A 60,948-nucleotide genomic window follows, 5' to 3' on the forward strand; every position below is an offset into this window, starting at 1 on the left:
AATATTATAAATACGTATATCACTAACTAAAATAATTATTTAGGCTAATTAAAATACCATTCTAACGGTACAATTTTACCAAATGGTACAATGAAGATAAAATCCCCAAATTTACACCCCAACCGTGAAGTATCTAGGAAATTCCCCCTAGATTCCTCATTTTAAATGCACATGGTGCACAAGATGGCCAAGGCCCTGCCCATGGCAACCATATACACGTAAGGAATCAGAGTAACAACCTAGTAATTCAATTTAGGCATAAAAAAAATGAAATTCGAATGAAAATAAACTTGAAAATCATGAGTATTCATGATTGGGCATAAAAGCCCTCAAAAATTTGGCCAAAAATGGCCGCAAATCGTCATGAAATAGCTATGGTTTAGGAACCCTAAAGAAGATCGCAAATCGCCAGGTCGAAGAGACGAGGGGGGGGTCGGGGAAGGAAAGAATGAAGTGCGGGGTGGAAGTTTATTTTAATAAACTTCCATCCCTTTTTTTTAAAAAAAAAAAAAAAGATCCCCCTTAAGTTTTAAAAATAACTAAGTTAACCCCCCCCCCCCCCAGCCAAATTTAAATCAATTAAAGACCAAATATTATAAATACGTATATCACTAACTAAAATAATTATTTAGGCTAATTAAAATACCATTCTAACGGTACAATTTTACCAAATGGTACAATGAAGATAAAATCCCCAAATTTACACCCCAACCGTGAAGTATCTGAAATTCCCCTAGATTCCTCATTTTAAATGCACATGGTGCCAAGATGTGCCAAGGCCCCTGCCCATGGCAACCATATACACGTAAGGAATCGGGAGTAACAACCTAGTAATTCAATTTAGGCATAAAAAATGAAATTCGAATGAAAATAAACTTGAAAATCATGAGTATTCATGATTGGGCATAAAAGCCCTCAAAAATTTGGCCAAAAATGGCCGCAAATCGTCATGAAATAGCTATGGTTTAGGAACCCTAAAGAAGATCGCAAATCGCCAGGTCGAAGAGACGAGGGGGTCGGGGAAGGGAAAGAATGAAGTGCGGGGGTGGAAGTTTATTTTAATAAACTTCCATCCCTTTTTTTTAAAAAAAAAAAAAAAGATCCCCCTTAAGTTTTAAAAATAACTAAGTTAACCCCCCCCCCCCCCCCCCGGCCAAATTTAAATCAATTAAAGACCAAATATTATAAATACGTATATCACTAACTAAAATAATTATTTAGGCTAATTAAAATATAAAACTCGCAAATTTAAAATATTAGCTTTAAAACAAGCCTAATATTGATATAGTTCCGGAGAATGTTTAAAAATGTGGAAAATGCGGTAAAAAATGAGCCGTAATTAATACATTGATTAAATGAACAATTTTTCTGGACTAGACGGAGCGGGATAAATGTAAATAACTCGCATTCTTATATTTGTCAATTTTTTAGGAAATAATAATTAAATGTCATTTTTTTTGCAATTTTCTCTAGATTTTTGAAATTTTAAAATTGAAAGGAAATATCCTTACTCCGTCTTTGATTCAGGAAATTTGAAATTAAAAAAAAAATATATGCAGTTTATGAGGTAAAAATTAGGTGTCAACAACAGTGTTTTCTTTCGACTCTTCCATTCTCGATTGTGGTGTTCCTGTGCAAGATGTTTGAAAAAGAATTTCATGTTCGAAGAAGTAAGTCTTCATATATGTGAACTCGGTTCCGTTATCACTTTTAACAATCTTCACCCTCTTACCACATTGCTTATCCACCAAGGTGAAAAAACTCTTCAGAGTTAGGGACACTTCTTTCTTGTCGACTAACAAAAAAATTCACACGGCTCGCGAACGATCATCTATAACGATCTCAAAAAGTACGAGGCACTACAAGAAGAAGGAGTTCTATACGGTCCCCATAAATCACAATCTATACGGTCCCCATAAATCACAATCTATACGGTCCCCATAAATCACAATGAATCATTTCAAAAATATCCGAAGCTATATTATCACTAAAGGGAAAAACACTTCTTGTTTGCTATGCCCTTTGACATATATCACATTCTTTATCTAATCCAATACTACTCTCTTTAGGCCTAACATCGTAATGGACTTTGTTACTTGTGCTGAAGGATGACCTAACCATTTATGCCAAAGCTCGAACTAATCAACTGCCTCCATCGTATCCGCGGCACATTCCAGAAATAGTAAAGTCCACCTCGACGCTCACCCGTTCCAAGAAGCTTCCTCGTGGTGGGATCCTGTATAGCACATATAATTTTGTTAAAATTTTACATCACAATCTAAATGATCAACAAGTTGTGACACAGAAATTAAATTGTATGTTAAATATGGAACGTAAAGGACACCCTTCAGTCATATCCAATTATTTAGCCTGGTTGTTCCTTCTCTCGTGGCCACCGACCTACTTCCATCCGAAAGCCCAACCGGATGTCACACCCCAACTTTAGATAGGGCATGATGGGCACCCGACCCTTACTTAGGGCCGAGCGAACCCGCTGATCCTCGTGACACTCATAATCTTCTTGGACTCTTAAATCAGCATGAAATGAATGCATAATGTAAAGCTTTTCAAAAAAACATGCTTTCCGTCCTTCTCAAATCAAGTAAAATCGTAATCATATGAAATCGTAACATAATGCATAATGATACATCGAACACGAACCGCTTACAAAAACCGACATGTTATATACGTGACCACACAGCCAAAGTCTCTAACATAACTCAAGATACCATAACATAGATACCACGACTCGGCGGCACTGCGGAAGGAAATGGAGCTCGCTTGATCCAATTTGGAACATCTTCTACTAATATCCTCTACTCCCGTATACACTCGCGTGGCATAAAACGCAGCCCGAAGAAAAGTCGATGCGGAATATGTCGAGCATGTAAAGTAGAAAAAATACGATAGAAACAAGAATCATCGAAATAAGGAGTATAGAAAATCATAAGGCTTGCCTACACAAACATAAATCATGCGTATCAATATCAAGTCCGGACCATTATGGGATCGAGGGACATAAGTAAATAATCATCATGTATATATGCATGTATAACGTGTCCGGCCTCTAGTGAGGGACTCGGTAAATAAAATCATCATATACGTATATATATAACGTGCCCGGCCCTACAGTGAGGGACGCGGTGAATGAAATCATCATATACATATACATATAACGTGCCCCGACCCTCTAAAGGGAGGGACGCGGTGAATGAAATCATCATATACATATACATATAACGTGCCCGACGCCTCTTAGTGAGGGACGCGGTGAATGAAGTCATCATATGCCATCGGCCGCCTCCCCGTATCATATCATCATGTACATATACATATAACGTGCCCCGGCCCTCTAGTGAGGGACGCGGTGAATATCATCATATACATATAACGTGCCCTGGCCCTCTAGTGAGGGACGCGGTGAATAATGCAGTGGAGTTGTGCAAGAATACATGCCCTGGCCCGGGACGCAGTGAAAGAGGTAATAACAGCTCGCACGAGCAGAGTAGTGAGAAACCATATGCACATAAATCATCTTTTAAGACTCGATAGATAAGTAGACAAATCAACGCTCGAGTATCAAACGATAGTCATGTTAAATCCGTTCTAAATGCCATTAGGACCACGTTAAAGAGAGTCTTAGAGATCGTAGACATGTATCAAACCAATCCGAGCCCGCCCATGAAAGTTACGGGCATTAATCATTATAGAATCTTCTACGATCGTATCAAAGCGATCCGAGCCCGTCTATGAAAGTTAGGGACCTTATTCGACATAGAATCCTTTAGGAACAAAAACTCTTTATGCAACATTTACTATCCAAACATACAAAAGACACAAAGACCATAGCTCGACTATAATAGGAATGCTAATATCAAGAAGTGAATAAGAATCGTAGACATGCTTGGATCTTATGAATAGAGTTATCCCAAGGCTCGTATCATATCTTACTTACATCTAAGACATGCCAAAAGAAAGAAAGGATAAGCTTTACATACCTGTTCCCCCTCTTATTAGCTACGCTTATTCGTACAAGCTCCTAAGCCTACACTTAAAGGATTCACACTAACGTTAGACTCTTTATTGCACACATGTTCCAAATTTTAAATCAAACTACTCTATATTTCGCCGAAAATCGGGCAGCATCTCCCCTGTTTATATGCCTAGCCCAAAAATTACAATTCAGCAACCAATCAACAACAACAATAATACCAACATCAACAACACTATTATTCATACCAACATATTCCATAAACATCCCACACGACGTTTTTCAACATACCACAACAATATGCACTTTCTTCCGTCCCAATCAAGGAGTATAATCTCATCAACACGCCAACAATGTTAGATACCATTTTTATATGCATAAATCAGTCCATCCACACGGCCACAACACGTTCAAAACAGCCCTTAAACACAACAACTACAATACAACACTCTATGACCTTTTCTCCATAACTAGTTTCATTTTAAAGGCTTGCTAGACCTTCAAATAAACTCAACATAAAATATGGGATAATAACATACCTTATACTTGAAGAAACTCACCACATCAACTTTCTCAACGCCAAACTTAAGTAGAAGCAAGAACAATTACCTTTCACGGACTAGTTTGGCGTAATCTTGTTAAATTCTTGATTTATCGGACTATAATAATTGGGAGATGTTTTGAGAGGCTTCTAGGACTCTTTGGAATGTTAATATACTGAAAATAATGGGCTGATGGGGTATTTATAGCCCCCGTAGGTCAGTTCCACCGACTTATTCATGTGGGGCCCGCGGAACCATTTGGCAGCTTGGGGTCTTGCTCTTAAAATGGCCATAACTCTTGATTCCGACATCGTGTGAGGGCCCACGACCTATGGTTAGAAAGATCTTTCAATTATCTACAACTTTCATGTTTTGTATTTTTCCAGATTCCAAACTTATAATACCATTTTTGCCCCTCCAAGTCAGATCATCCGAAAATATTTCCTTAAATCGTTCTTTTGGAGGGCTTATGCCCATATTCGGCTTATGGTTCCTTCTTAGGACTTACTCAACTTTCCATGTACCACTTGTATCACTTTTAATATATCCTTTACAAAATCCCGACATGTGGGCTCCACCTTAACTCATGGTTTCGAGGGCTATCATCGAGTGATCATGTTAACCGATTTACTCCATACACTCTCCAAATGTCATATATATGTTCTTATGCTCAGATAACATAATCTTCATCCATAATCCTTGTGTAACTCTACTCTCCCCTGAGCTCATATTAAGCTGTCCACAGTCTTGATAACGCGAAATTTTTCAAGGTGTAACACCGGACACTTAGAAACATTCGTCCTCAAATGTTAAACTAGTCTTACAGGGTCTTATAGGCACTTCGGGGGAGTGCCTTGTATAGCTACCACATACAGTTTATTTATCAATCAACATAACCACTCTAGGAATTTAGATTACCTGTAGGCATAGGAAATAAGTAGGGATACTTATTCTTCATCTCCTCTTCGGCTTCCCAGGTCATCTCCTCCCTATTATTGTTTCGCCACAATACCTTAACGGAAGTCACGTTTTTAGTACGCAACTTTCTCGCCTGACGATCCGATAGCTACAGGGTTTTCCTCGTACGCTAGCTCTTCTGCTACCGGGACATCATCCACAAAGAATACCCTAGAAGAGTCATACTTCCGAAGAGTGCGAGGTAAGTTTGTCATAAAGTCCATATTCTGGAATCTTCAGCCTCATGTATTTCTTCTCGACTCCTTTAAAAGACCTTAGGTTTGTCACTCTACCTTTTGCTCTTAGTCTCTATCTTTGGAGTTAGTTATCAAGTAGCAATGAAGTCCCCTTATATAGTAACTCTAAATAGCCGCTCTCGCTTTAACTATCATCGCACTTGGTATGATTCTGAAAGAATTTGACATATAAATTCACCCTCTTTTAGTAACCAGCTAGTTCTGATCGTCTTGCTTAAATCATCTTATAACCCCCTTTACTCAACTTGTAACATTCTAGGCACATTATCTCGTGTCATTTCTTTATCTTTAATTCAAACTCTCCCATTATCCCTTTGCTCAGATCTTGCTCTCAACTTTCCTGTCACACACTATGTTGCAATCTTTACAAGAATATGCCAAAGTGCTCCAGTTAGCCCAAGAAATACCTTAGCGTGGCTTCACTAATCCTTATGTGTTACTTTGTCTTCGCCTCTCTTATCTTACAACCGGTATCGGGATAGATCTGTGGTCCAACCATAGCCATGTCCTGTTTGCCCTCAATAATCCCGTCTCGGTAATTTAGCTTAAACCACCTTTACATCTTTCCTTAATGCACCCGAATATTATAACCGTATCGTTATTACTGAATCTAAACTTTTCTCATTAAGTATTCGCTTGGTCTCCTCCCTAGCATATAAATATTCATAGGTAACATAACTACTATTGTACGACTTGTATAAAGTATATTCAATCTTAGTCACGGTCTTTCCTTCTCCTGGTTCATTCTACTTCACATATCCCCTCCGTACCAACATTCGCCTGTAGCCTATCTTGTCATGCTCCTTTCCCGTCCTTTATTCGCTCCTTTGATTTTCTCACTTCCTACTATAGGAGGTTTTCTATCTTTCTCCCTTATTAAGGGGACCCTTGTACGCCAATAGTTTCCAAACGTCCATTATCTCCGATAATTATGTGCCGCCCTTCATGACTTTCTTAAAACTGAAGTTCCTTCGTCACATGGTCTGACGTATTTATCTTCTCGCTAGCTACACTTCTCGTATTTGCCGGAATACTCATAAGGGTATCCAATTCCGATGCTTTCTTTTCGTACTTCGTCTTTCATGACTACGGCGTCCCGGACTCACAAGTTAATGGGGACGTCGAGATTCACTACGTCCTTTATGAAGTTTTCGGTTATACGTAAATCCTTATCTCTCTTCCCGACTTTCTTATAATATCTCTAAGGTTTCTTACCCTAAGTTCTTCTTCGATTTGTGTCTATACCGCCGTTCTTATCAATATTCCTATGCCTTTCCATCCGCTACCAATCCTTTCGCCCATTTAGCTCACTTACTTATAATCCTTCTTAACTATGCGTTTATGTCGCCGCTGTGCATCCGAGTCTTCCGAGTGTCCTACTACTTCTTCTTTGTTAGAGCGGAATTCTTACAATTTACACTCTCTCCCCGCCTTCCATCTACTCACCTTTCTTCTTTTCCAAATATCGTTGTATTAGGACTTCCCCAATCTTAACCGGTAGTGGGAAAGATCAGCACCTTGTAACGCCGGTACCATATCTTTTGTTTTGTCCCTTGAACTCGTTACCCCGTTCGATTAATGCCTTCCTACACCGCAACGTTGGTTAGGGATACACATACCCACTGATATAGCCATGTATGGGATATCATGTGCATACCTATATACATACCTAATTGCTACTATCTTGCTTACAAATACTTCCAAATGCTATTCAACTTGCCCTGCTTCCAGAGCCGTGATGCACCTTCTTTCTCTTCACTGGTTCGGTCTGCCTCGTCCTATGTGACCTCTTAAGGTTTCTGCCCACTCTGTATACTCTAATTTCTTTTAGGCTACTCTAGCTTCCCATTTGGCTCTCCTGTGTTTGACTTTATAGCACTTTTAGTACACTTCCCAGGGGGTCACCCATCTTAAAATTTCTCTCACTCCAGTACGCTTAACCTTGGAACTCTGATAAGATACGATGCTTTAATGCTAGTAAGATAGCGTCCACCTCACCGCATGACCTTCATCACATAATCGGAGTAAGTTGAAGTCTTGATTTCGAAACGTTCTCATAACACATCTCCCTCCGAATTAGAAAGGGTCTCTAACTCTTCTGACTCCACAATTATTATTTTAGCCCTTTCCAATCCTCAATATTCACTTTTCACCTATGGATATGACTACTTTCCGTCCTAGACCTCCAGATTCCCAATGGTGGTGAACACACCTCGATCGCCATTACTTATAAATACTTAGTTATCGGCCTTTGGATTCCTGCTCTCATTTTACCTCGTTCCTCATCCTTTCTATAACCGGTCTTTACATCCCCGTCGCTTATAGTACTCGTATCCTTGGCTACACATGTCATGGTCTATTACTACACTGTCATCTCGCTCTCTTCTTGTTTCCTTCTTCCAATTACCCTTTCTTTTCTTACACTCGCTATCATTTCCGTTATTATATAACCCTTATTCCAAACTTCCCTACGTAACTTGATAAGCCTTCCTTATTCATTCTATAGCTCGCTTTTCCGTTTCACACTTGCCTTTATATTCTAGCTACATAGATCACATCATAGCTTTGGCCACTTTCTCACTAGGCTTTACTTATTTTCATAACAATCCTCATTATATTCACATTATATCTTATTCGTAATCAATCCTATAGCATAACACTTCTTAACCCTTTAACCTTTCTGGTCCACTTTATCCTTAATATCTCACAAGTTCGTCTTATCAATACATTCGTATCCATCACAATTCTTTCCTCCTCGTACTCTTGTCTTAATCATACTATTACTTCCGATTCCGCAATTAATTTTTTTCTTGAGGTCTCCAAATTCTTTTTACCATATCGTACTAATTAATTGATCCTTAGTCAAACCTTATCATTACTAACGGCACGACCTTTCAAGACATATTACAAACCTATATCTCATTCTCCCTTTATTTCTAGGAAAATTTTTGCAGAGTTTCCTCTGTAATGGTTACTATCTCAAAACCTGCACGCAGGAAATACCAACAATGCCTCGGGGCCAACATATGTATATATGTATATCATATCATATCACGACCACACAGGGCTCCCAATATCAACAACAAGATTTAAATGGTGAACATACCTCGTATGCCCAACTCAACTCGCACCGTTACACTTTCTTGTTTACTTTCCCTTTTAACCTTCAACTTGTATTTCAATCGTACTTCAATATCTTACCCGACATATATCTTTCATACCTTTGCTTACCTGCGTGCTTGGTAACTTCCAATATCGCTAGTCACTTTCTTCTGTCGATGCCATTCTTCTGCTAAAATCAAAGGGTAGTATAAGGAATCTCATTCCCTATGGCTTGGCTCTATGGCACGATCTCAGATGTGAAAGAAGAGTAACCACCCTAGATGCCCCGTAGCCTCCTGTTTATAAATGTGGTGCGCTTCACACCATAAACAGGACTCTACTGGACACGACTTTGCAGACAACCCCTAGGACGAACTGCTCTGATACCAATTTGTCACACCCCAACTTTAGATAGGGCATGATGGGCACCCGACCCTTACTTAAGGCCGAGCGAACCCGCTGATCCTCGTGACACTCATAATCTTACTGGACTCTTAAATCATGAAATGAATGCATAATGTAAGCTTTTCAAAAAAACATGCTTTTCGTCATTCTCAAATCAAGTAAAATCTGTAATCATATGAAATCTGTAACATAATGCATAATGATACATCAGCTTACGAGCCGCTTACAAACATCGACATGTTATATACGTGAGTCCCCCCGTTCGCAAAGTCTCTAACATAACTCAAGATACCATAACATAAATACTCGACTCGGCAAAGACTCCGGAAGGAAATGGAGCTCGCTTCAATCCAACCGGAACATCTTCTACTAATATCCTCTACTCACCCGTATACCGCATGGCATGAAACGCCTCCAAAGAAAGGGGTCGGTACGGAATACGTACTCGAGCATGTAAAGTAGGAAATACAGTAAACAAGATCATACTGAAATAAGGAGTATAGAAAATCATAAGGCTTGCCTCTGAAACATAAATCATGCGTATCAATATCAAGTCCAGACCATTATGGGACTGAGGGACATAAGTAAATAATCATCATGTATATATGCATGTATAACGTGTCCCGGCCTACAGTGAGGGACTCGGTAAATAAAATCATGATACATATAACGTGCCCCGGCCTTCTAGTGAGGGACGCGGTGAATGAAATCATCATATACATATACATATAACGTGCCCCGGCCCTCTAGTGAGGGACGCGGTGAATGAAATCATCATATACATATATATATAACGTGCCCCGGCCCTCTAGTGAGGGACGCGGTGAATGAAGTCATCATATGCCATCCTGGCCGCCTCCCCCATATCATCATGTACATATACATATAACGTGCCCCGGCCCTCTAGTGAGGGACGCGGTGAATATCATCATATACATATAACGTACCCCGGCCCTCTAGTGAGGGACGCGATGAATAATGCAGTGGAGTCGAGCACGAATACATGCCCTGGCCCGGGACGCAGTGAAAGAGGTAATAACAGCTCGCACGAGCAGAGTAGTGAGAAACCATATGCACATAAATCATCTTTTAAGACTCGATAGATAAGTAGACAAATCAACGCTCGAGTATCAAACGATAGTCATGTTTCCGTTCTAAATGCCATTAGGACCACGGTAAAGAGAGTCTTAGAGATCGTAGACATGTATCAAACCAATCCGAGCCCGCCCATGAAAGTTACGGGCATTAATCATTATAGAATCTTCTACGATCATATCGAAGCAATCCGAGCCCGTCTATGAAAGTTAGGGACCTTATTCGACATAGAATCCTTTAGGAACAAAAACTCTTTATGCAACATTTACTATCCAAACATACAAAAGACACAAGGACCATAGCTCGACTATAATAGGAATGCTAACATCAAGAAGTGAATAAGAATCGTAGACATGCTCGGATCTTATGAATAGAGTTACCCCAAGGCTCGTATCATATCTTACTTACATCTAAGACATGCCAAAAGAAAGAAAGGATAAGCTTTACATACCTGTTCCACCTCTTATTAGCTACGCTTATTCGTCCAAGCTCGTAAGCCTACACTTAAAAGGATTCACACTAACGTTAGACTCTTTATCGCACACTTGTTCCAAATTTCAAATCAAACTACTCTATATTCTGCCGAAAATCAAAGATCTCCCCGTTTATATGCCTAGCCCAAAATTACATTTCAGCAACCAATCAACAACAACAATAATACCAACATCAACAACACTATTATTCATACCAACATATTCCATAAACATCCCACACGACGTTTTTCAACATACCACAACAATATGCACTTTCTTCCGTCCCAATCAAGGAGTATAATCTCATCAACACGCCAACAATGTTAGATACCATTTTTATATGCGTAAATCAGTCCATCCACACGGCCACAACACGTTCAAAACAGCCCATAAACACAACAACTACAATACAACACTCTATGACCTTTTCTCCATAACTAGTTTCATTTTCAAGGCTTGCTAGACCTTCAAATAAACTCAACATAAAAGATGGGATAAATAACATACCTTATACTTGAAGAAACTCAGCCACATCAACTTTCTCCAACGCCAAACTTAAGTAGAAGCAAGAACAATTACCTTTCACGGACTAGTTTGGCGTAATCTTGTTAAATTCTTGATTTATCGGACTATAATAATTGGGAGATGTTTTGAGAGGCTTCTAGGACTCTTTGGAATGTTAATATGCTGAAAAAAATGGGCTGATGGGGTATTTATAGCCCCCTAGGTCGGTTCCACCGACTTATTCATGTGGGGCCCGCGGAACCATTTGGCAGCTTGGGGTCTTGCTCTTAAAATGGCCATAACTCTTGATTCCGACATCGTGTGAGGGCTCACGACCTATGGTTGGAAAGATCTTTCAATTATCTACAACTTTCATGTTTTGTATTTTTCCAGATTCCAAACTTATAATACCATTTTTGCCCCTCCAAGTCAGATCATCCGAAAATATTTCCTTAAATCGTTCTTTTGGAGGCTTATGCCCATATTCGGCTTATGGTTCCTTCTTAGGACTTACTCAACTTTCCATGTACCACTTGTATCACTTTTAATATATCCTTTACAAAATCCCGACATGTGGGCTCCACCTTAACTCATGGTTTCGAGGGCTATCATCGAGTGATCATGTTAACCGATTTACTCCATACACTCTCCAAATGTCATATATATGTTCTTATGCTCGTATAACATAATCTTCATCCATAATCCTTGTGTAACTCTACTCTCCCCTGAGCTCATATTAAGCGGTCCCTGAGTCTTGATAACGCGAAATTTTCCAAGGTGTAACACCGGACACTTAGAAACATCCCGTTAATCGCTCAGTTTCTCCGAATTACCTGTCACATGATTGGTAGCTCTGGAGTCAATAATCCAGGATAGTTTTTTTGTCTTACTATCCACCTTGCCATTCGAGTTTATTCCTTGGGAATTCAATATGTGAATCACAATCTTATGGATCTCGTCGTTCAAATTGTGAGTCTTGTCCCACTTGTGTTCACCGGTCCTGTCTCCGCTTGAGTTCCTTCTTTGACAACCATAGTGTTAGCCCGGCAGTTTCCCCTCCATGATCGAATCTCGGTCCACCCCTCTGATGTTTCTGTGCTCGTCTTCTTTCTCCGGTTTTCTCGTCTCCTTTTTTATTTCCTGGCCACCAGTTCGGATAACTAATGAGTCAAAAATATCAGCCCACAACGTGTCTAGATCTCTTGCAGTGTGTGCATAATGCACCATCATTTTTCCCTTTACCTTGGTCACGGTAAGGGTTTCTTCCTTCTACGACAAAAACCATGGTTTCACTCCGGTCCTCCATTTTCTGTGCGATTCCTCTCACACATTCTTCTTGCACCGTCTTCGAACAGACCTTGTTCAATGATGGCAACGGTTCCTAGGCCAGTATGTTCAACCTCACCGTACCATACGTTGTCTCATCGAATCCTATGAGGAAAAGATGCACTTTTTTTCTTCTTTTTTGGCTTCTCGGAACGTTCGTAGATTGCACATGTACTTTCCACATGTACAAGTTGGAATCTGTTCATAATTCGTCAATTCCTCCCACAGCTTAGTGAGTTTTCATAGTAATTCATGATGGTCCTTCCCTTCTGCTTGCACTCCGCAAGTTCTGCCTTTAGTTGTTGCATTCGAAGGCCGTTAATAACGGTGAACCACTCTCGGATGCTCGTCCGTAATTCTTCTACTTCCTCTTTATGTGAAACCGTTGAGCGAAGCATCGGTTCTACGGTGTTGCGCATCCACAACACCAACAGTGAGTCTATAGTCCGCCAATCTTCCAAGTCTAGCGACTCTTCATCCGGCTTCTTGATTGTACCGTCGATGAAGCCAAACTTCTTTTTTGCCCTTAGGGCTGTCCTTATGGATCTAGCCCATTCTTCATAATCTCACTCTTCAATTGGACTTGTGTCATCACAATTCCAGGATTATCATTCGACGTAATGTCGTAGTGAGATTGTTTTTCTTTGGGTTTTGTTTTCTTCGCCGGCGATTCCTTTGCAGTCATTGCTGATTTCTTTACCGTCACCTGCCATTGTTTTAGGATTTTTGTGTTCTTTCTAACGTGGCTCTGATACTATGTTAAAATTGAGATAGGGACGAGAATTTAAAGAGCCAAGAATAATGAGAGAATTATTTCTGCTTTGTATCATCATAATGACCTCCTTATATGAAGTAAGGTCTTCATTCTCCTAGTCTAATAAGGTAACTCTATTCTAATAAGACTACAGATCTTATATTACCATAATTATAATTTCACTATAAAAAAAACTACTACAATCAGACTAGAATAGGGTTCCGTAAGAATGAAGAGGACTTTCTAAGAACGTGTACGTTGACATAGGAAAGACCAGCTAAGTAGTTGGTCTCTTCATCTGACCTTGGACGATATAATTCGAATTGCGATTATGATTTGGAGAGATCAACACATGCCTTCCTTGTTAATATTAATTGTTAGGTGCATATAATAGTTTAGTGAAATGACAGAGAACACGAAGCCAATGAGAAAAATCAGGACGAAGGTGGAGATCCTTGATAATTCTCAATAACAGCGAATCCACTAGGAGCCTGTTTGGATGGGCTTATGCCTATAAGCTGTTTGCAGCTTATAAGCTAAAAAAAATAAGTTGGGGTAGTCTAACTTATTTTTTTTTTGGCTTATAAGCTGTTTTCAGCTTATAAGCTGCTTTAGATAAGCTAAGTCAAATGGGTCCAATTATTTTTTGAGCTTATTTTAAGCACAAAATGACTTTAATTTGGCATTGCCCAAACACTCCGGAAAACGAAATTTTATAAGCAACTTATAAGCCAATCCAAACGGGCTCTAGAACTAAAAACCAAAGCCCGAATTTGTTCTGTTCTAATAATGCAAACATAGACAGAGATATGGCTTTTGTGGGCAACAGTCACCTGCTGTTGCTTGATTAAATATAGGGTCGGGGAACTAATTTGTTTCATTTGAATGGGCCAACTCTCTGAGTTGACTTTGGGCCTACTGGCATTAATTTCAGGGCAATTTGCAGGATTGTTCTTCGTTAAGGTGGTCTTTAATTTTTGTCTCTCAAATGAGTCGTCTTTAATTTTTGTCCTTCGCTAAAAGCCTCTTGATTCTGAATTCGAACTTTCGCTTAGTCAAAAATTTTAAAAAAATACACAGGGCATAAGTTGGGATTCGCAGGGCATAAGTTGGGTTTCAAACTCTAACTCAAGGCAAAAAAAAAAAAAAATATTTTCTTTGGAATTTTGCAAACCTCTGCCTTAAGACCTAATTTTGGGTAAAAATTTTTCAAAAAGAAAAGAATCTTAATCAAAGGCGGAGCTACCCTTGCCCCTGGGTGTCAAGCAACAGCCCTTTGCCGGAAAGTTAAATTGTATAGCTAGGTCAAATTTTGGTTTTATAGGTATACATACCATTGTTGACACTCCTTGACACAAGTTGAAGCTTTAGCGTAGTAATTAAGGGGTTGCAACAATTCCCTAAGGTCATGATTTCGACCCTTACTTGCAACACAGTTATAATTTTTTGACACCCCTTAATGAATTCCTGACTCGGCCACTAAAATTCAGGACCTATTTTTGCACTATTCATAGTGAGGCAAAGGTGCAAATATACCCTTCAACTTTGCGATATAGAGCAGATTTATCCCTCGTTAAAAAAGTGTTATATATATACTCTTGTCGTTACAAAATAGTGCAAATATACCCCTGCCCTACACAAATAGTGCAAATATATCCTTTTCGCTAACGGAATTTTTTTTTTTAAATCATTTAGTTATTTTTTAATTAAAAAAAATGTCATGTGGCTTCAAAAAAAAGTTTCTAGCGCCACATGGTAAGAAAATTTCTGGTGGGGCGGGTCTAGTTCGTTTAAAAAATATCTCTGTGGCTTTAAAAAAAAATAAGCCTACTCATTTTATTAAATGAACCAGACCCGACCTACCAGAAAAAAAATTATCATGTGATTTTAGAAAAATATGTCTATTAAAAAAATGGGTAGACTTTTTTTTAAGGCCACGTGGTATTTTTTTAATTAAAAAAAAAAAAATCCATCAGCAAAAAGAGTATATTTGCACCATTTTGTAACGGCAGAGGTATATTTACACCACTTTTATAACGGGGGTATATCTGCTCTAAATCGCAAAGTTCAGGGGTATATTTGCACCTTCTTCCCTCATAGTTTACCCAATCCCCCTTTTACCTGTATAAATATGAACAGGTTATAACTCAACCCGTTTTTATCTAATCCATTTTCAATTCACCAATTGCGACCCAACCCGCCAATTTGCCACCACTATAGACAAAGGTGATAATAAAAAAAAGTGTGGAGTACATGTCGTCTCCCTTTCTTTCATTTTCTTATTATGTAGCTTCACCTTGGTTGTTTATGTCCTTCTACAGCTTGATATTTGCATTCTTTTAAGTCTACTCCACAACCTTCTCTCCTTCAATTTTATATCTTGTTCATTATGTATACTTCAGTTATTTGTTTTAAATACCTACTATAATTGAAATATTTTCCATTCAACTGATGCTCATTGTTATATATTACAGGTCTAAAAAGAGGCAGATTGCATAAACAAAAGCTCAAGAAAAACAAAAACTAACTGAGAGGACAAGTAACAATAGTACTTGTGCTTAACAGAATGCATTTTCATGACTGAAAAGTTGAACATTTTCAATTGCTTAAATTATATTTGGACTTCTACAACTATTTATCACATGCACTCACAAAAAATGCACTAAACGTGCACTAAAAAAGATGGACAAAGCCTGCACATCACTCACAGAAATGCACAACAATTTGATAAAGTATTCCACAATCTTAGAATTTGAATTGATTATTGTAATAGAGGTTCAAATTGTTGTGTAGCTTCACCACAGAGTATAATGAACATGCAGTAACTGTGCGCCTTGTTTCTTGACTCATTTTTTAATTTGTATGAGTAATTAGTAAAGATAAGTACTTACATGTATGAAATTACTCGAAGGTCTCATCTAAAAATAATAACATATCAAATATAAATATCTAGAAGCTATTAAAGCTCTTCAATATATTTTTTTGAATTCAAAAATCAGGCTTACGATTTTTAGTATCAACAAGAAGAAATCGGTCGAGCAATTCTCACCGATGGCATACCTAGCCACATTCTTGCATTTTGGTATTAGGGTTCTGCATGAGTTCCCATGCGTTCAGTCTCATAAGATTCATGTATCAACGACTCAAGCTTCAAGGCTAGGCGTTGAGATAGTCTTTTTTATTGTGTTTTTATTGTACTAAAAAGGAACAGTATGATGAAAATTTTCTTATATTCTTATGTGAATTAGTCTTCATGATTTCACTTGTCATTTCATTCTTAATTGTGGTTCATACTCACAAAACACGGTCTGTAGCATCTCCTTAATGACACATTTTGATGTATGTTTCTCCTTTAACCACCATGATAAATAATTTTACTTAATTTTTTTCAGGTAAATTTCACAGAAGGATGCTACAATAGAATTTTTATATCAAAAGCACATAATTTTGTTTTGTCACTTAAAATTCACAATACTATATAATAAAATGATCACAATAGCTCAAACACTTAAAATTCACAACACTATATAATAAAATGATCACAATAGCCAGAAAATATAACTTCTAGTAAAACAGTCTTTTTCACCTTTGTTAGACAAATGACCTGCAAAAAATATACAAATCAAGATTCATGGTTAAAGAAAAAATGCATTGTTTTTTATTGTATTTTATCGGGATAAATTTTAGAAAGCAAGAAAATACTTCTTTTTTTTTTCTTTTTTTACAATTACTAGTACATCTAAGTTAAGCACAAAGCAAAATAATGAGAATAACCTACCAATTCTTTTTTTTCCCCGCGACAAGAGATAAGTCTAAGTCCTCAAATGATATAAACTAATAATTGTTGTCATTCTTGTATTTCAATGTCATTTGTGTAGAAAAGGTTAAAAAGAAAATCCTACAGAAAGTTATATTTTCCGACTATTTGATTATTAATGTAATAGAATTGTAACTTTTGAGTGATAAAATTAATTATATAGTTTTGGTGCAAAAAAAGTTATAATCATTTGTGAAATTTATCCTAAATTCTGGAAAAGAAATAAACAGTTCAATTTACATATACCATTGCAGACAAAAGTGCTAGTAAAATGAATCGATATTTTGTTAGCCTGCCCAGCACACCCATATTTTAGCGGGTTGGATGAGTGATATTTCATTTTATCTTTCTTACATTTGCTATGGGGGCACTGTATATTAAATATTTTAATAATTGTAAATCTAACTTTAGATTTTATTCCCAATTTATATTTTTCTTATTTTTCATTGTTAATTTTAGATAGATGTCAACTTTAGTTGTGTCTCAAATTGTTCATGCTAATTGGTGTATATAACAATCTCCGGCTTAATTATCTTTTGATATATGCTACTACAAAAAAAAAAAAATGTGTAACCATATTTATAGAAAAAGATATTATTATCTAACTTATTGATTCTCTTCTTTGGTGGCATAATTGTGTGTTCCTGAGAATTGAAAAAAAATTCACTTGATGACCATGGAAAAAATCTTAATAATAGTTGGGTCTTCGTATAACATAGAGCATTGATTTATGTTGCTAGACTAAAACCAACCCGTTTTTTATCGGTATTAAAATGGGTGGGTTACAACTTAACCTGTTTTTTACCCGTTCAAATCTGACCCAATCTGCCTATTTGCCATCACTGTAGACGAATTTGATTTAAAAAAAAAAAAGTGTGGAGTATATGTCGTTCTCCTTCTCTTTCATTTCCTTACAATGTAGCTTCACGGGGGTTGTTTATTGCCCTTCTCTGATTTGATATTTACAATCTCGCAATTTACTCCACAGTTCTTCTCTCGTTCAATTTTGTACTTGTTCATTTTGTAAAATTTAGTTATTTGTTTCAGTTACCTACTATAATTAAAATATTGTTCAGCATCATACAACTGCAGTTCATTATTATATATTACAAGTCTACAAAGAGGCAAGTAGCAGAAATAAAAGCTCAAGGAGAACTAGAACTAACTTAGAGGAAAAGTGATAATAGTACTTGTGCTTAACAAAATGCAAGAAAATTTGGACATTTTCAATTATTTAAGATATATTTGGACTTCTACAACAATTTTTCACATGCACTCACAAAAAAATGCACTAGGTGTGCGCTCAAAAATATGCACAAAACCTACACATCACTCACAAGAATAAACACCAATTCGATAAAATATTCTACAATTCTAGAACTTGAAATTATTATTATAGTAGATGATTAAATTATATTTCAATTTGTGTAGCTCCACCACAAAGTATTCTGAACATGCAGTAACTGTGTGCATTGTTTCTTTACTCATTTTTTAATTTGTATGAATATTTAGTAATGATAGGTGCTTACATGTACAAAATTCGTCGAAAGACTTATCTAAAAATAATAACTGATCAAATATAAATATCTTTACAATTATTAAAGCTCTTCAATATATAATTGCTAACAACTTTCAACATTTTTTTAAATTTAAAACTCAGGCCTATGATATTTAATTAGTATTACCAGGAAGAAATATGTCGAGCAATTCTCACTGATATCATACCTAGCCCTATTCTTGCATTGTGGTATTAGGGTCCTTTATAGGCCCTCGTGCATTCAGTCTCACAAGATTCATGTAGTAACGGCTTATGCTTCGGGGCTCCGTGTCGAGATAGTCTTTTTTATTGAACTAAAAAGGGAAGGAATAATAGGATGAATTTTTCTTTTATATTTTTAAGTGAAATCGTTTTCATGATTTCACTTACATTATAGTCTTAATTGTATTTCCTAGTCACAAAACACGACCCTCCATTGTATAGTATCTCCTTAGTAACAAATGTTTTAATGTACGCTTCTCCTTTAATCACTATGATAAATAATTTTACTTAATTTTTCAGGTAAATTTCACAAATGATCATACAACAATAGATTTTTTGTATCAAAATCACATAATTTTGTTTTGTCACTTAAAGTCACATACTATATAGCAAAATGATCACAATAGCTCAAAAATATAACTTCTCGTGGCATTTTAAGAAGAAGAAAAATTCCAATAAATGACCTTTAAAAAATTACACAAATGGTGATTCACCATAAGCTTTTGTCTAATTAAAAATTCTTTACTTCTTTTATGTACTTTATCAAGATAAATTTTAGAAAGCAAGAAAATAGTTTTTTTTTTTTTTTTTTGCCATTATTAGTACATATAAGTTAAGTACAAAGCAAAATAATTAGAATAACTTGGCGATTCCTTTTTCCCCCAAAAGAAGAGACAAAATTAAATCCTTATGTTTATTGTCAGTATTATTTTTTAATGTCATTTGTTTAGAAAAAGTTAAAAAGGAAATCCTAGCGAAAGTTATATTTCCAACTATATATTGTGACTATTTCTTTATCAATATAATGGCATTGTAACTTTTAGGTGATAAAATAAAATTATACAGTCTTGGTGCAAAAAAATTATAATCATTTGAGAAATTTACCCTAATTTTTGAAAAAGAAATAAACAGTTTAATTTATATGTATCATTGCTGATGATTTTTTTTTTTTTTTTTGGTAAATCAAGGATTTTCATTTCATAATTAACTAGGTGCCTTGTCCGGAAAAATGTTTTGGGCAACACTAGAAACAGATGAAGTAGCAGTTACAAAATCATCCGGAAGAGTATTCCAGGAATTCTGTTCGCAACAATTACATTAGGAACACTTAGATTACAAAAGATCTAGCATATGTACTTCCTTCCATGTCTGCCCAAAAGCTTGCAGCTGCATACATGGGTGGAAATACCAGTATCATTTTTTCTCCAAAATGCTTCCTCCTTGCTCCTTCGTTGACTAGTGCATTAGCGACTAAGTTATGCTCCCTGTAGCCATGTCCTTCTGTTGGATTTCCTATCTTCTCTATCAAGCACCTGCATTCAAGGATCAAGGGAGTATAAGTGTCATGGCCATGCTCAAGAATATTCAGTACCTCAGTCGAGTCATATTCCACTTCTAGGGAGGAAAACTCATGCTCATGATATAGCTTCAATCCCTACATTAAAGTTGTTAGTTCTGCATGAATAATAGATGAGTTTGGCAGTCCTTTAGTAAGGCCTATGATCCAGTTCCCACTTTGTTTCTAATGACTCTACCAATCCCTCTTATGCCTGTTTTTTCATGAAAGGTTCTATCAGTGTTGAGTTTGTAGAAACCTCTTTTTGGGGGGTTCCATTTGACATTGATAGTGACTTTGCTGCTAGGTACAACATGATTTTTGATAAGCAAGATATATTACAGAGTAGCATTGATGGTGATGGTGTGGCTGAAAAGGTTGTGGAGGTGATTGAATTGGTTTCTATTTCTATTGATCCAAATGTTCTAGAGACAGAAGGGAATGAGGTCAATCCATTTCAAGAAACTATTATAGTACTTGTTTTTTATGATGTCCCATGTGGCTTGCCAGTTATTGGGGTCAAAACTAATCATGTTACCTCCAGAGTCTGTGGTGGCTTTATCACATACTTTTTTCCAGAAGGAGGTAGAAATGGGGCGTTCAAAGAAGATGTTCTTCATGGATTCATTTTGTATATTACAATAGTGGCAGATGTTTAGGTATTCCTATAGAGGAAAGGAAGTTATTGGTTGAAAATCTGGCTTGGTTAAAGGTCCACTTGAAGAATTTCAGTTTGTTAGGGACACCGAGTTTCTAGATCCAATTGAAATCCTTTGTATTTACCTGTTGGGTGGTTCTGGTAGAGGAGTCAATGGTGTTATAGGCTAATTTAGTAGTGAACTTACCACTACTATAGAGGTTCCAAGTAATGTTGTCATTCTTGGTAGAGTTAGCAGGCATAAAGATGTTTTGTATAGCCTCAATGATGTTATTAGAGAGTTCAAAAGGGATGAAGTCAAGGTGCCATCTATTGTCATGATAGACATCAGCAATTTTTAGGTTTTACAGACTTAGGGGAATGGGGCCAAGGATGCTGCATCTAATGGTTCCTATGCTACGGATCCAATTATTGTGCTAGAAGTTAGTACCCCTACCATTGTGGATGACATTAGTGATTCATTTGTTACAGGTGCTCCAACCTTGGAGGATGGCTTTCCAAGGTTTGGAGTGAATTGTTTTTTAATTTTGACCCATTCTGTAGTGCTTAGCAATGATAATTATTGAAGCCTAGTTAGAGGTGGGGTTCTTTAGCAATCTCCAAGCAAGGCTGGCCAGGAGGGCGTTGTTTTTTTATTCAGCTTTTTGGATTCCCAGGCCCTCTTTGCTTTTTGGTAAGGTGATGGTGTCACACCCCACCAGATGCATCTTTTTCTTCTCAGAGGTGGTTCCCTAAATAAAGTTCATTTAGGTTCTATTGATGTGATTTGTAACAGTACTTGGGAGAGCAATGTATAGCATGACATGATTTGGGATGTTGCTGAGGGTAGCTTTAGCAAGGGTGGTTCTTCCAGCCATATTCATGAACTTAGTTTCCACCCAGCCATTTTGCAATTAAGGTTATCAATGATGCATTGAAAGGAAATATGGGATTCCCAGATACTTCCCAAAACTGTCACTCTGCCTGATACCTAGCATGGAGGAGATGTTTCTTTTGGATTCCAAAGTGGTGTTAGAGGAGAAAACAACCTTGGATTTTGAGAAGTTAATTTTCTAGCCTGACTTAGACTTGAAGATGGCAAGAGTGTCCATAATGGTATTGACATTCCTGTTGTTTGCTTGAGCAAACACAGTGAGGTCATCTGCAAAGAACAGGTGTGAGATCTTGGGGCCTCCTCTGCTAATTGAGATGGAAGTCTAGTTTTTTTAGAGACATTCTGGTCAATGTTTCTGCAAAGAAGTTTCATACACATGATGAAAATATAGGGTGACATAGGTTCCCCCCCCCCCTCTCGTCTGATTCCTCTAGTGGGCATGAAGGGTGGTGTCTTGCCACCACTTACCAGGACAGATATGGAAATGGTGTTGATGCAGGACATGATAATATTGGAGAGGTTTGTGGGGAAGTAAAAAAAAAAAGCATTTCTTTTATGAAGGACCATTCCAATCTATCAAAAGCTTTTTCCAGGTCAATTTTGAGAATTATGTTGGTATTTCTCCCTTTCATGAGCTTGAAATGAGAAATGTATACCTGGATAATGATGGCATTATCAAAGGCTCTTCTATTGGACAAGAAGCTAACTTGGCTGGGCCCAATAATGTTGGGGAGATGGGGCTTGATTCTGTTTACTATGATCTTGGTGATGAGCTTGTATATGGTATTACAAAGCCCAATGGGCCTGAAATTTTTGAGGATAGAGGCATCAGGAGTCTTGGGAATGAGACAAAGGAGGGTAGAATTAACTTCAGGGTCCATCTTTCCAGAGGAAACTTTATGGCGAAAAGATATGACTTGGCTTTTGACAAGTTCCCAATATCTTTGGTATAAAAGGGGATGGAGTCCATCAGGACCAGGTGTCTTTTTGGGCTTAAAAGAGAAGAGGGCTTTTTGTATTTCACTGTCTCTAAGTAGAGAAAAGAGACTAGTTGCGGCATCTTGGCTTAGAATGTTGCCTCTAGGGTTTTCCTGACCCGTGACCCTACGGGAGGAGCTGAGCTGTACTTATAGAGATTTGAGTGGAAAGAGAGGATCTGAAGTTTAATAACCTGCTAATTGTGGATCCACTCTCTTACATCATTTCTAAGTGCTAGGATCTTGTTCTTTCTTCTTCTGTTAAGAGTGGTGAGGTGGAAGAAGCTGGTGTTAGCACCACTTCAGCTAGCCAATTAGTCCTAGATTTGAGGGCCTAAAATTTTGCTTCTAGCCTGAGGATTTCACTAAATTCTTTGGTCAAGGTTACCTCCAGATCTAACAGGAAGTTGCTCAGGTGATAGTTGGGAGAACTTTGGATGCCATTGATTCTGGATACGATCTTTTTTTTTTTTTCTAGCAAAGATGTTTCCAAAGGTATACTTGTTCCAAATGGTGACTTCTTGTTGAAAAGATTTAGTGGCAGGGCAATAGGGTTACCTAACAAAAAATTGTTCCTGATAATGTTGTACAACTCAGGGTGATTACACTACATGGTTTCAAACCTGAAGGGTCTGTCATTTGGTCTATGACTATTGTTGGATAAGGAGACTAACAGGGGGCAATGATCAGAGTATACTCTAGATAAATGAGTTACAATGGCTTCAAGAAAATCAGCAATTTAGGAATAATTTCTAAAACATCTGTCAATTCTCTCAAGGATTAGATCTTGTCTATTTGTGTAGCGTTTATTAGTCCAGGTAAACCTACTTCATTTATATCCTAGATCTATCATATTACAGTTGTTAAGGCAGTCCCAAAAGAGATTGGCTTTTCTCCTACTGATGGGGTTACCCCTAAATTTTTCAGAGGCTCTCAAAACTTAAATTCACCTCTTACCAACCATTTGTAGGAATTTGCATTGCCTATTCTAATTAGATCATCCCAAAGAGATTATCTAAGAGCAAAATCATTACAAGCGTAAATAGCAGAAAAAACCATTTAGAAAGGGGGTTGCATACCTAAACCATCATATGTATCCCCTAAGCATTTGTGGTAATGTCTTCAAGGCGAAGAATTTCTTCTCTGTAGATGATGACAATTCCACCAGGTTTTCCAAAGGCAGGGGATTGAATCATCGCTGTATAACCCATATCATCCACCAGTTGCTTATGATCACCCATTTTGTTTCCAACAACACAAGTAAGGCTGGCTTGTGGATTTCAATCAGCTCCTTACATTGCCTCCTGAATTCATTATTGTGGGCATCTCTAGTGTTCCAGATGATAAAGTTTATAGGGAGAGTCTACTGAGTGGAAGCACTTTCCGTCACTCTCTTCCCCTTGTCCATAGGGGGTGGAGTTTGTACACTGTCTTTTTGCCCTTTTTCTGGCCGGAGCTTGGATTTAACAACACTTCGTAATTTCCTGAGTTTGCTCTTAAGGGGAACATGACACTTAGGAGCACCTTTGCCAGAGTTTTGGGGCATGTGGCTATAAGCAGCTCGCTGCATAGACTTTTGAACTCTGCTAAGTGACACTCCTTCAACATGAGGAATGCTGGCTTTGGCAGCTCCATTCCTACTAAGATTTTCTCTGGTTGGGCATTATTTTTCCTTATCAACTCCAACACTGCTAGCTCTTTTTTTTTTTTTCTGTCTCCAATTTCCTCTTCCTTTGGCCTTCCTCTCTCACTTGAGAAAGTGTAGCAGTTGATTTTGGGTCCAATCTTCTTTTGGGATGAAGGTTGGGCTAATCAGTACTAATGGGTCCCAGTTGGGAAAGAAAGGGAGGGATTGGGCTTTCTGAGATAGCTACATGTTCACATCGGCTTGGGTCAGTGGTAGTCCATCTGCCATCTGCACTTGTGTCCAAGCCATCAGCCAAATAAGTTGGCCATATCGGGATAGTCCCGTGTTCATCTCTGTTGTTATCACTCTGGCGAGGTATTCCGGGTTGCTGATAACTAATCTCACCTGTTATCCTCTCACCGTCATATCGAGGGACAGGTCCTGGTCCTGTAACGCAAGTTCTAGCCATGAGGTCGAAATACGTTCCATCGGAGGAGGGGCTCAGATCAGGGTTATCGGTCATGGGGTGATTCAGTGGGTAGGGTTTTGGTTTTGGTTGTTCGCCATGGATGAAGAGCGGTGGATCAAAAAAGCTCTGGGTGTTGTTTGTTACTTTATTAAGGAGTGGAGCTATTTTAAATTTCCTAACTCCGAACTCCCGTTCTTTCCTTCTACCATCAAATTGATCATTAATACTATTGTGCTCGAGAAGATTGTAGATGTCTTGTCTCTGGATAAGGAATGATTTCTGGGAAAGGTGGTGTTTGAAGTGGTTTTGGGTATTTGCAGGGAGTTGGCGTGGGAGGGTAAAGTGGTAATTGCTAAGTTGGATTTAATGTACTAGCCCACAAATGATAGGAAATAAATGGGGGAATTTTTGTTTGCTGGGTATTAAACTTGATATTGGTATTTTTTGGGTCAGGGGTGGGTCCTATGTTGGGGGGTGGGTTTGGATCTTTTTGGTTTTTTTTTTCTAGGTGTACTTAGTTTGGGTCAAAGGGGATATTTGGGCTCTACTATTGGGGTAGTCCGTGAACGGAACTGTTGAGAATGCAGGCCCATTGCCTCTTTGCTCATTAACGACGTCGTTTTATGATTTTTGCTTTTCCACGACGGTGTCGTTTTGTGGATCAATCTCTAGTGACCTGAAAGAGTTAGCAATGGCCACTTGGGTCGGATATTCCCATTTTCCGCTGGCAAATGGTGAAGTGCAAAACTTGCTTGAAAAATTATGGGGCGGGGGATTTAGGGAGTGAACGTTCATAACTTTGTGGTTTGTAGATCGTTCCTCGTTTTTTTCTTTTGGTGTTTTGCTTCTCTTTGCTGGCGAGGGAACTGTCTTCTTCTTGGGGGAAATAATTGTGGTCCATTTCTGCAATACTTCTGGCGCCTGGGGAGTTTGTAGCTGGTTGAAGAAGCATTTTGCTTAGTGGTTTTATTGTGGCACTTTTCCTTTGTATGGCCTAGCCTTCCATACCCTTTACAAAGGATCCCTTCCCCTTCATAGACAACTGTTTGAGTGTACTCCCCTATGGTAATGGAGGATTTCACCGGTGAATCGATTGGTACCTTGACACAAATTCGTGTGTAATGACCTCGGAGAGTTGAGGAGGTACAAGTATCAATTTTTAAGAGTTTCCCCAATTTTCTCCCAACTTTTTCTAGTATTCCAGTGTCATATAGCTCTGTGGGAAGTTAGGGTAACCGTACCCAAATAGCAGTTGATTCAATGATGACTTTGTTGGGCACAAAGTTTAGTTCCTAACTTCTGAGAGTGAGGAAATGTCTAATGATGAACCAAGGTCCTTCTAGGAGGACTTTCTTCATGTTGCATTCTTCTTCAAATTTGACTATGAAGAAATCCATGCCTAGATCAATTAGTACTAGGTTCAACGTTGGTTGCCACATTTCTAGGAGCTTTGCTCGTAGGAATTGGTGTGGTGTCCTTTTACCAAAAAATTTAATGATTAGCGAGTACCGCCATGAATGGAAGAGTTTGTATTTCTCCACATCAGAGAGGGAGATTGAGTCATGTCCCTTTGTTTCCATTGTGGTAGGGGTTTTCCAGGCATGGGGGTCATATGACTATGAAGTTTTGTTATTTTCTTCCGTCACAATCTTGTTGTAGCTCAACTTTGTGTTCCTCCATAAATTGACCTTTATCCGGCAGCTCGGGTGGTTCTGGGGGTGGTGTGTTCAAGTGAGGCCATATAAAGGTTTAGTGGAATAGAGAGAAATTCATTATTTCTCTATGTGTGTGACGCCTTTTTCTTTTCTTTTATTTTTTCCCCTATGTATCATTCTCTTTTATTTCCTTTTCATTTATCTCTTTCGATATTCCTTTTTTCTCTTTAATTATATATTTTTACACAAGTTGACTTATCATCTTTTCTATATTACTAGTCATTTATTTTACAAGACTATTAAATAACTTAAGAAAATAAAATCTTTTGTTGATAAAATGTGGGCGGAAATTTCAGAAACATACAATTTGGTCACTTACATTGCAAAAAAATAGCCCAAAACTTACATTGCAAAAAAATTGTCCAAAACTTACATTACAAAGCTTTGGCCCAAAAACACAATAGGTCTATATCTGATATAAAATAGGGAAACTTATAAAAACCACTATATTTTGGAAGATTCTAACCAATTATAGCTACTTTTTCATATTGACCATTCGTAGCTACCTTTAGGGTTATTATGGATGTATTTCCTTCTTGTTAAATACATGTGTTTTTTTTTTCATATTTTTTTGGACGAAATTCCTAATTTTTTGGGCGAAATTCTAGTGCCATAACTGGATGGAATCTTTTTAAAATGGAAAACATAATGACATATCCCACAGCTCACGTCTTGCGATTATATCTTCCATAACGTAACACGATTCTCTTTCATCATTCACTGTATTTGAATAGATTTCAACAAAATTTTAAATACACTTAGAATACAATCAAAACCGGTCGGATCTCCGGTAAAATACAAATACCACTATATTTACACCAAAAAAAGATGAATACATTCAAATTCTTTTAAAAAATACATTGTACTCGGGTCTATTTGATTATTCAAATACATATTTTCTCCTTCAAAATGCAGAAATACAGACGAATACAAAAAAATACACTCTATACAAAAAAATACAAGCGAAATATAAAATACCACTGTATTTACACCAAAAAAAGATGAATACATTCAAAATCCTTTTAAAAAATACACTGTATTCGAGTGTATTTGATTATTCAAATACACATTTTCTCTATCGAAATACAAGTGAATACAAAAAAAATACACTCTATACAAGAAAATACATAAATACCACTATATTTACACCCAAAAAAATGAATACATTCCCGTCACAAAATTCATCAAAATTAAGAAAACTTATCTTTGCAAAAAACTTTTTATACTGAGAGAACATAAATCATGTGTGGTGGTGCTATAATCTCCGATTACGTAGGCCTGAACCGGACTTCTACCTGCTCAAAGCCGAGTCGCTATGGGGTCGAGCCGATTTGAGTAAGAAGCAAAAAAATCCTGGAAATTATCACTCCGAGCACTTGCGATCTGAAGTAGTTGACCTTGATGATGACTTTGAGGCTGATTTTAAGGATTTTAAAGAGTTTGATGATGAGGAGGATGTTGAAGTCGATGTCAAGCCATTTGCTTTCTCTGCTTCCAAACACTTTATTGGTTCCAGGAGGAGGGAGAGGTAAGGGGAAACGAGGGTGGCGTTCAAAGGGTTTAGGCAAGGGAAGTAGGTCTCACAAATCTGGGGCTAGGAGAGTGATGTGATTCTTCGAGCTAACAAAGAACCAATCGACCAGGATCTTGTTCTAGAAGCGATTGATGGGCAGAATTCAAGAAACGAATGTAAATCAGGCTATATTGGCATTGAGAAAGACTCGTCCTCAAGTCTAAAGGCTTCATAAATGATGAAAGATTAGCAAAAAAAATTGGGAACAATCCATACTCACCAGGCTCTAAGTTGCATTTTTCTTACTTGTCATAGACCTTCATCATGTTGTCAACAAGCTTTCCATATGGTCGAACCAAATCCCACTTTCTTAGTAGTAACTTTGTTCCATGATTTCTCAAATATATCATCTTAAATTTATCTTCAATGTTTAAGCCATGATCTAAACTTATTTCTTTTTTATCTTCATGAATCTTGAAAACTCTCGTGCCTATGTGGTGTTTGCATGAAAAATCTGAGATAGTGCCATGAAAACCTTTATATAAATCAAATTCAACTACCTTTGGATCAAGGTTGGAGATCAAATCATGTCTTCTTAAGAACTCCGACAAATTTGCTACTCCCCCATTTGACATGGTTATAGCCATTAACCTCAATGAAATTGAGAGATCTTAAATTGACACATTCTTGCAAAGGTTCATCCTTTTGAGGAATAATTCTTGCTCGAACTATATCATATATTAAACTCTCATTCATAGACTTTTTTTTCAGAAACTCGTCCCTTTTTCCTTCCAAATCTTCATAGACTAGCTTTGGTTGGTGTGGAGTAAGAAACAAAATCTATATTCTTTTCAAAAGCTCTTAATGGTAGAAACTCAATCTCACAAATGGTTGGATGCTCTAATGGATCCTCATCAAACTTTGGAGGTAAATCCTCAACTTGTGGATCTAATTCATTCTCCTCCTCCGTTTGCTGTTCCACATTGATGGGACCAATGATTTGTAATTTGGTCACAAAAGAATCATCAACATACTTGGAGTTTTTAGTAACATCTGCTGGATTCAAGGGAACCAACTTAATTTTTCGTCCATCCTTTGTAAAAGAATAGGTATTACAATATTCATCATAGTTAGCACACCTTTCATACACCCATGGTCTTCCAAGTAATAAGTGGCAAGCATCCATCTTTGTTACATCGCACTAAACAAGATCATTAAATATTTTGCCAATAGAAAAAGAAACTAGGCATTGACGAGTTACCTCTAAACCACCATCATCATTCTCAAATTTGATGCTATAAGGATATGGATGAGGTTTCGTTGACAAGCCAAGTTTAGAAACCATCTCTTCTGAAACAACATTGACATGACTCCCTTTATCAATAAGTACCGAACATACCTCTCCATGGGAGGTACATCTAGTGCTGAAAAGAGGTTTCTGTTGCCATAATTTTTCATCTTCTTGAACCAAACGTCCTCCTCTTGGTTGCATATTCATCCAACTCCTCAACTGTGCTCTGATAAACGATGAAAGATTTACGTTCATTTCTTGAATTCTGCCTATCAATCGCTTCGAGTTAACAAATTGATGTGATACCAATCACGTAAATTCTGATACGAAATTGATGTGATTCTTCGAGTTAGCAAAGAACCAATCGACCAGGATCTTATTCTTGAAGCGATGGATGGGCAGAATTCAAGAAATGGACGTAAATCGGGCTATACTTCTCGGAATTATGTGATTTCAAGACGAGGAGAAAGATGACGATTTAAACCATAAAAATAACTATTGAATCATTTAAATCAAGTAAGTATTAAGGCCGGAACGATGGAAAGAAAATTAGGGTTCTGGGTATGAAATAGAACGAAATTGTTTTCAAGAAACGTGTTCTTGAATGATCAAGAACCAACAAAGTTCCTAAGTCACCACTTGAAATCAACTTACGTGATAAAGATAAAACACACACGCTATGAAAACAAGATAAAGACCGTCACCACCTTGCTTGGAACTAAAAACAAGGATAAAGGACACCAAATAGAGAAAATAACTCTATACTGCAACCTAGGGTTTCACCAAAAACGTGAATTTTATATTTACAAGTCATGAGAACCCTTTATATAGGCCTAGGGCCTCTTCTTTTATGACTACAAATCCCTATTCTACTCTAGAAAGGAAATAGCTAAAAACAAGGAAAGTAAAATCCCTATTTTATAAGGAAAAGAATAAAGAAAACTAGAATCCTACTAGAACTAGGATAAAGATCCTACTAATGATAGGAAATTAAATCCTACTATAATATAAATCAAGAAACAAGAAACCTATTTAGAAAAGGATTCAAGAAACAAGAATGGGAAATAATCTTCAAACTTCGAGCTTCTTGACTTTTCTTTTCTTGAATTTCCGCCTTGTGTTTCTTGATTTTCTTGGATTTCTTGATCTTCTTCATCTTTCATCATTCTCCCCTTGTTTGAGAAAGACTTATCCTCGAGTCTAAAGGCTCCATAACGATGAACGATGAAAGATTAGCAAAAAAAAATTGGGAACAATTGATACTCACCAGGCTCTAAGTTGCATTTTTCTAGCTTGTCATAGACCTTCATCATGTTGTCAACAAGCTTTGCATATGGTCGAACCAAATCCCACTTTCTTAGTAGTAACTTTGTTCCATGATTTCTCAAATATATCATCTTAAATTTATTTTCAATGTTTAAGCCATGATCAAAAATTATTTCTTTTTTATCTTCATGAATCTTGAAAACTCTCGTGCCTATGTGGTGTTTGCATGAAAAATCTGAGATAGTGCCATGAAAACCTTTATATAAATCAAATTCAACTAACTTTGGACCAAGGTTGGAGATCAAATCATGTCTTCTTAAGAACTCCTTGACAAATTTGCTACTCCCAGATCTGACATGGTTATAGCCATTAACCTTAATGAAATTGAGAGATCTTAAATTGACACATTCTTGCAAAGGTTCATCCTTTTGAGGAATATTTCTTGCTCGAACTACATCATATATTAAACTCTCATTCATAGACTCTTTTTTCAGAAACTCGTCCTTTTTTCCCTTCCAAATCTTCATAGACTATTGGTCCTATGCAATATGCTGCTTTGGTTGGTGTGGAGTAAGAAACAAAATCTATATTCTTTTCAAAAGCTCTTAATGGTGGAAACTCAATCTCACAAATGGTTGGATGCTCTAATGGATCCTCATCAAACTTTGGAGGTAAATCCTCAACTTATGGATCTAATTCATTCTTCTCCTCCATTTGTTCCACATTGATGGGACCAATGATTTGTAATTTGGTCACAAAAGAATCATCAACATACTTGGAGTTTTTAGCAACATCTTCTGGATTCAAGGGAACCAACTTAATTTTTCGTCCATCCTTTGTAAAAGAATAGGTATTACAATATTCATCATAGTTAGCACACCTTTCATACACCCATCGTCTTCTAAGTAATAAGTGGCAAGCATCCATCTTTGTTACATCACACCAAACAAGATCATTATATATTTTGCCAATAGAAAAAGAAACTAGGCATTGACGAGTTACCTCTAAACCACCATCATCATTCTCAAATTTGATGCTATAAGGATATGGATGAGGTTTCGTTGACAAGCCAAGTTTAGAAACCATCTCTTCTGAAACAACATTAACATGACTTCCTTTATCAATAAGTACCGAACATACCTTGCCATGGGAGGTACATCTAGTGTGGAAAAGAGGTTCCTTTTGCCATAGTTTTTCGCCTTCTTGAACCAAACGTCCTTCTCTTGGTTGCATATTCATCCTACTCCTCAACTATGCTCTGATACCAAATTGATGTGATACTAAAAAAAAAAAAAAAAAATCTAGGCATTGACGAGTTACCTCTAAACCACCATCATCATTCTCAAATTTGATGCTATAAGGATATGGATGAGGTTTTGTTAACAAGCCAAGTTTAGAAACCATCTCTTCAGAAACAACATTAACATGACTTCCTTTATCAATGATTACCGAACATACCTTATCATGGGAGGTACATCTAGTGCGGAAAAGAGATTCCTTTTTCCATAGTTTTTCATTTTCTTGAACCCAACGTCCTCTTGTTTCTTGCATATAATGCATAATATTCCTCAACTGGGCTCTGATACCAAATTGATGTGATTCTTTGAGTTAACAAAGAACCAATCGACCAGGATCTTGCTCTTGAAGCGATTGATGGGCAGAATTCAAGAAACGAACGTAAATCGGGCTATACTTCTCGGAATGAAGTGAGCTATTTCCTTTCTAGAGTGGAATAGGGATTTGTAATCATAAAAGAAGGGACCCTAGTCCTATATAAAGGGTTCTCATGACTTGTAAATATAGAATTCACGTTTTTGAGCTTAAACCCTTGGTTGCAATAGAGTTATTTTCTCTATTTGGTGTCATTTATCTTTGTTTTTGGTTCCAAGCAAGGTGGTGATAGTATTTATCTTATTTTCAATAGCGTGTGATGTTTCTATATCACGTTAATTGATTTCAAGTGGTGACTTAGGAACTTTATTTGTTCTTGATCATTCAAGAACGCGTTTCTTGATTAAAATTCGTTCTAGTTCATACCCAGAACCTTAATTTTCTTTCCATCGTTCCGGCCTTAATACTTACTTGATTTAAACGATTCAATAGTTATTTTTATAGTTCAAATCGTTATCTTTCTCCTCGTCTTGAAATCACATAATTCCGAGAAGTATAGCCTGATTTACGTTCGTTTCTTGAATTCTGCCCATCAATCGCTTCAAGAACAAGATCTTGGTCGATTGGTTCTTTGTTAACTTGAAGAATCACATCAAAGAAGGAACAGAGAGAGAGAAAGAGAGGAGTGAGGGAGAAGACAGATTTGGGAGGTGAGAGAAAATCAATTTAAAAGAGAAACTTGTGAAATACAGGACACTAGTTACGATGTGTAATTTAAGAAAATATTTTAGCTACGAAAAACAAATAAAATACAAGGTAGTTATTATTCATAAATAGGTCTTAGAGATAACTATGACAAGTAAAAATCTCTATAAAATAACCAAAGCTTTTAGATTCCTATCTTAATTGCCAGTTGGGCAGAAAGAAACAAGACATCACACAAAGGGAAAACATATACAAACATATACAATCAGAATTATACAAAACAACCACTTTTAAATATCATAGTGTATACAATCATATACACTGAAAAAAAGTATTTTTGTTCACTAAAAGAGTACTGTGATGTGCTGTAACCCCAAAAGAGCAATATACAAAATTATACCAAAAAAATACAAACATATTCAGATTCTTAATACCAACATATACAAACACTTATACCAACATATACAAACATATACAATCATATACAATATTATACACTATTATGCAAAAACTGACTCTGTCTTCTTCCTTGCAATTCTTCTGAAATTTAAATCAAATCTGGCTCGAACTAATTTCAAAGCACTTCAAATTTAAATTTTGAACTCCTATTGATGTTTCCAATCAATTGGAACAATATCCAATCCAAACAACCAACAAACTGCAAAAATTCAATTTCCAAAATCGAAGTTTTAAACGGACTTCAATGGTGTACTTCTGTTCTTCAAATTTTCAATCAACCACACTAAAGAGAATATCGACTTAAAGGTTACATGTCAAACGAATTGACATGATACAATAATCAAATGTAATACTTCTTTCAAAATTGATGCTTGTTTATGTTTAGGAAAGTAAATGAAAAAACAATCACAAGACCCATAACCAACAACACCAAAGGGTAGCTTAGATGGCAGTTTGAATAAGAAAATTACAATCAATTTAGATGAACAGTGGGGGTACTATCTTAGAAGAATACGCTTCACTTCTCCCATATTTGGTGTTTAGAATTAAGTATGATGATAAGTTGTATGAAATGTATTTTGAAAAATTAGAACAGTTATATGGAGGAGAGGAAATAAGAACAGATATAAGAAGCAGATGCTTAATGTTGGGAGGCCGACAGAGAGAGTGAGAGAGATCAAGAGAGAATGAGAGAGAGAAAAGTTCAGGTCATTTTTTGTAAGAATTAAAAAAAATGGGTCAATTTTGATAGCATTGTTACCCCAATTAACATATAATGTAATTTTACTATGTGGGGGCACTTTCAAAGGTTATTAACAGTAGATAGGTTGATAAAAATGGGGTATGACAGTCTCTTTAACATGTACTCTCTGTCAATTGCAAAACGAAACCAGAGATCATTTGTTCCTGTTTTGCCTGTGGCAAGGGCAATTTGGGATATGATTCTTACATGGATTCAAAGAGAGCATATTACTGCTACTTCATGGATCAGTATGTGACTTGGGCAGTGCAACTTTCAAAAGGTAAATCACAGAAATCCAAAGTCTTCAAGCTCATTCTCCTATTCTGTAAGAGCTAAGCCTGGGATTAGAACCCTCATCCATTGCATCATCTTTAGGTAGTGGCTTTTTTCTTTGTGTACCTTTGTTCTTGTGTTGTTACCATTTGGTGATTAATGGAAATTGTTAGTAACCAAAAAATAAAAATCTTTATTTGAGAACTATTCTAGATATTTCTCTCTCATTCAATTGGTGAGTATGAAGTCACGCTAGGGTGCTTGTAATGTTACCATTTGGCTTTTAAAAACTATATATATATATATATATATATATATATATATATATATATATATATATATATATATATATATATATATATATATATGATTAATGTTTGAAATTGTTAGTTTAACCAAAAAATAAAAATCTTTGATCAAATTTACAAAAAAAAATATTTATCTGAAAGGTACTGGTGTTGTTTTTTTGTGTGTTAATGAAGTGAGACTTTATTTAAAAAATTTACTTGGTGTAACTACCCCTAAGACTTATTTATGGATAATATCTAACCTTTTTAATATTTATGATATATAAATATATATTATATATATAAATTTTATACACTTCATAGCTACCCCACTTTTTTACTAAATAACCGTGCATCACCACATCCCCGTTTAGACGCATAGTTCCCAAATATACTCTATTTCTCTCCCTAAATACACGCAAGTAACTCCCAATCCCCCCATTTCGCCATAATTCAAATCAGATATTTTTCTTCCACTTCTTCAATTATCAATTCCGTTTTTCACTCCACATAACTCCACATTGTTTTTAACCTTTTTAATATTTCGAGTAAAACATTTTCCAAAAATAGGTAAGTTTTTTTCCGATTTTGATTTTTGTATAATGTATTTAAAAGATATTTTTTGACAAGATGCATGTTGTTTGCGTTTTTTTTTTATTTTATGTAAAATTCTTTGTTGCTTTAATTTCATCTTCTCGTATATACAAATCACCCATTCCTAGTGTTGTTTTTCATCAAGATTCTGCATTCGATTTCAATGGCTGAAATAGGCTCTCCGGGCACGAGAACTCGAGGTATAGAAAATATAATAGATGGTCCTAGTTTCTCTTTGGGATTTACTCAGCAAGAAAACCCCATTGCAGGAGGGTCATCTTATGCTGAGAAGCGTAGCAAAAAAATCAATGATCCAAGAAGGACGAAACAATATCATGATGATAAAGAAACAAAGAGGAAACGATCAACACGGATAAAAAAAGTTTCTCAAGTGCCGCTACGAAGAAGAAGAGAAAGGTTACCAAGAATGTTCCCGGGAGGCAAGGGCAAAAAAGTAGTTCGGAAAAAACCTTCAATTGATGTAGAAGACGATGGAGAGGTATTTTCCCCTTTTCATAAATGTATTTCAATTCACCGGATCTATATTTCCCATATATTTATGTGTATTTTTTTTCGTATTTCCTTTGATTTTGAATTATTTATGTGTTTTTTAATTTGTTATATACATTTTATCATCTGGTAGTTATGTTTTTGTGTTTTGTTATATTTTTGTTTTCAATCTGGGTTGGACATTCTATCAGTATAATTGTTCATTATATTTAAGTGTATTTCGATGAATGTCAAAAATACAAAGATGTTTGTTATAGATTTTAAGACTTTAGCAGTTGTGTTTCTTTGTAGTTGTGATTTATTGTTTTTAAATTTTTGTATATTAGCTTCGTAGGGGAAATTGACAGTGTTTTACATATGTCATTTGGTCCAGGATTCTAGATTTTTGGTCACGAAGCAGCCTGCTGTGGCCCCATCTATGCAAAGTTACACGAACGTCAATGTAATCAGTGACATTAGGGGCAAACTAAAGGGGGCTGGTCAGATGGACAAGTTTGCAGACTCTATTTTTGGGAAATATCTTAGAATGCAGCATATGGATGTACAAGCACAGTTGTTCAGGTGCTTCATGGTTAAAGAGCTTAAGGGAAGTACATACGAGTGCTTTACATTTGAAATAAATGGAAAAGTATTGCGTTTTAGCATTAGAGAATTTGCACTAATCACTGGATTGAATTGTGTCTCCGACGCAAATGACTTTGTATACGATAAGACGGAAAAAAATAGGCTTATGGATGATTATTTGGGGGGAACATCTGATCACATCAAAAGACGGCAACTGATTGAGTGTTTCAACAATACAGATTGGGAGGACAAAGGCGAGGACGCAGTCAAGATGGCCATTTTGTATTTTATAAATACATTCGTATTCTGCGGTGAGCCTGTTCGATCGAACATACCTAGGATACATTTTGACGTTGTAGAGGATGGGAGATATGTTGATTATCCTTGGGGCAAAGAGTCCTTCAAAGAGTTGGTTACAAGCATTAGTCAGAAATATGCCGACTTCAAGCAATATTATAGGATTCACGGAATGCCAATTGCCATGCAAGTTTGGCTGTATGAATCTTGTTCAAAAGTCCCATCCAATATTGCAATTAAGTCGGGAAATTTGATTCCAAGAATCTTGAATTGGCGGACTGTTGAAGAAAGACCGAAATTTGATGCTTTGATGGAAGGCATGTTTAGAGATGACATACACCAGGTAAATTTTACACATGCATTCCTTTTTTTTTTTCTAACTGTAGTTGAATCAAAGTTTATTCATTTGCATCCCATTGTATATCACTTGTATTTTTCCATATATATTTATTGTATTTCAGTATATTTATCACTCTATTTTACTGTAATGTAGATCATCACTTTTTCAGGGGTGGTAATCATATGTATTTCACTATATTTTTCATCGACTCAGTCCTCTATATCACTGTTTTTCTCATTATAGCCCCAAAATATCATAAATGTTTCCATATATTTTTTTTGAAACCATTATATGTATCTATACAAATATATTTTTATTCAATTTTTTTTGATGTACTAAATGTATATCACTTGTACTTTCCGTCTATATTTATTGTATTTCAAAGATATGTCTCACTCTATTTTACCGTAATGTAGGTCATCACTTTTTCGGGGGGGGGGGGGGGGTTAATCATCCGTATTTCATTATATTTTTCATCGGCTCGATCCTCTATATCACCGTTTTTCTCATTATAACCCCCAAATATCATAAATGTTTCCATATATTTTTGTTGACACCATTATATGTATCCATACAAATATATTTCATTCAATTTCTTTTTATGTACTTAATGTATATCTCACTGTTTCTAAAAAAAAATTCACAGATTTGTACTTTTGATGATGTTGTTCCAACCACTGCTGAGTTGGAACGACTTAATTTGCCTCCTGTTGTTTCACAAGCTATCCCCAACCCAACAGACGGAGTTGAAGTTGCCGAAGGCAACGAGATGGTTGATGATGACTATGATGACTTCAGTACCACACCACCACACATTGTAAGGGGTAAACAACAACAGTGCTCTGCCGTATCTGATTCACTGCCTCATAAGAAACGAAGATGTGTTTCGGTTATGATTCTACCGTTAGGAAACAATCGGCCGGAACGAACCACTCACAACATCGAAGGACGCTTCGACATCAAGGCATCGTGATGTCCAAACACCACCAAAAATCGATGAGGTGAAACCGCCGACAAGAGTTTCAAGCTTTTAAGAAAGATGTAAGTGTTTTGTTCTCCTTTTTTTTTTTTTTTTTTTTGTAATATATTTGCTTTGTTAAGGGTTTTGAAAATTTTGACGTATTGTTCTGTCAAAAACACGTAGGTATCTGCTCGGCCATCGATCTTAACAAGTCCATGGATGATATTCGCAAGTGCATCGATGACAACTTCAAAAAGGTTGTTGAGGCAATAAAGGGAAATCAAACCTCGTAAAAGGTAAATCCAAAATAAAATTGATTTTATTCACAAAATACAGATTTTGAATGAAAACTGTTCCCATACTTTTATGAATAACATATATATATATATATATATATATATATATATATATATATATATATATATATATATATATATATATATATATATATATATATATATATATATTATAGCATACAATACTCGCATTGAATTCAATGCAAGAACAACATTATTGTATTGATCAAAATAAGGTAAAAACTACCCTTTTAACAATATGTACTTTTTGTAATTTGTTTTGTTATACATATAGGAACTCACAATAATATATATTATCGGAAGAAAAGATGAAGGTTGCAGGCACAATGTTAACTGGCGATGTTTCTGGTGTTGGAACGCGCCGAAGTACACAAAGTGGGGATACTTTAAAGGCTTCAACTGAAGAGATTCAAGGTAGCGGTGACACACCCCCGAAGCCAACACAACCACAGGTACCTAGAACAAAATTTACCTTCTTTTTTTTTTCTAAATCCCAAAGTTGGTTTTGTAAAAGGATGTGGTACACACATGTTTACTTGTATTCACATAACAAATTTACTATATCTCACTGTATTTCTAACATTAATTTGTATATTTAACTACATTTCTAACATATCTAACTGTATTTCTAACACTAATTTGTATATTTGTATATATTCACTATATCTCACACTTTCTAGTGTATTTCTAACATTAATTTGTATATTTCATTCGCATTTACTATATCTCACCGTATTTCTAACATGAATTTGCATTTTGTCGTTTCACCGCATGTTTTTAATCGGTATAGGGCGAGGCGGTCATGGTGCATACACATTTGCCGGTTCTGGCTGTGAATGTAGGCCAACAAATTATGGTCACAAGTGATGAAAAAAGAGTGGAGAGGTGTTATCAACACCACATTTGCAACCTGAGGTACTCAAACATATATTTCTAGTGTCAATCATGTGATATATTTTGAAGCAATCTGTAGCTGATTTTTGCGTTTCCATTTTGATATTGGTAGCAGGTTGTACAATTTCAACAAGTTGGGGTAAATGATAATGCAGAATTCAGTGCATCAGAGCAAATGGTAGCAGAGTTGCTAATCCAAAGTTGTCCTCTTGCCACCGTGATTCCACTTGGTCCCCCGCAATACAAGTCAATGATCAAGCTGATCTCTATATGTTTAAGACCCCTCAGAGTAGCAAAGTTGAGAACGTTGTACCAAATTCTCAATGGTTAATTCCTGATGATCAATTACCTAGCCAACTTGGAGTACAACCAACAACGGGGCAAGGTTCAACTGCTGGAGTTGTACAACATTCAATCGAAAATACTGAACGCCGAATGATTATCCACCCAAGCATTGTGCGAGATAGGAAACCCAGCAAATACACTGTGTCCCCTTTCATGCCAAATTACAGCTCAGCAGGATCTTCTGCAAGGTCTTCTGTCCCTATCAAATTTGGAAAGAAGCACCCCTTTGTAGAACATCCAATCAATGCCCCCCGTGGACACGGCGTATTTTCAAGAATATGAAAATTGGCTCAAGAAGGATCTGTTATTAAGGCATGATAAAAAGTAAGTTTTTTAAAGCTTACGTTTCTTTAAAAATATGAAAATGTTTTTTATATAAGATTTCTAATCATATGTTTTTTTTTGTTCTATTGATATATAGAAGAGACAAGGAAAACCACTATAGAAAAAACAAGGAATTAGTGGATCCTGAAGACGCCGATATGTCACTCAAGTTAGGAGTCACACTTGTTAAAGACAAAAACTGGTTCTACTTGTTATCAATGGAAGGGAATCTTTGGAATGATGAGGTTCGTTTTTTTTTTTCCAGAATTTCCTTTTTCCATTTGCATGTTTCAATGTTTATTTTATAATGTATTTCATTAAATCTTCCTAATTTTCACTGTTTTTTCTTCATGTATTTCACTGTCTCTATCATATATTTTCAATGTATTCTACAGATCGACTTCACTGATTATCACCCTTTCATTTAACTGTGTTTTCAAAGTGTGTATTTCAATGAATCTTATCCTATATTTCACTATATTTACCATATGTACCTTTCGTACTGTTATTATTATTTTTTAAATAACATTCTGTTATATTTCTACTGTTATATGCTTCTGTTTTTTTCAGTAGTTTTGCTGTATCTTTTTTCAATATATTTCAGTGTATGTTAATGAAGTATCAATTGAGATTACCGATCGCCCCTATATTTATTTTGCAAAGATCTTGATGTTATTTTTTATTACCTCCGTAAGAAAGGCAAATATGAAGATAACAAAGACATATAAATTTACCACCGTCAGCTGTATACTACATACCATAATCACCGAGATTTACCATGCTTGGAAAAATCCGGAATCATCCACAAGTGTTGCTAGTAAGGAATCTGATGTATGTGAGTACATAAACGGGTATAGGTTGATGGGTAATGTACCATGGCATACAGTTGACAACGTATTAATCCCTGTCAATGTGAAAGAGGAAAATCACTGGATTTTAGTGGTAATATCATTCATTGACAGGTGTGTATTTGTTATTAAACATACGCTATAGAAATAATGAAATACACTTCTATAATGTATCTTTCTGTTGTTTTCTTATATTTGTTTCTGAGTTTTGCGCAGATGTCTGTATGTGTACGACTCATATCGAGCTGCAGGGCATGATGCCGTCGTTAGGAGAGAAGTGAACATACTGGTTGCCCTTGTGCCACATCATCTACAAATGTCCGATTTTTATGAAAAGAAGAAGGATATAGATTTTCGTAATCACCCCGCTTACAAAAACAGAGCACTAAATGATGATTTTGATGTCGTTAATGTGGACGATCTACCACAACAACCCCCTGGAAGCATGTACGGCTTTTTTTTTTTTTTTTTTTTTTTTTTTTAATAAATCTTTGAAATACGATTCAATAACATTGTTCTTTTTCTAAACTTTTACTAAAGCACGAATAAATTTTTGTTCATTTGGTTACAGGGATTGTGGTGTATATGTGGCAGCTTTTGCTGAATTCTTGAGCTCGGGTGAAGGCATTCCAGTCAACATTGATTCAAAGTTTCACCGTCAGAGATATGGTGCACTTCTTTGCGACTATGCTTGGGGAAAGGCAAACCAGAATGCGTAAAGTGATAACGAGCAACCAAAGAAGACCAATGTGCCTATAGTTGATTACGATGCGTTGACTATAGTAGATGACGTAGAGTAGATGTTGGGGTAGATTAGATGTTGTTTAGTTTAAGACATTTTTTCATGTGTTTTTGATGTTGAACCTCTGTGTGTGGATCAGTTAATATTAATTTTAGACAGTATCTTTTTTTTTCAGAATACAACCAGTATGGTGTTATCTTTTGTTTAGTGTTCTCGGATTTTATTAAATACATTTGTATTCTGTCTGCAGTCATTTCGTGTTTGTTTGTTATAAGTACACAATACATTTCCTTATTCATTATATATCTGGTAAGCTTCTTTTTTTTGGAAAACCAGAATTGCAGGAACCAAGTCATATATATTGGAATACAAGTCAACTGGTTCATAAGTTCATGTGTGTTCTTTAAAATGTATTCCTCAACAATAATGTGTGTTCTTTAAAATGTATTCCTCAACAATAACACTATATTGAAATACAAGGAAATAAATTGAAATATAATGAAATACAAAGAAATACAAATGAAATATAAAAAAGTTACAAAACTCCGAATTTTGAGCCTATGAATCAAATGTATTACCACAACAATCATTGCACATATAAAGTCATTTTTGAGGCACAAGTATTGACCAATGTATTTCAATTTTATTTCATTTAATTTTATATTGAACATATTAGTTCAATTCTATAACATGACACAAATTATGGTCACAAATTATTGACCATAGAAATACATGACACCAGTGAAATACATCACAGAAAAGAAAGAATGATTTCAAGATGGAATACATTTGATTTTTTTTTTTTAAACATCATCGGACAACTGTCCTAGAAATAAAACACAAATGAAGACTAGACATTTATTTCTTCTTCTTAAGTGGCTCATTACCACACGAACGCCTGTTATGACCAAGACGTCCACATGTACTACAAGCGTTCCTACGTTTACCAATCATCAGCTCCATTAATGGCTTATCCCTCTTCTTTTTTGGCCTACCAGGAGGTCTCTTGTATCTCGGTGGAAGAACAACCTCCTCCAATATGTGTGTTGGCACATTCCACTCACTGTCGTCGGGAAGTGGATCAATCGGCACATCATACGTATTCACCACTGTATTTGGCTTGAATAATTCTGAGCAATATGCATCAGCCGTTAGATTTTTACTCTTTAAGACAGCCCAGGCATGTGAACATGGTATTTCGTCCATTTGGAACATCCGGCAACTACAAGTTTTCCTTTTCAAATCAATTATGAAACGCCGCGGTCCATCATTAACTGTATAAACATATTCAGTTGATGCCTCAACCTAAGAAACATGCACATTCAACAACAAAACACTGCATGTCAGGTTCCATAAACTTAAAAGAAAACTTAAGGCAGTTAGCTAAATACAACGAAATACAGAAAAACACAGAGAAGTATACCCTGAGATATAAACAAACTAGTTTTATCATCAAGAAAAACTTACCCTCATGCGTAACGATTTATACTCATTCATTGAAAGCATTTCTTGGTATCGTCTAGAAAGTGTTGAGAATGTGTATGTACCATTTTTCCTATTTGTGCAATTCCATCTCCCAAACATCCTCCTAACTTCTTCAAGGAAATCAAAAACAGGCAATTCTCTTGCCGCTACTAGTTTTCCGTTAATACATTCCGCTATATTTGAAGTCATCGTCCAACCTCTGTTAACAGGTGAATATAGCCGAGACCATTTCTCCCTTCCAGCATCATCCAAATATTCCTTTACCCGTATATCAACATTCTCAATCTTTTGCATCAGTTTATCGAACTCATCCTGTGTGTATGCTTTGGCAAGTGAATAAAACACAGGACTCAATACTTCATCATTCGACTTGTATTTCTTAGTCACATTTTTCCACAAATGCCATATGCAGGCCAGATGAGGAACAGTAGGATACACCCGATACACCGCTTTGATTATGCTTTCGTGTCTGTCGGACACGACACACATGTTATCCCTAATACCATAAGCTAGCTTGAACTGCTCAAAGAACCAAGTCCAGGACTTATCATTTTCCGAATCTATCAAACCATATGCCAGTGGTAGAATATTACCTGTATATACATTTGTATTTTAAAAAGTTAATCATAAATTGTGTATTTTTATCAGTCTATATTTTAAGTCTACATAAGAGTAATGAAATCTATATTTCACAGTATATTTCAGTTTATACAATGTTTTTCAGTTTATATTATTGAAATTAAACAGATAAAATAGACATACCTGCACCATCCAAAGTACTTGCGGATACAAATGTACCATTATACGTGCTTTTAAGGTGTGCACCATCCACTACCACTATTGGTCTACAACACTCGAATCCCTTTATGAATGCTTTGAGTGCAACAAAGAAATACAGGAACTCATTTTCACATGATTTATGCATTTTAACATGTGATCCAGGATATGTTTTATCTAGGATATAGACATATGCCGGCAATTTATTGTATGAAGCAGCAGGATTCCCCTCAAATCATTCATAGCTTTTTCTCTAGCTCTCCAGGCTAGCATGTAAGAAACATCTACGCCGAATTCATTTTTTACGTCGTCCATTATATCACCGGGGCTAACTTTCCTCTTGTGGTTCGTTATTTTCGCTTAACAACCGATTCACCAATAAACCAACTTGTTGCTTGCCTCTGTGAATATACCTTGTCCTTCAAAGGGCATGTATGTTCGTCATGGAAATACCTAACTCTGAACAGTTCAGATTTTCCAACACTTGACGCTCGTAATTTCCATTCACATTCAGGCGACATACATACAACTGTATAGCTACAAAACAAAACATAGATCAGTACGAAGTCATTCTCAGTAACGAGCAGTTTGTAATGCATTTATTATCTCCCGCAAAGTTAGAATATGGAAAGCACATACCTTATAGCATTTGATCTCTCAGTTTTGAAATTGAATCGTTCTCGAATAGCATAATTTGCCATTACAAGTTTCAATGTATCCTTATCCTTGTAAATTTGATCTACAAAAATATCCTTCTGTTCTGCGTTGGAAATAATCAATTTGTTGTCTTCCTCTAAAAATACAACAGCCTTTCCACAATTTGACAGATCGAATTCATTAGAATCATACGCATCCATATCCTCCAAATTATCATCGTATCCAAGTTGAAGCACATCGTCTCTAAAAACACACTCACCAGTTGCAATCTCCTCAACATCATTATCTGTAATACTAACGCACATTGGATACATCCCCAAAACACTTTTTTCCCTCTTAAGCTCAACATACACCCTAACTCCCATATCGTTGTGTATTTCCATTGGTTGAGGATCCCCTCAACAACATATTTTATTGACATTTTGTTTCGCAACTATCCGGACAAGTTGAGTTGAAATCGTAGCAACCAGTTCATCGTATTTGCAATAATCACCGAATACAACCGCATCTATTTTGTAGTTAACATAACAATTTTGATCGTTCCAAAAACCAGAATGTCGGATCAAAGCGGTTACATTGGCCATTTATATCATTACAAATAGAGCGATACGTTGTAATCTGATCTTCCTACTGCTCTCCACTAGAACAACGTATCTCTAATCAGATAGCTGAAAAATTTAATAAACGAAAGGGATTTTTTCTGTATTTGCGCAAAGCAGATTGTTGAAAAAAAAAATTAAAGAAAAGAACTTTTGCTATTTTTTGGGAAAGATAAGATGCTGATTTTGTTTTTTGAATTCAAAAATTATTTGAATGGAGTTAATTTGATTGACAGACACGTTAGAACCTCTTGAGGTTTGCGTAATGGAACCTCATGAGGTTTGCGTGAATCATGGAACTGAAATATATTAATACAAATCACCATTTAATTTGGAAAAGATTAAAGTTTTTACTTTAAATATTGTATAGTAGCCACAAAAATATTCTGGCCCAAGAGACGTTTGACTCTGTATTTTTTCTCTAGACTTTTGATTTAGGTTTCAAATATACTTTTGTGCTAAATAACACTGTTATATATGAATGTATTTCAAGGTACTTGTTACTAAATAACATACTCATTGTGGGGTAAAAAGACCCAAGTTTTTGTTCTTTCTTTTGTAGTTTTAGATTCTTGTCGAAATTATCCTTTGTGAATTAGGCCTGAATATAGTGGAGTGGTACTCGCAGGGGTGGCCCAGTTGGTTGAGCATGAGACTTCCACAATTGAGATCTCAGGTTCGAAACTCCCTGCCTACGATAGTAAGGGATTTGCCTCGTTGCACGGGGTTTGCCTAGTGCGGGTTACCTCTCCTGTGTGGTTTATGGGCTATTCCACAGGAGTGGGTTTAGCCATCAAAAAAAAAAAAGTGGAGTGGTCACCAATGACCCTGACAGCCACCAGCAGTTAGTTTCGGATTTTAGATTCTTGTTACAACTCATTGCGGAACAAACGATGATTCTTTTTTCTTTTCTTTGTGCTTTAGTAGGCGTTAGGCTATAGATTCCAAATATTTTTCACTTTATTAGGAATTTATAGAGTTGGAGTTGAAGATAGAGTTGTGTTTGGTTATACTTTCTGCAATTGGAACAATTTTCATGTTTGAAAAGTGAGTTGAGAAACGTGTTATAAGCTGTTTTCCAAATTTGAAATACAACTTCAAGTTGAATTTGGAATTTCATGGTCAAGCACTGATTTTCAAATAAAGTGAAAAATTATTCCGGAAAAAAGTTAGAAATGATTGGTACGGCTGACCCAACGAGCTTCTGATTGAAGCATAGTTGATTAATTGATTGATTTTATTTACTGGGAGGAGTTTGAGCACAAGATTCTTTCGTTCTTTTGCAGGCGTCACATGATGGCAAAGAGGTTTTCTTCATGTTGCAAGTTGACGGGGATTACACATATTCTGAAGGGTATGGATTTTTCAAATGTTAGAAAAAGAGACCTTCATGCTTTATGACAATTTGTATTTCCTGCTTAATTAGGAAAAGAAAGGATATAGGTAGATATTCAAAGAAATGTCAAGTTTAATTTTTTTTGAAATGTAAAGGAGCGTTAGTTTAGAGGTAAATTCTTGATTTTATGACTTACTTTACGTCGGCCATTAACTCGCAACATCCTCCTTTATCCAGACATGGGAATGGTAATGTGAAGCTCGCATAGGTGGAGTTTGGGATTTGATGGGTAGTTGATTGGTCAATTGATTGATTGATTAGCTTTAGAGGTGGAGACTCTTCAATTAAGTAGTAAGATCAAATAAATTTGGTCAGACTGAAAGAGTAACAGTAATTTGGGGAAGAGACTGTATTTCCATGTCATCCAGTTATTTAATATGCCTATGCTGATCTAAAATATTAGCAGTTTGATCATTTATGAGAACCCACGTTAGTTAGGTAAAGGTTTGAGTTTTGACTTGAATAACAAAAGCTCATTGGTGCTTTCGTGCCTTCTTCTTCACCATCATCTATGCAGTTAATTTTACTGTAGGAATGTTTGCGATATTTAGTTGTTGCTTCTCAAACAATGTCTGACATCTTTTTCCTTGTTTGAGACCCTTAATTCTCACATTTTTATTGCTCACTTCAGATTCAGTAACAAGACTGCATCAGTTGCTTTTATGTTCCAAATTGGTGAAAATGCATCTTATCATAGAGTAAGTGGCTTCAGTATCTATTCCCTCCCCCAACCCTCTTTTTCTTCTTCCCTTTCTTTATCCCACTTCTTCATGTTAAATGCTATGAACTGCTAATGAATAACGTCTGACAAGTTGTTCTACTTCATTATTTCAAGATGGGAGGATGTGAAGAAGGACCTGATACTTGCACGAACAAGTCATGCAAGGGCCATGAAGTTGACCTTATGCATTTCTCAATAGGAAAGGCGGCAATTCCTGGAAGACTCTATGGAGGGAACCTGGTAGACAACAGTGAGGGAAATGGGGGTGACAGGTAACCAACTGGTTCTGCACACTTTGTAGCACTTCACGACAAATTTTGTGCCATTAAATTAGTAAAGAAGTACTAATTCATTTCTGTTGGCACACTAGGACAGGTTTGGTCATTTGGTTGATCTATATGGTTGGAACCCACACTGCCGTTATTTAGATGGCTTTGGTCCTTCAGGTATGATTTGGGTTTTTGTTTCTAAGTACATTTTTTCCTTGAGAGGCTTCAGTCTTTGTCTCACATCTGTATAACTGGATAGTGGATAGTATAGTTAATAGTTTCTTTTTTTTTAATCAGTAGTGTTGATACTGGTTTAGTTGCATTCTATTGTATTGAGACACAGAAATGAACATAGAACTGTAAAAGGCTCGTCAAGTAGCAAGGAAGTTGTGAAATGCATATTAGCTAATTGCCTAATTTTTATCATGATGAGCAACATTTTGACTTGGATTAAGAAATAGATCTTGTATTGCTGGGATTAAGACATGCCTTTTGTTTATCAACACCTCTGGTTTTTTATTTTGTTATTTTGCAATTGTGTGTCTTTCTGTTTGTATTGGATTTGTGTCTTGTATCATTCTTTAACTAATTTTGCATTGAACTCTGCCACCCACCCCCTAAAGGAACTGCTGCCAAACAGTGTATATATTGGTCCTTCCTTCACTGAGTGTCATTGGATCTACTTTCCATGAGGAAATAAGGTTGCAAATTTTGACAGGGTCATTATTCTCAACAACCTGCAAAATTTGTCTGAGTAAAATTGACTGGGATGGAAGATAATTCTCCTGTACTGAGGGAAATTTCATCTTGAGGGATATACAAAAAGAATGTTCATGGTTGTCCCTTTGATGGTTAAATTTTTGCTAAAAGCAAAAGACATAAATTGATCCTTAAACTTGTCCCCAAAAGTCATTTTCACACTTAAACTATCCTGGCGACTCATTACACACCTAATATATTTCAAAGTGATATTTTTTGCGCCCTAGAAGCTGATGTGGCAAAAACAAAAGTTATAATTCAAAAATAGGCAAGTGAAGTCAAAATTAAAATAAAAAATAATTTTTAAATAATCGAAAAACTTTTAACTTTTCTTCTCTTTCTTCTTTCTTTTCTTCTCCCGTGAATGGCAGTTCTCTGCCATGGACACAACCTTCACTTCTCCATTTATATACTGTCATCGCCACCTCCATTGCCACCCTGGGTGGTCCACCCATGTTAACATATAACTACCAACTTCTATCCCATCTTTCTTAAAGTTGAATTCTTAACATTATCAAAGTTCAAGCATTGAAAACAGTGACCCATAAACACACAATTCACCCTTACGTTCATATTCTTGACTAGCCAACTGATGTTTGAATTTTTTTGTCTAATTAGGAAGGTAATATGAGATGAGTTGGTAAGCTACTGAGGAATTAAGAACACAATGTCTCTCGTGTTTGAAAATCCAATTAATCTGCGTGTTATTGACGTAGAAACAATGGCAATCTGAGTTTGACACTAGATTTTATTTCGCACCTAATTCTTACTTTCTTTCAAATCGAGCTTGTTCCTTTTCCTCCGGACAAGCTCGTATGGTTTTCATGGCTTTTCTCGGAAAAGAAAAGATGACAAAAACTATGTTGTTCAAATCAAATGAGCTGATGTATTTTGGTTGAGATCCAAATTTGTTGTGTAAGATTGTGCGGAATGGAAAAATGAAGAAGATCGGAAAAAATGGAAGCTCGCCGGAAAATATTGAAGCTCGTCGGAAACAATGGTGGTTTGTATAATTTAATTTGTATAAGACACAATTTGACCTTCCGTTTGTTATGTATTATAAACAACCCATTAATTAAATGTGTTTTAAAAAAAAAAAAGGAATGGCGTTGGTGAGGGAAAAGATAGCGGAGATGGTTGGCGTGGGAGTTACATCTGGTAGCAGGAAAGAGAAAAGAGAGAAACGGAGACAGAAGAAGAAAGAGAAAAGAAAAAAAAAAACATAAAAGGATAAACAAAAAATAAAAATTAGAGGATTTTCGACGTGGCACTGATGTGGCATTGATGTGGCGAGAGAGTGTGTACACTCTCCCCTAATGCAACTGGTTTTATGTGCATCAGGGGTAAAAAATATCACTTTGAAATATATTAGGTGTGTAATGGATCGCCAGGATAGTTTAAGATCGCCAGGATAGTTTAAGTGTGAAAATGACTTTTGGGGACAAGTTTAAGGGTCAATTTATGTCTTTTGCCTTTGCTAAACAAGATGAGTTTTAGGTATATATACATCTAAGTCAAACATGGTGGGTTCTGCTGTCACACATTGATCGTTATGGTTAATTGGTTCTCACTTTGACTGCTAAATATTGTAGCAGTTGTGATTCATGTGTCAATGCGAGTAAAATCTGGTGGAAACTGAGGTCTGTCTGTTTTCTAGATGCAGGATATGTCGTTTGTTCTTTTATTTTCTTGGTAGGAATTTGTCAATTAGCTGATCTCTTAGCTTGGAGATGCCATTTTAGTATCCAAACTGCAGAATTATATTGCTTATGTTTCAACCAAAAAAAAAAGATCTCTTTTTCCTGCTGGTCTGCTTATTGATTTCTCCTTGTATAACAGCGAATGATACTAGTGCTCAGAATGATTGGAAAGGAACATGGTGGCACAGTAGCTTGACTCACTCTGGTAAACAACGATATGGCTTCTAATCCCTGAACATTTTGTCCTTCTCTCACTTGTGTATATTTTATTTGTTCTTCTGTAGTAAAATAAAATTAGGAAGAAATTAAGCTACTTTCTTATCTAGCCTATAGCATGTGGCATAAATATGTTAGGAAGCTTAATAGAACAGTTGTGAAACTGTAGTGGTTGGAAGTGCAAAAACAAATGGGCTCGTAGAACAGAACAAATAGTTACTTTTTAACCTGAAGCACAGAAGGGTTTATAAACAGATTGTTTTGAGTGAACAGTAAAATATAACCACTCCACTTCAGATAACAGTCTTAAAAGATCAAAAGTTATAAGCCAGTTTCACTGACTTTCTGCGATTCAATTGGCTGTTTGATGTCATTGATCTAAGAAATTGACCATATAAAGTCATCCTCTTCTTCTGTTGCACAACCTTCTCTCTTTCCAGATTCTCAACTGAACTGCCAGACACCTCTTTGTGACTTTGAAATGATGCCAGCTAAGGCTTGTGTGGAATGTTTTAATGTCCTTTGTATGCACCATTTTGAAATGTATTTCCTTTCGAAGATGAAATCTCTGGCATGTAGTCAGCCCCAACTTATTTTGGATTGGGGGATAGTGATTGATTAATTGATAGTACTGTGGAGGAGTTCAAGGGAACTAACTTTGAAGACAATTACTAATATTCATCTCAACATATACTTTTATCACCATAGATCTTCTATGAAAAACACTGATTTGCGTCCCCAGTGCTTAGTTCAAGCGGCAAAGGTTGAGGGACTTGTGACTTAGGTCACAGGTTCGAGCCCTGCGTCATGAGAACTAAGCTCGTAATTAAATTGAGAAGAGTAGTGGGGAAGGTTTATTATCGCCGAGTTTCAAGGGCTGCAGTTGGTCCTAAGAGTTGGCCCAGATGGATTTCTTGATCACAAAAAAATGTTGATTTGCAAATATCTTAGGGCCTCATTGCAGAAGATGATAAATTGGGAAACAAAAAAAATCTAAGTATTAGATAGAAGCTGGGGACTGGATTACTGAAACTGCTGAGGCATCATGTGCTGCGAGTCAACTGGGAAACAGCAGTAAGAGTGAGGTGTACTTTGCCAAATCATATGTGGTGTAAAATAGTCCATCTTGTTCCTTTTTACACCTTCAATCATCGCAATGTCAAACTTACAAATCTACATAGACAATGACTAAACCTTCTCAGGCGTTATCGTCCATTAGATTCTTTTTGAGCTCCTACCACGTGCACTTATCTTGGAATAGTTTACCAGTTAAGGCATGAAAGTCTTAGTAAAGTTCTTTTCATTCATGCTAATCCAAGGATAAGAGAGAGACTCGTTACAACTTTTCTGCATTCAAAAATAGTATAGCTGGATGACAGGAAAAATTATTTGCTGTAATCAGTAGAGATCTCTATGCCTCCACTGAGATAGAATGCTCTTTCCAACTTTGGTCTCTGTGAGGACCATGACTACCACTAATCTAGAAAATAAGAGGTTCTCGAAGGTTTCAATGGTAATGATGTCCAGAAACTCACAGTTGTTGTACAGTATCCAGTTTTTGAAAGGCAGTATTTGGAATGAGGAGAACAGAGGAAAAATACTATATCTTTATTGGACTTCCTCAGTTACCTAAGATTTAGCGTTAGGCACTGAATTTTTATATCCTAAACGTTGTACATACGCCAGACTGTGATGTTTCCAGTCATGAAAATCTCTTACTTATCAGAGAAAGAAATTAGAGGAAGATAATCTTGTATTGCAGGCAGTGTCCTTGGTTGTGTTCTATACCTCTATGTTGGACCACTGTGGCTTCCCATTGCGGAAGCTGTCGACTTGTCAAGCAAATTATGCTAGGAACCCTATGTTAGTAAATTTTGATTGTTGTTAGTTATTATTATGCCTTAAAGCTCTTGCCTTTTGCTGCCTTTATCCCAACACCTAATACTTGAAATTGAAACAGGTTTTGTTAAGGATGACAGCCCATATTCGTCCAGCAACCAATCCGGTGCATATAATTTTGAATTTTCCAGGCCGCTGAGAACAATGGATCGCCTTCAACAGGTAACAAAGTGCTAATTTGACTTTTGTAATTGATGGTGATTCTGTTGCAGTTGATATTCCCTCTGGCAGTAAACTTCAGAGTAGTTTGTTCTTTCTGTTTACATGCATTTGTTATTTGCACAACTTTAACTTGCAAGAAGACAACTGTTGTCAAACACCGTTTCCCTTCTGTCTGCCAAATCAGCCCTTTAATATCAACTGAGATGTAGTTGATTGATTTTGGGGGGCATGGATTTTTTTACAGGATGCTCAGTTCACAATTGGCAAAACAAGTAAAATGTCTGTGGCATTTTGGTACCCTGTGGATGGAAAACCGTGGCACGGGTCTGGTCACTTTTCAATTAGCTGCGAGTGGATACAGTTGGATATCTGGCCAGATAGTTCTGAGCTGACCAAGGTGCCACAGAGAAGTCCTTGGGATGCTGCTACAGCATTCTCTCTTCTCATTTCAGTAGTGGCTTTTTGTATATCCGTCTTTGTTGGGCATAGAGTCTCAAGAACCAACAACAACATCCCTTTTACACCGATGAACGATCTTTAAAACTGGGGGCTAGTTCCTGCAGATGGGGAAAAAAAAAAAACAATTTGCAACTATTTTCTTCCTATAACTAGTCAACTAGGTAATACGTGTGCATTCTTTTTCCAAGATTCTTTATTTTACACTTACAATTGGAATTCATGGTGAGACAAGCTTTTTAGCTTTTGTGGTGATGTCGGAAGTTCATTCTTATATATGCTCTAATTTCTACTGTTGCTCAACAACAGTTGATCCTATATATAATCTGAGTTTTTTCCCAAGCACTTAAGGTTCCCTCTTTTTTTGAATTGCCTTCTTTATACGTAATTAGTTTCTAAATGTTATCATGTATCTTTTGCAAAAAGGTATACACATTTAAAACTGTGAAAACTCCATTTATATAGTTTTCTTGCCATTTTCCAGAATCTTTCCCGGTTATTTAATATCATCTTGAATATTAATACTCCTCTACAGCCACTTCTCCTAAACATTATCAAAGTTCTGACTCAAATTAATAATTGTAGAGCTGTTCTTATTACGGTTTATGAGATTAGGCGCCTGTATTGCCGGAAAATAAGGATTAAATCTTTTAATTAGCGGTTCAATTTCTCGATTTTTCAGCAAAAAGCCATAGTAATCCATTATTTATTTCAAAATTTCGGGATCTTTCTAACTATTAGTATGTATTATCAGAAAATCTAGTTCTCGTTCTCATGACATGCAACAAAACGGAGAAAAAGTTAAAAGAAAAAGAAGATTATCAAATCGCCATTGTGTAGAGAAGAATATCTAGCCTGTTCACTGGGTATTGAAAAGGTGTATGATATGAAAAATGCATCAGTTAGTCGAGATGTGACCAAGGGAAAAAAATGGATTAAAGTTGTACACATTAATAGTATAAAATTATTTTTACACAATTAAGTAGTGTAGCATATAATAGTGGGTAACTATTTTATCACGTTAGCAATCATTGTTTAGGAAAACTAAAGTTACCTGTAATTGGTAATTACCTTATAATAACCTGATTATGGTAAGTTATTTTTTTGGTAAGTTTCAGTAGTGCAGGTACATCTTTTCATCTCCTTGGGAAGCTATGCATAAAAGTTTTCTCTACGACTAATTTTCTGTATAATCTTTTACATCATCAGAACTTAAACTTGAAATACTAAATGCCACCAAGCAGGGAGAAAGCTGCCCGCATTTACGTGTTCCCGGTGGGTCTTATCAACAGGAAAAAAAACCCAAACAAAGGCTAACCAAAATCCATGCAAAAAGGCTTGGAGCAGATACCAGGTGCAAAAGTCTTACTATTATCATATTACAATGTCATCGCATGAACCTTTTTTTAATAATCGTGGTGTTCAGATTAGCAAACGCACCTCAGCTAATTCCACGACCTACATGCTACCTCCCGCCAACCCAGGAAAACAGCTACCGAGTAACTCTATTCCCCAAAGCTTAAACAGATGGGAAAAATCTAAAAACTCCAAATCATTATACTAAAATGGTAATTGCATGAATCTTGAAAAGAAGGTGGAGAATTAAAGGGTTGAAACTGCCAGCGAGTGAAGGATATTTAACAGTTAAGTAAAAGCAAATACTTTTTTTTTTTTTTTTGAGAAGGAAAGAGCAAATATTGCCTGCTTAAAGGCATGAAAGAAAAAAACGTTGCTAAGACAACGTTTAAGTCACATGTCAAGCTCAGAGAGGCTGCTAGTAAGACAGGTATAAGGAAGATATCCAAGTCTGAGCAGAAGAAAAGAATACGAAAAAAGTGGAATGAAAGAATTACCATAGTATATTTGTCAAATGGTCTTGGACTCCTTAATATACTTCTTTAAAGATAGAGAGCACATATCTACACAAAAAGAAGATGGAAAAGAAACAAAACCATATGGTTAGATCCTTTTAGTTATCCAGGACAAACACTTTTAAGCAATTCTTCAAGCTCGCAACTCATTCCAATTCCATCTTCCTTAATTCTCAGCATCATATCGTCTGGTGTTCTGTTGGCAGCTACGTAAGTCTGAAGCAATGAACTATAGACATCACTATTAAGGCAATTCACCTTCTTCAGAAACTTGTAGAACTCCTCAGCACCATCAACATCTCTCTCTTCTACAAAATACTCGAGAAACTTATTTATGGTTTCGTTTTTTGGTCGCCATTTATTTTCCTTTAGCTGAGAGGCAATTGCTTCCATGCACAGCAGAGCATGATCAATTTGACGCTTCCTCAAATAGAAAAGCATGAACATTTCCCAAGCCAAGAAGAAAGGTCCGTCTGATCTTTTCAAAGCACAATGAAAGACTTTCTCTGCGTCGTTTAACATGTCATGCCTCAGATAAGCACCAATGACATTATTTGCCAGCCTCATATCATAAGTAGAGCAGTTTGATTCCCATTCCTCATAGCATTTCTCTAAACCATTTATGTCATTAAGCTTACCAAGGGACTGAAGCATGACAAGATAAGTAGAATTGGTTTTCTCCAAGAAACGCTTTAGAGAATCCCAAATACGATAAACCTCGCCTAAATTAGATATTCTGGCATGCAAACTAATCAAATAGTGGTAAGCCTCACGATTACGAGGATCCATCTCTTCCTCAAGCTTCTTTAGAGCTAACACAGCTTTTTCGTGAAGCCCAGCCTTAACATAGGCAACAGCCAAGTTACTATATGTGGTCCAATCGCACTCCTTAGCATTCTCCTGCTTTATCTCCTCGAAGACTCTTTCAACTCCTTCTATATCATCTAAACAAGAATAGCTATTCATCAAGATATTATACGAAAACGTGCATAGTGGAACCTTTCTGTTCTTCATTTCCTGTACCAAGGGGGGCACTTTTTCTGGTTGCCCTAGTCTCATATATAACGACATAAGATTGTTAAAGCCCAATGATTTAGATGTGAAATTCAATTGATCCATTTTCTCAAAGAGGGAAAACGCCTTGTCTGTCATTTTTTCAACACAGTAGCAATTCAAGAGTGCTCCATAAGTGCTTTGATTCTGCATGGATGGTGATAGGCTACCAAAGTATTTTTCAGCTGCAGCTATTCCTTGAACTTTTGCTATGAGATCCAATCGTACTCCATAGTCACCAAACGACAAGTTTATACCTCTTTTCTCCATCCACTCCATTATCTGCATCAATACATTGGAATATCAGCTCATGATATCCAAAATTATTTCAATTTTGGATATACTCCACCTGGAGGGCATAACTAAACAATGTCTGCACAAACATATTTCTTGAAAACAGTTGATAAATAAATATAATGCAATTGCGGCAGGTAAAAAATCTCCTCTCTGGAGCATAACTCCAATCAACTATGCGTTATCAGTTATCCAAAACTATTTTGGTTCGACTATAAGAATCTTACATGAACCTTCCACTATATTCAGGGCATTCATTCCAATACCCGCAAACAATTTGTGTCTTAAGACAAGCTTATTGCTTCTTGATATTTTTATACCTTACACAGAAACTGGTTAAGACTGAAAACATGCCCTGTGTAGTTGCTCTTCAGAAGGGAAAAGGAGTGGAGAAGAAATAATGAGCCAATATACTCTTATTCCTTAAAAGCAATCAAGAACTTCACAAAAACTGCAGTTTGAGAACGCTTTTCGCTTACAAATTGGAAAAGCCGAAGTTTGGCCTGTACTCTTTCAATACCCTACCATTGTCCTTACCAAGGCCTGTACTCTTTCAATACCCTACTATTGTCCTTACCAAGCATTCTCTTTTCACCATACCCTAAAGATTGTCATTCTAAACTTAATGTTCCAGGGGCAGAGCTAGGTTATGAACCCCTTCGGCGAAAAATTACACTGTATATACAAGGTTAAAATTATTTTTTTATGATAGTATATGTTGAACCCCCTTAGCTTCTTCGTGTCTTTACTTCTTTATATTTTTGAGCCCCCTTCGTAAAAATTCTGGCTCTGCCACTGAATGTTCCAATTCCCAAACTAGCAATAAATTATCTACACCTCAATCCCGAATTAGTTAGAGTCTGCTATATTAACCATCTAATATCCATTCTACTCCATTTGGACTCATTTGACTCTAATACTAAATATATTAGCCCCTATACTCCACAAATCTGGCAAACACCGTATAGATTAGTAGGATCAGTTATGTAAGTATATACATTCCATTTTAGTATTTTACCAGCTCATTTCATTCTATTACTCTCTCTGTCCCAATTTAAGTGTCTTAGTTTGACTAAGCACAAAATTTAAGAAAGAAAGAGAGACTTTTGAATCTTGTGCTCCTAAATTAAAGATGTGTGTAACGTAGTAAAATGTCATTTGAATCTTTTGGTTATAAACTTGTCATGTACTCCCTCCATTCACTTTTACTTGTCCACTTTCGCATATCAAGAGAAAAATAATTTATTTTTCTTGTTTTACCCTTAGCATTAATTACTAATTCCAAATCATTTTGCAAAATCATTAAGCCTATACACCAATTAATATGGGAATCTACTTCATTTATTATTTCTTAAGGGACATGCAAAGTCCATAGTGGACAAGTAAAAGTGAACGAAGGGAGTAGGATATTTGAATTGTCTAACTTACTAAATGTAGAAAGAATGTAGAAAGAGGGCACACTCTTTTCTGGGACAGACAAAAGAGGGAAGTAAGACATTTAATTTGGAAACGGATGGAGTAGTAAATATCTAAGGGTTCCGGAAAACATTCACATTTTTCCTTACACTGACAAGTCAAGTCTCTAACGAGGCTAAAAACAAAAGTTTCTTTGTAAGCAAGTAATCTAAAAGACAATAGTAAAACTTGGAGAGGTAAGGTAATAATGAAGGAGATTAAACCTCAAGGGCATGTTGGTATCTTTTATATTTACGGAGCTCCTTGACGCATTTTTCAAGTTCATACTTCTTGACAACTCTGCCTTCTCTCATGTACTCATTTATTGTTTCAGTAACTGACCCTTTTGTGGCTCCTAAAGCTGATAATCTCCGGTAGAGCCTCGAGTCTCTTCCACTCTGCTCCGCCGCCATGGTACATAGTCTTCTCAGGTTCACTCGGCTTAATTTCCGCATCATTTTTTGGCCCGATATTTGGTTTCAAGTATAACTGCACTTTACATGAGTTGAATCCTTGCGAGGGTTTTTAATAGGGTTTACCATTTTATCTTTCTTTTTCTTTCCATGACCCTCGGCTTTCTTTGTTTCGATTGCAGTATGTCTTTTTAGATGACCAAAAATAGTTTTTTCTCTTCAAATTAAAATGCTTTAATGGTCAAAAACTGTGGAGAAATATAACACATCTTTGACGGGACTTTTGGGGTGTGAGTTAAATTAGTATCTAATTTGACAAAAACACACACCTAAACGAGAATAATTAATAGTCGAGGTGTGTTTTGATATATAGTTGGTGATAGTTTAGATAGAACACTCGCACATCTAATAATTCAGATAAAATAACTCATGAAAAATGATAATCCGTATTTTTTAAGAATGATTATTATTTTCTCTAATTTATTTTAGATGGTTAAGTACTTTGTTTTACTTCTTCAAAATGCCCCCACTGTTATGAAATTATGAATGTCCATTTCTCAAATATAATGCTCCTTCCACCATGTTAATGGTTCTTCCTTTTTCTTCCACCATGTTAATGGCTCTCCCATTTGCTTCCACCATTTCATATATTAAATACATATGTATTACTATAAATAGAGGTATAAATTTTCATATGAGAGACACTTGTAACACATTTTGGAAGAATAGTAAAAATCTCTCCTCTTTTGTCATTCTATTTCTATGGTTTTCATCCATTAATATTGTTACTCTTTTAGCTTAGTTTTATAACACGTTATCAGCACGAGATTCTAACCAACTGAGTTAATAATCTCCAAACATGGGAACTTGAAGATTCCACCATTGCATGTCTGGAGATAAGGGAGAAGGTAGAACGTCCCAAAGAAAAACAAAGGTTTTATATCTTTGGAGAAATAAGAGGCTTATCATATGCCAATTCTAAGTACTATTGATTACTTAGTGGACAAATAGTAAGCCGGAGGTATCAGGTAAGCACTACTAATTAATGGGAGAAAAGGTAAATCTACTATATGATTATTTTTATTGAGTGTCAGCTTCTTCCTTGAACATTATGTATTTCATAAGTTATGCAGAAAGCCATTTGACTCATTTGGAAAGTCTACTACATAAATGAAGCTTGCTTCAAAAAGGCATGCACTTGAATTTAGATGCAAACAAAATTATCGTTAAAAATGGCTAATGCTATTTTAGTTACTGCTTATATATTATAGTGGTAGAATTTATTCTACAATAATTTTATAAATTGGATATCTCACGGTGCTTCATAGCTCCTAAAGCAGTAATTGCTTGAAGCCTGATATACTCTTAAAAGATATGTTAGAGAAAATTCTCTAAATTATATGTTTGCCTCGATTTTCGAAGTAGCAATATCTTAAAAGAAATTCTAAGCTATCACAATTTGATATGCTTAAGGCCTGCACGTTCAGATGATTGTGTTCCATTTCTGAAGAATGAGAACTTTTGATATAAGCTATAAATATAGATCCATTCCTTGAAGTGAATGTGATAATATGTGGTAAAGCCTATAAATATAAACGTGCATTTGATTGTGAAAATATCATGATTCATCTCCAGAAGAGGTAGAGTAATTGAGAAGAAATATTCTGAATATTATATGTTTTACTCCTGAAGTAGTAAACTCGAAAATTTGCTCCCGAAGTAGCAAAACTCTGGACCCTACTCCCGAAGTAGTAGAACTTTGAACTCAACTCCCGAAGTAGTATATCTTTGAAATCTACTCCCGAAGTAGTAGAACTTTGAAATTTACTCCTGAAGTAGTAAGACTTTAAATTTTACTCTCGAAGTAGTAAATATTTAAACTTTACTCCCGAAGTAGTAAAACTTTAAACTTTACTCCCGAGTTATAAAACTCCAAAACTTTAGTAAAGAATTAGCAAAATATCTGAGAAATTCTCTAAAGCAATGTCTTCTTGTGTTTGAGCAAAATAATGAGCTATTGATGAGCGTCGTATTTCAAGCACATTTAATTAATCAGGTTTCGTTCCCTGAAGTGAATGAACAAATACCACAACTTATCTCCTGAAGAGATAAAATACAAGGAATATACATGTTATTTTTGTGGTATGAAATTAAGGCATTGCAACACGTACCTGTCGTACGCAGAAACATCTTAAATAATTTTTTCAAAGTATCATTCTAAGGCAAAAGGGAGCAGAGTAGAATGGTTCTGCTATAACCCCATTAATACATTATGGTTAATTGTTATTGATTTCCTCGAAGGAAATAACAATTAATGTATTTTCCCGTGAAGGAATTAATAACTATGTGGTTGCCTCTTTGATACAAAATGTTCAGATGTTAATGATGAATCTCCCTGAAGGAGATGTTTGAAATATTGAAGTTTAGAATTCAATGTTTGTTTCGTGACACCAGTAGTGTCGAAATTTGCTTTCATGGTACCGAAGTATTTAAGAAATATTTGATAATAGAAATTAATGATCAAAGGCTCCGGAAGAGCTAATTATTTATTTGCAAGTATCATGACACTAGCGGTGTCCAAATAATATCTCGATCATGATAAATAAATTGAAGTCTCTTGAAGATGTTATATATGATAATACCATTCATTGTAGATCGTAATTGGTACGATCGGAACACCGTAGTAGACCCGAAGTTTACTAACAATAAAAATGGTTATCATATTGAGACTACAAATGATCGGAATATTAAATATCTTCAAGTTACTACGGGTAAGAAATACACATGTGAAATTTTACCCGAGCATGATGAGATCACATACCACGATAAACTAGAAGTTTATTGATATATAATTTCATGCAATAGTAAACCGAAGTTTATTAAAAGAAATAGCACTCGTCATAGTAAACTTGAAGTTTACGAGTTATAATTTTATCGGTTGACAAGACCATTTTGATCGTCCGATTTAAATCACGTGCTAATTGAGTATTAAAAACATATTGAAGAACTAGAAGATTCTTCAAGAATTTGTTTGTGTTGCTTGTTCTCATGATAAGTTGATTACACCGGCTAATGTTGGGGACCGAATCCCCAAAATTCGAAAAATATAAAAGGTGAATGTGGGCCCCTTCACTCGTAATGTGATGTCTTAAATAGATGCATCAATGAGACGGTCACATGTATGTTTATTGTCAAGTTTGACATTTACGAAGTTGCTCGCTCAAAATGATTGAGTTGGAAGCACA

General features: G+C 36.1%; 5 protein-coding genes across 5 annotated transcripts; 3 read left to right on the top strand and 2 right to left on the bottom strand.

Moving 5' to 3' along the window:
* The first annotated feature begins 34,319 nt into the window (after nucleotides 1–34,319).
* Nucleotides 34,320–38,063, top strand: LOC132061913 (uncharacterized). Its single transcript, XM_059454590.1, has 4 exons — nucleotides 34,320–34,473; nucleotides 35,556–35,878; nucleotides 36,263–37,093; nucleotides 37,737–38,063. The coding sequence occupies exons 1-4, from the start codon at nucleotides 34,320–34,322 to the stop codon at nucleotides 38,061–38,063; spliced, it is 1,635 nt and encodes a 544-aa protein (XP_059310573.1).
* A 2,552-nt stretch (nucleotides 38,064–40,615) lies between these two features.
* LOC132062505 (uncharacterized) lies at nucleotides 40,616–41,724 on the top strand. Its single transcript, XM_059455059.1, has 3 exons — nucleotides 40,616–40,893; nucleotides 40,996–41,226; nucleotides 41,351–41,724. Exons 1-3 carry the CDS (start codon nucleotides 40,637–40,639, stop codon nucleotides 41,496–41,498), a joined length of 636 nt encoding a protein of 211 aa, XP_059311042.1. The 5' UTR covers nucleotides 40,616–40,636; the 3' UTR covers nucleotides 41,499–41,724.
* A 655-nt stretch (nucleotides 41,725–42,379) lies between these two features.
* On the bottom strand, nucleotides 42,380–44,023 carry LOC132061914 (uncharacterized). Its single transcript, XM_059454591.1, has 3 exons — nucleotides 43,769–44,023; nucleotides 42,989–43,599; nucleotides 42,380–42,826 (listed from the first exon to the last, which is right to left on the bottom strand). The coding sequence occupies exons 1-3, from the start codon at nucleotides 43,929–43,931 to the stop codon at nucleotides 42,380–42,382; spliced, it is 1,221 nt and encodes a 406-aa protein (XP_059310574.1). The 5' UTR covers nucleotides 43,932–44,023.
* Nucleotides 44,024–46,239: 2,216 nt separating this feature from the next.
* Nucleotides 46,240–52,962, top strand: LOC132063320 (uncharacterized). The gene is made up of 7 exons (XM_059455805.1): nucleotides 46,240–46,393; nucleotides 47,067–47,133; nucleotides 47,271–47,428; nucleotides 47,532–47,602; nucleotides 50,024–50,089; nucleotides 52,061–52,161; nucleotides 52,406–52,962. The coding sequence occupies exons 1-7, from the start codon at nucleotides 46,356–46,358 to the stop codon at nucleotides 52,700–52,702; spliced, it is 798 nt and encodes a 265-aa protein (XP_059311788.1). The 5' UTR covers nucleotides 46,240–46,355; the 3' UTR covers nucleotides 52,703–52,962.
* A 1,463-nt stretch (nucleotides 52,963–54,425) lies between these two features.
* LOC132063321 (pentatricopeptide repeat-containing protein At1g02370, mitochondrial-like) lies at nucleotides 54,426–57,836 on the bottom strand. Its single transcript, XM_059455806.1, has 2 exons — nucleotides 57,515–57,836; nucleotides 54,426–55,823 (listed from the first exon to the last, which is right to left on the bottom strand). The coding sequence occupies exons 1-2, from the start codon at nucleotides 57,746–57,748 to the stop codon at nucleotides 54,591–54,593; spliced, it is 1,467 nt and encodes a 488-aa protein (XP_059311789.1). The 5' UTR covers nucleotides 57,749–57,836; the 3' UTR covers nucleotides 54,426–54,590.
* Between the last annotated feature and the right edge of the window lie 3,112 nt (nucleotides 57,837–60,948).

Source organism: Lycium ferocissimum, chromosome 7 (genome assembly GCF_029784015.1).
Source record: "Lycium ferocissimum isolate CSIRO_LF1 chromosome 7, AGI_CSIRO_Lferr_CH_V1, whole genome shotgun sequence".
Classification (NCBI taxonomy): Eukaryota; Viridiplantae; Streptophyta; class Magnoliopsida; order Solanales; family Solanaceae; genus Lycium; species Lycium ferocissimum.

Excerpts from the sequence above, each read along its gene's own strand:
- LOC132061913 (XM_059454590.1), top strand. The coding sequence starts at position 34,320 with ATGGGGTATGACAGTCTCTTTAACATGTACTCTCTGTCAATTGCAAAA. Across the intron at positions 34,474-35,555 it reads TACTGCTACTTCATGGATCA|GCTCTCCGGGCACGAGAACT; the intron begins GTATGTGACTTG and ends TGGCTGAAATAG. Across the intron at positions 37,094-37,736 it reads TTAGAGATGACATACACCAG|ATTTGTACTTTTGATGATGT; the intron begins GTAAATTTTACA and ends AAAAATTCACAG.
- LOC132062505 (XM_059455059.1), top strand. The coding sequence starts at position 40,637 with ATGAAGATAACAAAGACATATAAATTTACCACCGTCAGCTGTATACTA. Across the intron at positions 40,894-40,995 it reads GTAATATCATTCATTGACAG|ATGTCTGTATGTGTACGACT; the intron begins GTGTGTATTTGT and ends AGTTTTGCGCAG. Across the intron at positions 41,227-41,350 it reads CAACAACCCCCTGGAAGCAT|GGATTGTGGTGTATATGTGG; the intron begins GTACGGCTTTTT and ends ATTTGGTTACAG.
- LOC132061914 (XM_059454591.1), bottom strand. The coding sequence starts at position 43,931 with ATGCATAAATCATGTGAAAATGAGTTCCTGTATTTCTTTGTTGCACTC. Across the intron at positions 43,600-43,768 it reads AAGTACTTTGGATGGTGCAG|GTAATATTCTACCACTGGCA; the intron begins GTATGTCTATTT and ends ATGTATATACAG. Across the intron at positions 42,827-42,988 it reads ATAAATCGTTACGCATGAGG|GTTGAGGCATCAACTGAATA; the intron begins GTAAGTTTTTCT and ends CATGTTTCTTAG.
- LOC132063320 (XM_059455805.1), top strand. The coding sequence starts at position 46,356 with ATGTTGCAAGTTGACGGGGATTACACATATTCTGAAGG. Across the intron at positions 47,134-47,270 it reads AAAATGCATCTTATCATAGA|ATGGGAGGATGTGAAGAAGG; the intron begins GTAAGTGGCTTC and ends CATTATTTCAAG. Across the intron at positions 52,162-52,405 it reads CAATGGATCGCCTTCAACAG|GATGCTCAGTTCACAATTGG; the intron begins GTAACAAAGTGC and ends ATTTTTTTACAG.
- LOC132063321 (XM_059455806.1), bottom strand. The coding sequence starts at position 57,748 with ATGATGCGGAAATTAAGCCGAGTGAACCTGAGAAGACTATGTACCATG. Across the intron at positions 55,824-57,514 it reads GATACCAACATGCCCTTGAG|ATAATGGAGTGGATGGAGAA; the intron begins GTTTAATCTCCT and ends GTATTGATGCAG.